At 44.9% G+C, this 72,089-nt stretch overlaps 1 protein-coding gene and 1 long non-coding RNA gene across 2 annotated transcripts in view; both read left to right on the top strand.

Annotated features, from left to right (window-relative positions):
- The first annotated feature begins 32,158 nt into the window (after nt 1–32,158).
- Nucleotides 32,159–56,534, top strand: LOC130291021 (uncharacterized). Its single transcript, XR_008847769.1, has 5 exons — nt 32,159–32,284; nt 41,341–41,412; nt 51,025–51,140; nt 54,545–54,666; nt 55,275–56,534. It is a non-coding gene; the product is annotated as an uncharacterized LOC130291021 (long non-coding RNA).
- Nucleotides 56,535–69,426: 12,892 nt separating this feature from the next.
- Nucleotides 69,427–72,089, top strand: part of LOC130291364 (uncharacterized) — a 22,130-nt gene continuing 19,467 nt past the window's right edge. Inside the window, exon 1 of the mRNA XM_056540044.1 lies at nt 69,427–70,037. The gene's annotated coding sequence lies outside the window, so the exon portion shown is untranslated. The remainder of the gene's footprint in view (nt 70,038–72,089) is intronic.

Genomic DNA, 72,089 nt, shown 5'->3' with positions numbered 1-72,089 from the left:
CGACGTGATGACGTCGAAGGAGAGCGCCGCCATGCAGGGGATATCGGCACGGAGCAGACACCGAGGAGGCAGGTAAGGTCCCTCCCAGTGTCCTGTAAGCTGTTCGGGACGCCGCAATTTCACCACGGCGATCCCGAACAGCCCGACTTTTGCTTCAGACGCAGCTTTGATCGCCGCGTCTGAAGGGTTAATACAGGGCATCACCGCGATCGGTGATGTCCTGTATTAGTCACGGGTCCCGGCCGTTGATGGCCGCAGGGACCGACTCGATAAGTGTGTATTCGCCGTATAAGACGCACCAACTTTCCCACCCCAGTTTTGGGGAAGAAAAAGTGCGTCTTATACGGCGAAAAATACGGTATAAATATATATATATATATATATATATATATATATATATATATGCATATACAGTTCTCAACATTGAGATCGCAAAACCAAGAAGGAACAGTTGAGGAATTATAGAAATCCCAGAATCAATAGACACGTGTGGTACCATGGGTGGTGTTAGGAAATACTTTTTCACTTTGTGACGCCAGGGCACCGTTAGCCTATACATGGTCCAAGACAACTTCTCCTGGGCCAGACATGGGAGTAAAGGAACACACTGACGTCAGGTTACAGATAACTGTCTTTACTGAGCAGGGTGCAGATGTTGATACACACACAGTATGGTGCTGGAAGGCAAGGATGCAGAGTAACCCCTGTTGCCTTTCTGGGACTTGTGGTGCTTTCACCCAATAAGTTGATACTGACTTGAGATAGGACTGAAGATTGTTCCAGGGTTCTGTCAAGGTCTTGTAGCCTTCTCCGCCAGGGCATGAACTTCCACCGTGCGGTTGATCCTTGCAGAATGACTGGATAAGACTTGAAAAGATAGATTTGTTCTGGACCTTCCCTCAGAGCTTCTCCACGCACCTTTACCACACTTGTGCTCAGGAACAACTGGGGCAACTCCTCCCCCCCCCCCCCCCCCCCCACTGCACTATATGGAGAAGAATTTAGGGGTTCCCATTGGGCATACAGGGTCACATGGGCTTCAAAGATACAAAACATGTATAAATAACATATATAGGAATAACATATAACATAATACTTATGAAAATATATTAACCATTTGATAAAGTGCTTCAACATAATAATAGGGATAACCAGTCATTTAAGGGGGGCCCAACACCTATGCCGCAGATCTGCCCAAAGAAGTCCGAAGCCACAGGAAAGCCTTTGGTGCTGGGACACCACACATGTATGATATGTAAATGATGAAAAATGGAAACAAAATATTCAAAACATCTCAATTTATTCAGTATGGATTATCAGCAATACACGCACTAACATGAGTTGGCATGCTATCATTGAGGTTATTAATGGTAGCTTGAGGAATGTTCTGCCACGCTGAATGCACTTGGGCACGCATATCATCAAGATCCGCTGCTGGCAGCTGCCTTTGCAATTGTCGACCAGTGTTGTTCCAGATGTGCTTGATGGTAGACAAGTCTGGAGATGCTGCAGGACATGGTAAAACATTCATGTGGTGGCCCAGTACAGCATTTCCAGCTGCTACCCATCAGGGAAGTTGGGTGGCTGAGTTTATGCAACGTTTGCTGGATGCGAAGTATGTGTCTTGAATGTTGTTTGGATATGCAAAGTGTAATTTCTGCTTGAAATGAGTTTTTCTGTAGTCTAAGTCTAAGCATGCACTGAGCTCTACAGAATGCAGAGGGTTAATTATTTCCCGTGCCTTACATTGCATTGTGAAGCTGACTGATTGCTCTAATCTTAAAGGGGTACTCCACACCTAGACATCTTATCCCCTATCCAAAGCATAGGGGAAAAAATGTCTGACTGTGGGGGTCCCACCAATGGGACCCCTGTGATCTCTGTGTAGCACACAGCCTTCGTTTAAAACGCTGGGTGCGGGCGACGGGGTCGTAACATCACTGCCACGCCCCTTGTGACATCACACCATGCCCCCTCAATGAAAGTCTATGGGAGGGAGCGTGACAGCTGTCACGCCCCCTCCCATAGACTTGCATTGAGGGGGTGTCGCATGACAGGCATGACATCGCAATCCTGCGACCAGCTCCAAGCGTTCGGAACAAAATGTTCCGAACACTGGGGCAGTGGAGTACCCCTTTAAAAGAACTCCTGACCAATGAATGCAGGATCCAGTCCCAAGTCTGTGCTTCTCTCCTAGGTAATAGGTGGGATCTAACATTGCCCTAGTGAGTCTAGTGTTAGCTTCAACCTAGGTCTAGATAATGTCAGGCATACCTCCTACATATAGACAACATTGTCATTAGTTCTGTGTCCAAGCAAGTTCATACTAAGTCTAGCCTAAAAGTCCACCTTCAACGGTTTTTCCACTCTTCAGCATTTTCGTCAAAAGATTCGTAAGGTTAAAGGGGTAGTCCAGTGGTGAAAAACTTATCCCCTATCCTAAGGATAGGGGATAAGTTTGAGATCGCGGGGGGTCCGACCGCTGGGGCCCCCCGCGATCTCTCTGTACGGGGCCCCGGCTCTCCGCCGAGATAGCGGGTGTCGACCCCCGCACGAGGCGGCGGCCGACACGCCCCCTCAATACATCTCAATGGCAGAGCCGGAGATTGCTGAAGGCAGCACTTCGGCTCTGCCATAGAGTTGTATTGAGGGGGCGTGTCGGCCGCCGCTTCGTGCGGAGGTCTACACGCCCCCTTCCCGCGGGCTGTCGGGGCTCCGTACAGGAGATCGCGGGGGGCCCCAGGGGTCGGACCCCCCGCGATCTGCAACTTATCCCCTATCCTTAAGATAGGGGATAAGTTGTAAACCACTGAGTCACCACTGGACTACTCCTTTAAGTCAGGGGAATTTTACCTGGATACCGTTTCCAATTATAGTGTCACAGTCAGTTTGCCACAAAAGTGAGTGGAGTAAAGTTCTGCGTATCTGCATTTGCCTCGGTAACCCCCCTTGTTCAGTTAGTTTCGGTTATTTTGACTGTAAGCTAGTCCTTTACAAAAGTCTCACATAAGTCTACACGGGCATTAGACACATTAATGTACACCTGCCAATGCACTAGTTACATTTCTGCAAAAGCATATGTGCGAAAGTCACATACACAACTCAGCTGCATGACAATACACTTCACTGACTACAACCCTCATCATCATCCCAGTGGCCAATATATTTAGACCACGCAGTGGCTTGGTATTGTTGTGTTAAAAAACCGCTCCAGTGATACTTCCAATAAAAGGCAATACTACAAATCATTGTAATGCTAAGACGTTACTGTACCTGGAATAAAGACTAGAGGGCTCTGCCTATCGTACACTATACCACCAAGCAACATAATTCTGGTTGTAGAGCCGTGTGACATTCCCTCATTAAGGCCTTTTCATGGCGTTGCCCATGTAGTCTCTAGACCATGACTGACTGCTTAAAGGAAAACTGTCAGCCAAGTTCACCCATACTAGACCCTATAAACTGGGTTATAGTGTGGGTGAACAGGATTCAAAGGGTCAAATATTCCAAAAATTCAAGATACAATAGAAACGATAGCTAGGAATAGGAGCTCTTTTGCAGGAAAGGTGTGAGAGCAGGCTGACAGCTTATATAGGAGCCAGAACAGGTGGAGCAATCAAAGTCAGCTGACCAGACTCAGCAGACAGGTGTAACCACAGCAACAAGAATAAACAAAAGCTCATAGTGAAGATTAACAATTCGGGTTGTTACATTTAGTGTCCCCATTAAAGGCATCATCCTGCAAGTGGCTTTATTCTGTAAAAAAAAAAAACTAGTGGCCCTAGGACATAGCGGACATCACACTTGCTGCTCCTATTAATTGACACACAGGGCTCTTCTGCCTATTGACAGCACAAGCTCATGCGATCTCCAAAGAGCAACACTGGCAGGTGAGCCCTGTGTGTCAATCAGTAAGTGAAGCGGGGGTTACATCAGGGGAATGAGGTGTTGTGGCCCTGGGGCATAGTGGATCTCGGGTCATACATCATACAGAGGTATGCCTTGAATGTAGACACTAATCCCTGCTAGACTGTGTCAGAAGTTTCACAGGGATAATTCAAGTGACAAATGCATTCTTAGGGTGTACTCACATGTACAGTATCCTGGACATATTTTGATGCACAGGATTTGAAGCTGTGCTCAGTCATTTAGTTTACATTGAAATCTGCAGCAGAAAATGGTGCTCATCAAATCCTGTGCATCAAATCTGGATACTGTACATGTGAATACACTATTAATCCAAATTCCCTGCCAGTGGCTGGAATCTCAGATTGTGGAACCTTTCCTGCGAAAGAGCTCCTACTCCTAGCTAGCGTTTCTATTGTATTTTGAATTTCTGGAATATTTGACCCTTTGGCTCTGCTCTGACTCTTCTTCTGTTTCTGCAATTTGGCTTTTCTGTAATCTCTTGGTATTGACTCGGCTTGTGGACTGTGACTTATTGTGTGTGTATGTTTAGTTATTATTTCTGTTAGTGTGTGTGATTCAATATAGTGTCCCGACCTCCGTCTGTATTGTAGTTAATTTTGTTGATGTTTGACTCCCTGCACTTATTCAGGCAGGGACTGTCACCGTGGTTGTGGACCCATCGCCTATGGTGGGTACGCAAGTAGGCACGGCAAGTGGGAGTGGGTGAGTTTAGGGCTTCACTCTTCCCTGCCCATACGTGACACTAAAACTGAAAACTTCCTATGTGCTCTGGTGATTTGGGTGGGCATCCTTGGCCAGTGATGCGGGGTTAACACATCTGAACGCCTCCTGGCATCTCTGGCCAAGGAGGCCCTGACTCACTATAAGGGCATCCACAGGTCCCTCATCTGTGATGCATGCTTAAAAATTTCAATCCCCAATTGGGGATTCGGGTGTTTAAGCCTGCCACCCTGCATCACTGGCCAAGGACCCAAAAACAAGTAGGCTGTCTTGGCTGAAGCCGGGGAGGGTACTGGCCAGGCTAATAATTTATAGGTATAAAATTTGTGGTGTGCGGAAGTGAGAGGAAGAGGTAGGCGATTGTAGTGGGGTCAGAGTGGGGTAGCAGGGTGGGAGGGCACCAAATGCACCTTGTCTGTGTAGAAAATAATCTTTGCGCCAGCCCTGTGCAGAGTATTGAGGTTGTATCAGTGATGCGTTCAGCTCCTGTCCAGCCCTTGCCAGTCATCCCATTTATTGAATGGCAATAGATTGTGATTGTTCATTTTCCTACCCCTGATATACACCCTACTTTCTTATAACTCACCATGACCCCTCTGTCATTCACACAGAACTTTCAAACTCTGTGTAATCCATCTAACCCATAGCGCACAGCTTAGCCTTTTCACTGTTGCTTTCTCTGGTAAGACTGACACATAATCACAACACCCGCTTGTTACCAGACAGTGACCCGCTGAGCTGTAATCATCATAGACATGGCTAACCTGCAGGGAATTGAAGCGCAAATCTGTTATGACTTGCTTCTTCTCATTTCCTTACACAGCTCCCTATTATTGCAAAATTCAGCTACTGCCCCCATGTTATGAGTTACTTACCTTTGCTTCTTGAGGCCAACGGATACCAGTTAATGATTAATCCCACATAGCACAAAACTTTTACCCCAGTAAGCCAAGCACCACAGAAGTAAAAGAGTTAAATGGGCCCTGTCAGATTCAAATACCTTTCATATATTGTACATCTTAGCAAAGCATTAACCTTTCAAATATATGTCATAAGAAAATACTATTTTCCTTTAATAGAAATCATGGCTTATAAAAAAAATTAAATAAAAAAAAAGGCCACTAGGAGTCCTCATATAATCCTGTCCGGCTGCAGCATCATCTTTGTCCCAGATGAAGCACAGGCTGGGACAAAGTCCAGTAAGTGAGGGCGGGACTAGCACTCCTCTGTGCTCCCTCCTGTCCTATCAGACTGCAGTATGAAAACAGAGAGCAGGGGGTTACAGAGCAGCCTGCAGTGATTGGATGAAAATACCCAGTACAGTACAGAAGACTCAGGGAGCAAGTGAATTCATGGTTGAATTCATCATGAGTGAGGGCGGGCTCAGGGCTTGCCTCTGACACCCCCCTTCCTGAGCAGTGGATGTCAGAATTAGTGAGCAGCGGAGGGATTTGTGAGCCATACACAGGCTCAAGACACATAAAAAAGACATGTAAAGTATCTGCATGACCTAGTGAGTAACATATAGAAGAATGTGACAGTATTTGCATGGATTTACATGAGATTTATATGAATATATAACAAGTTATCCTGAAACTTTTCCCATAAAACTATATACAGTATATCAATCTGCTCAGCTTCTCCTTGTCTATATTATGATGCCTGTGGACTTGTCACGATGCCGGCTGGCAGGTAGTGGATCCTCTGTGCCAGAGAGGGATTGGCGTGGACCGTGCTAGTGGATCGGTTCTAAGTCACTACTGGTTTTCACCAGAGCCCGCCGCAAAGCGGGATGGTCTTGCTGCGGCGGTAGTGACCAGGTCGTATCCACTAGCAACGGCTCAACCTCTCTGGCTGCTGAAGATAGGCGCGGTACAAGGGAGTAGACAGAAGCAAGGTCGGACGTAGCAGAAGGTCGGGGCAGGCAGCAAGGATCGTAGTCAGGGGCAACGGCAGGAGGTCTGGAACACAGGCTAGGAACATACAAGGAAACGCTTTCACTGGCACGATGGCAACAAGATCCGGCAAGGAAGTGCAGGGGAAGTGAGGTGATATAGGGAAGTGCACAGGTGATAACACTAATTGGAACCACTGCGCCAATCAGCGGCGCAGTGGCCCTTTAAATCGCAAAGACCCGGCGCGCGCGCGCCCTAGGGAGCGGGGCCGCGCGCGCCGGGACAGGACTGACGGAGAGCGAGTCAGGTACGGGAGCCGGGGTGCGCATCGCGAGCGGGCGCTACCCGCATCGCGAATCGCATCCCGGCTGGAGGCGGTATCGCAGCGCCCCGGGTCAGTGGATCTGACCGGAGCGCTGCAGTGAGGAGAGTGTAGCGAGCGCTCAAGGGAGGAGCGGGGACCCGGAGCGCTTGGCGTAACAGTACCCCCCCCCTTGGGTCTCCCCCTCTTCTTAGAGCCTGAGAACCTGAGGAGCAGACTTTTGTCTAGGATGTTGTCCTCAGGTTCCCAGGATCTCTCTTCTGGACCACAACCCTCCCAATCCACTAAAAAAAAGGTTTTCCCTCTGACCTTTTTAGATGCCAGAATCTCTTTGACGGAGAAGATGTCCGAGGAGCCGGAAACAGGAGTGGGAGGAACAGATTTGGGAGAGAAACGGTTAATGATAAGTGGTTTAAGAAGAGAAACGTGAAAGGCATTAGGAATACGAAGAGAAGGAGGAAGAAGAAGTTTGTAAGAGACAGGATTAATCTGGCACAAAATTTTGAAAGGACCAAGATAGCGTGGTCCCAACTTATAGCTAGGGACACGGAAGCGGACATATTTAGCGGAGAGCCATACCTTGTCTCCATGGGAAAAAATGGGAGGAGCTCTTCTTTTCTTATCCGCGAACTTCTTCATGCGTGATGAAGCCTGTAAGAGAGAATTTTGGGTCTCTCTCCATATGATGGAAAGATCACGAGAAATTTCATCCACAGCGGGCAGACCAGAGGGCAAGGGGGTAGGGAGGGGGGGGAAGAGGGTGACGGCCGTACACCACGAAAAATGGGGATTTGGAGGAAGATTCAGAGACTCTGAAGTTATACGAGAATTCGGCCCATGGTAGAAGATCTGCCCAGTCATCCTGGCGGGAGGAAACAAAATGTCGTAAATAATCACCCAAGACCTGGTTAATTCTTTCTACTTGTCCATTGGATTGAGGATGATATGCAGAAGAAAAATTTAATTTAATCTTGAGTTGTTTACAGAGAGCCCTCCAGAATTTAGACACGAATTGGACGCCTCTATCCGAGACGATCTGCGTGGGCAACCCGTGAAGACGAAAAATGTGTACAAAAAATTGTTTAGCCAACTGAGGCGCTGAAGGAAGACCAGGAAGAGGGATGAAATGTGCCATTTTGGAGAATCGATCAACGACCACCCAAATAACAGTGTTGCCATGGGATGGGGGTAAGTCAGTAATAAAATCCATACCAATCAGAGACCAAGGCTGTTCGGGGACAGGCAGAGGATGAAGAAAACCAGCGGGCTTCTGGCGAGGAGTCTTATCCCGGGCACAGATAGTGCAGGCTCGCACAAAGTCCACAACATCCGTCTCCAGAGTCGGCCACCAATAGTAGCGAGAGATGAGTTGCACAGATTTCTTGATGCCCGCATGACCTGCGAGATGGGAAGAGTGGCCCCATTTGAGGATTCCGAGGCGTTGGCGTGGAGAAACAAAGGTCTTTCCTGGAGGAGTTTGCCTGATGGAGGCTGGAGAAGTGGAAATCAGGCAGTCAGGAGGAATGATGTGTTGCGGAGAGAGTTCAACTTCAGAAGCATCCGAGGAACGAGAGAGAGCATCGGCCCTAATGTTCTTATCGGCAGGCCGAAAGTGAATTTCAAAATTAAATCGGGCAAAGAACAGAGACCACCTGGCCTGGCGAGGATTCAGCCGTTGGGCAGACTGGAGGTAGGAGAGGTTCTTGTGATCGGTGTAAATAATAACTGGAAATCTTGATCCCTCCAGCAGATGCCTCCATTCCTCAAGTGCTAATTTAATGGCTAGAAGCTCTCGATCCCCGATGGAGTAGTTTCTCTCCGCCGGAGAGAAGGTCCTAGAAAAAAAACCACAAGTAACAGCATGCCCGGAAGAATTTTTTTGTAGAAGGACAGCTCCAGCTCCCACAGAGGAGGCATCAACCTCCAATAGGAAGGGTTTAGATGGGTCAGGTCTGGAGAGCACGGGAGCCGAAGAAAAGGCAGACTTGAGCCGTTTAAAGGCGTCTTCCGCTTGAGGAGGCCAAGACTTGGGATCGGCATTTTTTTTGGTTAAAGCCACGATAGGAGCCACAACGGTAGAAAAATGTGGAATAAATTGTCTGTAATAATTGGCGAACCCCAAAAAACGTTGGATAGCACGGAGTCCGGAGGGGCGTGGCCAATCTAAGACGGCAGAGAGTTTGTCTGGATCCATTTGTAGTCCCTGGCCAGAGACCAAGTATCCTAGGAAAGGAAGAGATTGGCATTCAAACAGACATTTCTCTATTTTGGCATAGAGTTGATTGTCACGAAGTCTCTGAAGAACCATACGGACATGCTGGCGGTGTTCTTCTAGATTGGCAGAAAAAATCAGGATATCGTCCAGATATACAACAACACAGGAGTATAAAAGATCACGAAAAATTTCATTAACAAAGTCTTGGAAGACGGCAGGGGCGTTGCACAGGCCAAAGGGCATGACCAGATACTCAAAGTGTCCATCTCTGGTGTTAAATGCCGTTTTCCATTCATCCCCCTCTCTGATGCGGATGAGATTATAAGCACCTCTTAAGTCCAGTTTGGTAAAGATGTGGGCACCTTGGAGGCGATCAAAGAGTTCAGAGATGAGAGGTAGGGGGTAGCGGTTCTTAACCGTGATTTTATTAAGACCGCGGTAGTCAATGCAAGGGCGTAGAGAGCCATCTTTTTTGGACACAAAGAAAAATCCGGCTCCGGCAGGAGAGGAGGATTTACGGATAAAGCCCTTTTTTAAATTTTCCTGGACGTATTCAGACATGGCAAGAGTCTCTGGGGCGGACAGAGGATAAATTCTGCCCCGGGGTGGAGTAGTGCCCGAGAGGAGGTCGATAGGACAATCATAAGGCCTGTGAGGAGGTAGAGTCTCAGCTTGTTTTTTGCAAAAAACATCCGCAAAGTCCATATAGGCCTTAGGGAGACCGGTTACGGGAGGAACCACAGAGTCACGGCAAGGGTTACTGGGAACCGGTTTTAGGCAGTCCTTGGAACAAGAGGGCCCCCAACTCTTGATCTCCCCAGTGGACCAATCCAGGGTTGGGGAGTGAAGTTGAAGCCAGGGAAGTCCAAGGAGAATTTCAGAAGTGCAATTGGGAAGGACCAAAAGTTCAATCCTCTCGTGATGAGGTCCGATGTGCATTAGAAGGGGCTCCGTGCGGAAACGTATGGTACAGTCCAATCTTTCATTGTTTACACAATTGATGTAGAGGGGTCTGGCGAGACTGGTCACCGGGATGTTGAACCTTTTGACGAGAGAGGCCAAAATAAAATTTCCTGCAGATCCGGAGTCCAAGAAGGCCACAGCAGAGAAGGAGAAGGCAGATGCAGACATCCGCACAGGCACAGTAAGACGTGGAGAAGCAGAGTAGACATCAAGGACTGTCTCACCTTTGTGCGGAGTCAGCGTACGTCTTTCCAGGCGGGGAGGACGGATAGGACAATCCTTCAGGAAGTGTTCGGTACTAGCACAGTACAGGCAGAGATTCTCCATGCGGCGTCGTGTCCTCTCTTGAGGTGTCAGGCGAGACCGGTCGACCTGCATAGCCTCCACGGCGGGAGGCACAGGAACAGATTGCAGGGGACCAGAGGAGAGAGGAGCCGGGGAGAAGAAACGCCTCGTGCGAACAGAGTCCATATCCTGGCGGAGCTCCTGACGCCTTTCGGAAAAACGCATGTCAATGCGAGTGGCTAGGTGAATGAGTTCATGTAGATTAGCAGGGATTTCTCGTGCGGCCAGAACATCTTTAATGTTGCTGGATAGGCCTTTTTTAAAGGTCGCGCAGAGGGCCTCATTATTCCAGGATAATTCTGAAGCAAGAGTACGGAATTGTACGGCATACTCGCCAACGGAAGAATTACCCTGGACCAGGTTCAACAGGGCAGTCTCAGCAGAAGAGGCTCGGGCAGGTTCCTCAAAGACACTTCGAATTTCCGAGAAGAAGGAGTGTACAGAGGCAGTGACGGGGTCATTGCGGTCCCAGAGCGGTGTGGCCCAAGACAGGGCTTTTCCAGACAGAAGGCTGACTACGAAAGCCACCTTAGACCTTTCAGTGGGAAACTGGTCCGACATCATCTCCAGGTGCAGGGAACATTGGGAAAGAAAGCCACGGCAAAACTTAGAGTCCCCATCAAATTTATCCGGCAAGGATAGTCGTAGACCAGAAGCGGCCACTTGCTGCGGAGGAGATGCAGGAGCTGGCGGAGGAGATGATTGCTGAAGCTGTGGTAGTAACTGCTGAAGCATAACGGTCAGTTGAGACAGCTGTTGGCCTTGTTGCGCTATCTGTTGCGACTGCTGGGCGACCACCGTGGTGAGGTCAGCGACAACTGGCAGAGGAACTTCAGCGGGATCCATGGCCGGATCTACTGTCACAATGCCGGCTGGCAGGTAGTGGATCCTCTGTGCCAGAGAGGGATTGGCGTGGACCGTGCTAGTGGATCGGTTCTAAGTCACTACTGGTTTTCACCAGAGCCCGCCGCAAAGCGGGATGGTCTTGCTGCGGCGGTAGTGACCAGGTCGTATCCACTAGCAACGGCTCAACCTCTCTGGCTGCTGAAGATAGGCGCGGTACAAGGGAGTAGACAGAAGCAAGGTCGGACGTAGCAGAAGGTCGGGGCAGGCAGCAAGGATCGTAGTCAGGGGCAACGGCAGGAGGTCTGGAACACAGGCTAGGAACATACAAGGAAACGCTTTCACTGGCACGATGGCAACAAGATCCGGCAAGGAAGTGCAGGGGAAGTGAGGTGATATAGGGAAGTGCACAGGTGATAACACTAATTGGAACCACTGCGCCAATCAGCGGCGCAGTGGCCCTTTAAATCGCAAAGACCCGGCGCGCGCGCGCCCTAGGGAGCGGGGCCGCGCGCGCCGGGACAGGACTGACGGAGAGCGAGTCAGGTACGGGAGCCGGGGTGCGCATCGCGAGCGGGCGCTACCCGCATCGCGAATCGCATCCCGGCTGGAGGCGGTATCGCAGCGCCCCGGGTCAGTGGATCTGACCGGAGCGCTGCAGTGAGGAGAGTGTAGCGAGCGCTCCGGGGAGGAGCGGGGACCCAGAGCGCTTGGCGTAACAGGACTGGACTGCATTTTCAATGTGACAGGTTCCTTTTATGTAAAATAAAAGATTTCTCCTGCCTGAAGCCAGCACTAGGGGGAGCTAAATACATATCAATTTATTCAGTCACTCTTGGACTGTTTTCTAAGCCTATAAATACATCTGTAAGGACCTGTCATCCAACAATAAGGCCATGGGTTGCGGTAACAGTAATGCCACTATTAGGCTACCCATATCTGACTCCTCTTATCCAACTTATGGCCATAAGAGTTGTAAAAAAGTTGATATAAAAGAAATGTGGCTACTGAGAGAAGCCGCCCGCAAATCCGGGATGAAGAGGATTACTAAACAACTCGCGCTAATTCCCCATGAAAAATTGTCCTTGAGATCAGTTGTTTGGCGGATTTTGAGCAATAGTTCCCAATGGAATTGCCCAGATGAATTGGAGAATATCAGAAAATGATATGTAAATGTTTGGTACGTAAAAATTCTGCATTCATGAATAAATGATGCGCTGACATTTACGTCCCCCCCCCCCCCTCCCTTTATAACCATCCTTATATACCTTCTATGGGCAACGAAACGCGCTCTTCACCTGTGTATAATATTCGGTATATCGTGCGTGTTCGTGCAGGGGGACAGAGGGCATGTTTAACATCTTCCTGCAGAGTGCGTGGGCGGATTATTATTATTTTTTTTTTTGTGCAGTGTTTCTGTGTTATGAAATAAAGTTCACCGTTAAATTGGCTTATTATGTGACTGGGTAAATTCTCAGGAAAAACAATTGAATAAAAATCCAGGCTGCCCAGGGCCGGCCCTGCAATGGGTCCGCTGGGAGAAGATTTTTGACCCCCTCGCGACCAATGGTGTTGCTCCTGACTTGGGCCCGTTTCATACCCGGTGACCCCAAGCTGTTTTCAGGGCCACCGCTGGCATACAGGGATTGCCACAGTTGGCTATTAACCCTTTAGATCGCCTAAAGCTGAAAGCGGCATCTTAAAGGGGTACTCAGGCCCTAAGACATCTTATCCCCTATCCAAAGGATAGGGGATAAGATGTCTGACCATGGGGGTCTGGCCGCTGGGGACCCCCTGCAATCTTGCATTCAGCTCCCACCTCGGGGAGCTGCACTCCGTGCTGCCTGCTTAGTATCTGCCTTGTGATGACCACCGGGCCGGAGTATCGTGACATCACAACTCCGCCCTGTGTGACGTCACGCCCTGCCCCCGCTATGTAAGTCTATGGGAGGGGGCCCTCCCATAGCCTTGCATAGCGGGGCGGGACGTGACATTACACGGGGGTGGAGTCGTGATGTCACACAGGGCGGAGTTGTGACGTCACGATATGCGGGACCCCCGCGGTCAGCCATCTTATCCCCTATCCTTTGAATTGGGGATAAGATGTCTTAGGGCCGGAGTCCCCCTTTAAGGGAGCTTTAAACCATCCCTGGTGGTCTAGTAGGGTGGATCACCTGTAGAGGTAACCAGAGGGCTTACCTCTCCTTGCTTGTGGTCCATGGCTCTTCATTTGATAGAGCCTGGCTGCACCAGGCTCTACCAAATGATCGCAGATCACACAGATCAACAAAATGCATTGATCTGTATGAGGAATAAAATAGCTTGATGATCACCATTTAATGGCCACAATAACACCTACTATATCCTAACCAGGAAACCAATTGGCCTGCTGCGCTTCCTACCACTGTGGGATGCCACCAATGCGGCTCGGTTAACAGTGAGTACAACTGCTCAGTAGTGTTGCTCGCGAATATTGCATATTCGCGAATTGACGAATATTTGCGAATATAGCACTATATATTCGTGATGTCACACAGGGCGGAGTTGTGACGTCACGATATGCGGGACCCCCGCGGTCAGCCATCTTATCCCCTATCCTTTGAATTGGGGATAAGATGTCTTAGGGCCGGAGTCCCCCTTTAAGGGAGCTTTAAACCATCCCTGGTGGTCTAGTAGGGTGGATCACCTGTAGAGGTAACCAGAGGGCTTACCTCTCCTTGCTTGTGGTCCATGGCTCTTCATTTGATAGAGCCTGGCTGCACCAGGCTCTACCAAATGATCGCAGATCACACAGATCAACAAAATGCATTGATCTGTATGAGGAATAAAATAGCTTGATGATCACCATTTAATGGCCACAATAACACCTACTATATCCTAACCAGGAAACCAATTGGCCTGCTGCGCTTCCTACCACTGTGGGATGCCACCAATGCGGCTCGGTTAACAGTGAGTACAACTGCTCAGTAGTGTTGCTCGCGAATATTGCATATTCGCGAATTGACGAATATTTGCGAATATAGCACTATATATTCGTAATTACAAATATTCAGATTTTTTTATTAGATATTTTATTTTTTTCACAGTACACATCACAGTGATCACCCCTCTTTGCTTCCAGCTTGTGTGGTATAAAGAAGGCTCTAATACTACTGTGAGAGACCGCCGGGCGAATTTTCACATATGCGAATTTTCGCTTATGCTAATTTTTGTATATGCAAATTTTCGCATATGCAAATTTTTGCATACGTGAATTTTCGCATATGCGGAAAAAAACGCGATTATTACGAATATGCGAATTCAGCGAATATATGACGAATATTCGTCCATATGTTTGCGAAATATCGCGAATTCGAATATGGCCTATGCCGCTCATCACTACTGCTCAGGCAGCAGACAGCCGCTGTCGTGGAGCACACACGCAATCATAGCACACTGCTGCATTATAAACCCCAGTACCGGTTTGTGTTAGCTTTGATTTGATGCTCACTGTTTATCTTACTCTAAACAAATCAGCATTCTGCTTGCATTGATTGCTTTTTGCTTGCAATTGTAGTGCTGGTTGTGCATTTTTTTAATGATTTATTGTTGAGCCTTGTTAATGCTTTTGTGGATATCTGTCTGGTTAACCCCTGAGGAACCCACCGATGTGGGAGAAACACGTCGGGTTTTACCAGTGCAATGTTGCTAATTTTGGCTACCAGGGACTCCTATGGTGAGTCCAAGGGATAGCCCAGACGGTCCCCGTGGGAGCAGGGGTAGACCTTACTACATCTCCCTGACAGGGATTTCCAGGGCTTTTGTATGATCAACCTCTCAGCCTGTTGGTGTTCCCCTGCATCCTCTGTGTTTTATCCCAGCCTCTAGACTTTGAACGGTCGCACATGTCTAAGTCTAGTAATCTAAAGGGTAACACACAATTCAGACCCTATTTGGTGTTTTTTGACTGTTACTTGCTGTGGGGTGTTATTAGTGTTTTAAGTAGGGATGTAAGAAAAAATCGATTCTCGCGATAATCGCGATTTTTCATTTGCCGATACAGAATCGATTCAAAATATTTTTGAATCGATTCTTTTAGGGGTGTGGAATTTTTAATAAAACGCACTTTATCTTACCTGCCAACGAGCCCCCGGAGCTCCGGTACAGGTGTTCTGTCCCCGGGCTGTATTCTTCTTACTTCCTGTTAGTCCGGCACGTCACATGGAGCTTCAGCCTATCACTGGCCGCAGCGATGTCCCGCCTCAGCCGGTGATAGGCTGAAGCTCCATGTGACGTGCCGGACTAACAGGAAGTAAGAAGAATACAGCCCGGGGACCGAACACCTGTACCGGACTGTACCGGAGCTCCGCGGGCTCGTTGGCAGGTAAGATAAAGTGCGTTTTATTTTATTTTGCAGCCCGGACGGGATAACATGAGAAAAGTGAGCACCGGAGTACTAGATCGCCGCTGTCAAAGCTGACAGCGGCGTCTATTGGGATCTATGAATGCTCCCAGGTGGGCGATATATCGCGATGTATCGTTACCTAGACGGTATCGCGATATATCGGGATATATCGAATCGCCACACTGGTATCGCGATTCGAATCGAATCGCCAAATTCTTGGCGATTCACACCCCTAGTTTTAAGTGTCTGATTAAAGGTTACATTTTAATTTGTGTATCCCCCTGTGAATTGCTAATTGCACATTGGTACAGACTCTACCTAGTGGAGTTAGAGGTTACTCTGTAAATGTATATCCTAACCCAATGGTCTCCAAACTGTGGACCTCCAGATGTTGCAAAACTACAACAACAGACAGCATGCCTGGACAACAGTTATAACCTGTATATCCATTTTACCAGTTTATCATTTATCAGTTCCTAGTTAGAATATACGTATTATGTTAAGTAGTTTTTTCAGATATTTTGCATTAATTTTCAGTGCTCTTATTAATCCACAGTCACATTCAAAGTGACCTTTAAAGTTCAGCGGGTGGCTGGAAATCTATCAGCGCTGTCTCCGTAGACCCATCCCTTAAAATGACCAGTGCTGTATTGTATTGTAGGAAATAGTTTGTTCACCAGTTCCTCGGTGGTCACATCTTAGGTCCATGTTTCCCAACCAATGCGCCTCCAGCTGTTGCAGAACTACCGCTCCCATCAAGCTGGGGGTTGTAGTTTTGCAACAGCTGGAGGCACAATGGTTGATGTGGTGTCCCGGTACAGGACCTTGTCATGTCCCTGTCTAAAGTCCCCTCAGTTAGAGTCCCTCCATTCCACAGGGCTCTTCTGCAGGGCTTGCCCTTTGGTCGCCTCATATAAATGTATTTCTGTATAGTGTACAAATGTATAGGACCTACCTAGGTCACGTGATATATTATAATGGTTGTACAGACATTTAGGACCTTCCTGGGTAAGGTGATGTACCCAGAGTTCTCTGGGTTCAGGACCTACAGGCTTTGCAGCCAATGGGATTAGACCAGCCCTCTTAGTATATAAGGGGCTGTAGTCTCCAAATTCTCTCCCTTGTTCCTGCACTCTCTTGTTCCTGCACTCTCTTACGACCTGGACATTAAGCCCAGCACAATCAGCATATCTCAATTCATCTCAACTAGGCCAAAGCCTAAAGATCCAGCATCCACTAAAACCGTGAGTTATAAAGCTCTGTTTACTAAATCCTTGTGACTACTATTCAACTCAACTCACACAATTAGTAGCACAGTGGCCTGCTTACAGCTCAAGACTATTAGTCCCAGCAAAGCCTGCGAGGAACCTGCATCCCGGTATCCTCAAGAGAGACTGTATGTTTATAAAGTCTGTTTGCATAAGAAGTTCAGTAAAAGTACCAGTTATCTCATAAATGATATTCCGTTTATTATCCTGCCGTTTGTGGACCGGTTGTCGGCAGGGCTTTCTATACAAAACAACCGCACCCTGGCGTCACAACAAACCAAGGGTTAATACCACCAGACCCTGCTACATCATTGCCTCACCCAGCTCACCACATTGGGAAACACTGTCTTAGATCTTATACAGTGGGGCAAAAAAGAATTTAGTCAGCCACCAATTGTGCAACTTCTCCCAGTTAAAAAGATGAGAGAGTCCTGTAATTTTCATCATTGATTATAACCTCAACTATGAGAGACAGAATGAGAAACAAATCCATAAAATCACATTGTCTGATTTTGAAAGAATTTACGGTGGTCCCTCAAGTTACAATATTAATTGGTTCCAGGACGACCATTGTATGTTGAGACCATTGTATGTTGAGAACATAACTCTATGGAAACCTGGTAATTGGTTCTGAAGCCCCAAAATGTCATCCAAAAATTGGAAAAAGTGAGGATTAAAGATAAATAAGTAACTAATATAGATAAAGCAAATCCTTACATATAAAAGTAATAAAGATCTGCTGGGAGCTGTAATCACTGTCTATGTAGAGGACAGGAGCTTCTTCAGGGTCCTGTACAGTACACAGGGTCCTAAAAAAGTAACATGGAGCCGCCCTCACCTGGTGTCCAAAGGAGCAGCTAACTGTGGCACATGTAAAGAGTAGTACAGAACATGTAATACCTCCCTGTACTGTAGGGGGCGCTACCAGACATCAGTCAGTGCATATACTTCAGTAATACTGGTGTTTTACAAGTAAATGTCCATTCTGATTGGTCAGTTCTTCCAGCCATTGACACGTTTTACAGATCTGGACTGTCCGTAGCATTGTATATTGAGTCTGGTTTCAAGTTACAATGGTCCGGAAAATACATTGTATGTTGAAACTATTGTATGTTGAGGCCATTGTAAGTTGAGGGATCACTGTATTAGCAAATTATGGTGGACAATAAGTATTTGGTCACCTACAAACAAGCAAGATTTCTGGCTCTCACAGCACTGGGGTCCTAGGTTCAATCCCACTGAGGACGATATCCACAGGATAAGGTACAAGTGATCTGGGGTTGTCCGACCATTGGGACTTGCTGCAATCTTTATAATGGGGCACGTCTCTTACGTCTGAGTGCTCCAGGCCCCACTTTCCAAGAAAAACTGGTCGTGGCAGTCATGGCCCACTCAGCCAATCATAGGCTGAAGCGGGAAGTGGCTGCTGATGATGATTGGTTGAGCTGGCCATCAGGGGGGACATTGGGACATTATTAAGAGGGCTGGCAGGGACCCGTGGCCAAAATATATCAACTGTTTAACCTGCTTCGGAACATATAGGCTAGACCCAGAATAATCAATCTGTCTAAGACAAAAACTGTCTGATTTGTCCATAGCAACCAATGGTAGCTCAGCTTTCAGTTTATTAGGGCAACTTGAGAAATGAAATCTGAGCTGCAATTGGTTGCTATGGGCAAATCAGACAGTTTTTGTCTCAGACAGATTGATTATTCTAGGCTTAGTCTTTGCGTTTCTTGTAAGGCACTGGTGCAGTACCTCTGGGTCCCCTGAAGGACAACAGTGCCTTGGATGATGACATAATGGACAATGTTAGTGACATTGTTGGACAAGTCCCCCATGGGCCCCAGACAGGGCCAGCCTTTGGGGTGTGCGAGCTGTGTGGCCGCACAGGGCACCATAGCAACAGGGGCGCCGGGCTCGCAGTGTAACAGGCCGTTGTGAGGTGGAATTTTGAGCCCCCATGAAAACTTGCGTCCACTCCTCCCCCAGCCCTCTGAAGATTTCCAAAGCTAGAGCTGGGGGAGGGCAGAGCAAGGGTAGAGAGGAAGTACATGCTCCCTCCCTCAGAGCAGGGGGAGAGAGGAGGAGCACGGCTCCCGCATCTCCCCTCCCCTCGGAGGACGCAGGTCTGCACGGGGAGAAAGAAGCCAGAGCAGTGCTCCTCATCTCCCCTGCCTGAGCTTTGTCTGTGTTTACTGAACAGGATGACAAAGTGCACGGGCTGGGGATGTATACACTGCAGGAGCTGGGGAATAAATCTCTGACTGGGATTATTTATATGTGAGAAGAAGGGGGGGGGGGCACATGCTGGGAGTTGTAGTCCCTGTTATGTGTGTGTGTGTGTGTGTGTGTGTATGCTAGTGTTTCCCAACCAGGGAATGCTGGGAGTTGTAGTTAAATTATCTGTAACTACAAAAAAATATCTGTTACAAAGATTTTTTTCCTCTTTGTGTATGTTTATGGGGTAATAGGGGGGGGGTGGTGCCACAAGGTTAGCTCGCACAGGGCGCCTGAACATCTAAGGCTGGCCCTGGCCCCAGAATGGTGAGGACATCACAGATGTGGTTGTTGCGTACACACTTTCAGTCTGTAAGTCAGTGTTTCCTAGATGAAGGCTCTTAGACGACACCATAAAAATCTTCCCCCCATGAATGTATACAAGCGGGTGACTACCATCTGCATTGTCTGACAGGCTTTTACCTAGACTGGATGGTTTTAACCTTTTAGCTAAGGCAGACTGACAATACCCTCCTATACTTTTGTGGCTTAAATATCTACTCAGTCAGAGCGAATTCGTCTTTTAGTGCACCTGGCCTGAAACATTGCTCAGAGTCTCATATCTCTGCTCAGGTTATATCAGGTTGGTTCGGTGACAGCGGCAGAAACAGCAAATATGAAGGAAATGCAAATGTGCCCCCTAGAGGCAGTGAGGAGAAAAGGAAGAAGACGAAAAAGGAATGATTTTTTTTTATTTCTGAAAGGTAAAAAAAAAGTGAAAAGAAATATGTATCTAAAATACGAATTTCCCATGTAATTCCTTAGCAACATCCAATGTATATGTTTGATGGATGTGTGTTAGGGGAATGTGAATCAGGCTTAGTGTGGATGTATAGAGGACATGCTGATGGTGGGGCTGGTGTGGATGTATGGGGGACATATGATGGGGGATGGTGTGAATGTATGGAGGACATATGATGGGGGATGGTGTGGATGTATGGAGGACATATGATGGAGGATGGTGTGGATGTATGGAGGACATATGATGGAGGATGGTGTGGATGTATGGAGGACATATGATGGTGGGGCTGGTGTGGATGTATGGAGGACATATGATGGGGGATGGTGTGGATGTATGGAGGACATATGAAGGGGGAAGGTGTGGATGTATGGAGGACATATGATGGGGGATGGCGTGGATGTATGGAGGACATATGATGGGGGATGGTGTGGATGTATGGAGGACATATGATAAGGGATGGTGTGGATGTATGGAGCAAATATGAAGGGGGATGGTGTGGATGTATGGAGGACATGCTGATGGTGGGACTGGTGTGGATGTATGGAGGACATATGATGGGGGATGGTGTGAATGTATGGAGGACATATGATGGGGGATGGTGTGGATGTATGGAGGACATATGATGGAGGATGGTGTGGATGTATGGAGGACATATGATGGAGGATGGTGTGGATGTATGGAGGACATATGATGGTGGGGCTGGTGTGGATGTATGGAGGACATATGATGGGGGATGGTGTGGATGTATGGAGGACATATGAAGGGGGAAGGTGTGGATGTATGGAGGACATATGATGGGGGATGGCGTGGATGTATGGAGGACATATGATGGGGGATGGTGTGGATGTATGGAGGACATATGATAGGGGATGGTGTGGATGTATGGAGCAAATATGAAGGGGGATGGTGTGGATTATATGGAGGACATATGAAGGGGGATGGTGTGGAGGTGTGGATGTATGGAGGACATATGATGGGGGATGGTGTGGATGTATGGAGGACATATGATGGAGGATGGTGTGGATGTATGGAGGACATATGATGGGGGCTGGTGTGGATATATGGAGGAGATATGATGGGGGATAGTGTGGGTGTATGGAGGACATATGATGGGGAATGGTGTGGATGTATGGAGGACATATGATGGGGGATAATGTGGATGTATGGAGGACATATGATGGAGGATGGTGTGGATGTATGGAGGACATATGATGGGGATGGTGTGGATGTATGGAGGACATATGATGGGGCATGGTGTGGATGTATGGAGGACATGCTGATGGGGGCTGGGTGGATGTATGGAGGACATATGATGGGGGATGGTGTGGATGTATGGAGGACATATGATGGAGGATGGTGTGGATGTATGGAGGACATATGATGGGGAATGGTGTGGATGTATGGAGGACATATGATGGAGGATGGTGTGGATGTATGGAGGACATATGATGGGGGATGGTGTGGATGTATGGAGGACATATGATGGGGAATGGTGTGGATGTATGGAGGACATATGATGGAGGATGGTGTGGATGTATGGAGGACATATGATGGGGGATGGTGTGGATGTATGGAGGACATATGATGGAGTATGGTGTAAATGTATGGAGGACATATGATGGGGGATGGTGTGGATGTATGGAGGACATATGATGGAGGATGGTGTGGATGTATGGAGGACATATGATGGGGAATGGTGTGGCTGTATGGAGGACATATGATGGAGGATGGTGTGGATGTATGGAGTAGTGTTGCTCGCGAATATTCGCAATACGAATTTTATTCGCAAATATCGCATATTCGCGAATTCGCAAATATTCGCGAATATAGCACTATATATTCGTAATTACGAATATTCTTTTTTTTTTTTTTTTTTTTCACAGTACACATAACAGTGATCATCCCTCTCTGCTTCCAGCTTGTGTAGTGTAAAGAAGGCTCTAATACTACTGTGTGAGACTGGTGTGCGAATTTTCGCATATACGAAAATTTGCATATGCTACTTTTCGCATATGCGAATATTTGCTTGCATGGGTTTTTGCATATGCTAATTTTCGCATAGGGTAATTTTTCGCACATGCAAATATTTGCATATGTGAAAATAAAACGCGAATATTCGCGAATATATGACGAATATTCGTCCATATATTCGCGAATATTCGCGAATTCGAATATAGCCTATGCCGCTCAACACTAGTATGGAGGACATATGATGGGGAATGGTGTGGATGTATGGAGGACATATGATGGGGAATGGTGTGGATGTATGGAGGACATATGATGGAGGATGGTGTAAATGTATGGAGGACATATGATGGGGGATGGTGTGGATGTATGGAGGACATATGATGGGGGATGGTGTGGATGTATGGAGGACATATGATGGGGAATGGTGTGGATGTATGGAGGACATATGATGGGGGATGGTGTGGATGTATGGAGCAAATATGAAGGGGGATGGTGTGGATGTATGGAGGACATATGAAGGGGGTTGATGTGGATGTAGGAAGGCCATATGATGGGGGATGGTGTGGATGTATGGAGGACATATGATGGAGGATGGTGTGGATGTATGGAGGACATATGATGGGGATGGTGTGGATGTATAAAGGACATATGATGGGGATGGTGTGGATGTATAAAGGACATATGATGGGGGATGGTGTGGATGTATGGAGGACATATGATGGGGCATGGTGTGGATGTATGGAGGACATGCTGATGGGGGCTGGGTGGATGTATGGAGGACATATAATGGAGGATGGTGTGGATGTATGGAGGACATATGATGGGGAATTGTGTGGATGTATGGAGGACATATGATGGGGGATGGTGTGGATGTATGGAGGACATATGATGGGGAATGGTGTGGATGTATGGAGGACATATGATGGGGGGTGGTGTGGATGTATGGAGGACATATGATGGGGGATGGTGTGGATGTATGAAGGACATATGATGGAGGATGGTGTAAATGTATGGAGGACATATGATGGGGGATGGTGTGGATGTATGGAGGACATATGATGGGGGATGGTGTGGATGTATGGAGGGCATATGATGGGGGATGGTGTGGATGTATGGAGCAAATATGAAGGGGGATGGTGTGGATGTATGGAGGACATATGAAGGGGGATGGTGTGGATGTATGGAGGACATATGATGGGGATGGTGTGGATGTATGGAGGACATATGATGGGGCATGGTGTGGATGTATGGAGGACATGCTGATGGGGGCTGGGTGGATGTATGGAGGACATATGATGGGGGATGGTGTGGGTGTATGGAGGACATATGATGGAAGATGGTGTGGATGTATGGAGGACATTTGATGGGGGATGGTGTAAATGTATGGAGGACATATGATGGGGAATGGTGTGGATGTATTGAGGACATTTGATGGGGGCTGGTGTGGTTGTATGGAGGACATATGATGGGGGATGGTGTGGATGTATGGAGGACATATGATGGGGAATGGTGTGGATATATGGAGGACATATGATGGGGGCTGGTGTGGATGTATGGAGGACATATGATGGGGGATGGTGTGGATGTATGTAGGACATATGATGGGGATGGTGTAGATGTATGGAGGACATATGATGGAGGATGGTGTGGATGTATGGAGGACATATGATGGGGGATGGTGTGGATATATGGAGGACATGATGGGGGATGGTGTAGATGTATGGAGGACATATGATGGGGATGGTGTAGATTTATGGAGGACATATGATGGGGCTGGTGTAGATGTATGGAAGACATATGATGGGGGCTGGTGTGGATGTATGGAGGACATGCTGATGGGGGATGGTGTAGATGTATGGAAGATATATGATGGGGGCTGGTGTGGGTGTATGGAGGACATATGATTAGGGGCTGGTGTGGATGTATGGAGGACATATGATGGAGGATGGTGTGGATGTATAAAGGACATATGATGGAGGATGGCGTGGATGTATAAAGGACATATGATGGAGGATGGTGTGGATGTATAAAGGATATATGATGGAGGATGGTGTGGATGTATAAAGGACATATGATGGAGGATGGTGTGGATGTATGGAGGACATATGATGGAGGATGGTGTGGATGTATAAAGGACATATGATGGAGGATGGTGTGGATGTATAAAGGACATATGATGGAGGATGGTGTGGATGTATAAAGGACATATGATGGAGGATGGTGTGGATGTATGGAGGGCATATGATGGAGGATGGTGTGGATATATGGAGGACATATGATGGAGGATGGTGTAGATGTATGGAGGACATATGATGGAGGATGGTGTAGATGTATAAAGGACATATGATGGAGGATGGTGTGGATATATGGAGGACATATGATGGAGGATGGTGTGGATGTATAAAGGACATATGATGGAGGATGGTGTGGATGTATGGAGGACATATGATGGAGGATGGTGTGGATATATGGAGGACATATGATGGATAGCATTACATGATGCCCGATCATATAAATCAGTGGTCCCCAACCCAGTCCTCAAGGCCCAACAACATTTAGTTTGTTTGTTTCAATTACTTCATTGGAATAAAACAATAGAACTGGTTGTAGGCCTTGAGGACTGGGTTGGGGACGTAAAGGTGTACTCCGGTGGAAAACAGATTTGTAATTTACTTCTGTTTAAAAATCTTTACCCTGCAAGTACTTATCAGCTGCTGCATACTACAGGGGAAGTTCTTATTTTTTGGATTTGTTTTCTGTCTGACCACAGTGCTCTCTGCTGACACCTCTGTCCATGTCAGGAACTGTCCAGAGCAGGAGAGGTTTGCTATGGAGATTTGCTCCAGCTCTGGACAGTTCCTGACAAGGACAGAGGTGTCAGCAGAGAGCACTGTGGTCAGATTGGAAAGAAATTAAAAAAGAAAAGAACTTCCTGTGAAGCATACAGCAGCTGATAAATACTGGAAGAGTTAAGATTTTTAAATAGAAGTCATTTACAAATCTGGTTAACTTTCCGACACCAGTTAATAAAAAAATTTAAAAAAATAGTTTTCCACTGGAGTACCCCTTTAATGAATATATAACTGGAGTATCCATGTAATTCCTGAACTGGCCATGCCCTCCAACATAAAATATCCTTTTTTTGCCACTCTCTATCTCAGTGTTTCCCAACCAGGGTGCCTCCAGCTGTTGCAAAACAACAGCCTTCAGCTGTTCGAGTATGCTGGGAGTTGTAGTTTTGCAATAGCTGGAAGCATCCTGGTTGGGAAACACTGCCCTACTCTACGCTCTACTCAAATGAGAGGTTCCCCTCTATTAAATAAAGGTTTTGACATGAATGTATCAGAAAATTACCTATTGTTTAAATCAAGTTTTTACGTTAAGCATATGGTTATAATTTTTGGTTCTATTTTTTATTACATTTTTTACATTTTTGGTGATTTGGTTTTTCTAATTTTCTAAATTAAAAAACAATCCGGGAATCTTGAATCTTTCACTCTGGCCACTGAGCCTAGCAATAGGATGACTCTCGTCTCATCTCTTTTATCTTCACAGACAGGAGGACAATGCAAGGTGACGGCAGTATATAAATAAAATGAATACATTTCTTATAAACAACACCCCACATACGTGTCTTATAGAGTACAAATTATTTCCAAATCGTAGGCGTATGCTGTTGCTTCTTCAGACCTGCTGCTCTCACAAGCTTTTCTCCGGTCTTCCATACAAAGCCTCCAATCATTGTCTCTGCTGCATCCGAAGACTTTTTCCCATGGGAGAGAGGAAGATCTCCATCAGGAGTTGCTCTTTAAACATTTATTTCTATTTACAAAAAGTGATGATCACAGCGACTCCCCCCCCCCCCCCCCCCCCCTGGCATAGGCTATTATTAGGCTACTATTAAAGAGTACCTATCATCAACTAAACTGTCTCTACCCCCCCCCCTCCCCATCTGTCCCTGACTCTATCCCTGTCTTTATTTTTACCTAAAACCCCATATAAATATTTTTTTATATCCCCTGTGGCTGCTCAGGCTCCTGCCGTGAGCGAGTGGAGAAGGGAGCGTGGTCCAGCAGGCGCGACATCATCTGAAGCCTGCCCGGCGCATTTTCGCCCTTCTCCCTCTTCACACGGATTAAGACCTTGATCAGACTCAGGAGCAACAGACTCGATCCTCTTCTGTGCAGCCCTGCGCTACACTGACATTTGGCCAGCAGGATGAAGCGACTGGACATGTCAGGATCAATCGTGATGCGGGCACAGTGTTCGCTCCCGCCTGTCTGATTGACAGGTAGGGAGCTGCGCTGTGCTCTTCAGTGTCCCAACTGCACAGAGAGTTCGGACTCATGCCAGGCTGGCATGAGTCCGAACTCTGTGCGTGGGGACATGTAGGGAGACCCCTAGTGGTCATTTCTTTAAAGTAAAAAAAGATATATAAAGATACATTTTTGTTAAACACATGTAATTTGAAAGTTGTTTCTAATACATTGATTAACAAAATATAAAAAGTTTTTGTGGTGACAGGTACTCTTTAAAGAATGATGGAGTGGTTCTTGTGTGGTGTCCCAGAGTGGGGTTACCTTTTGGTACTATAAACACTGTTCAGGTGGTGGTTGCATCAAAGGTTCCCACCTCAATCTCAGGTCTATGTTTTTAAATGTGTTTCTATGCAAGTGTATTTTCCACGTCTTAGCCTAAATTTAGCACAAGGGGTTAACTGTCTGTACCCAAAATCCTTCTCTGTAATGTGTAAAGCTGGTAACATGCCACATGTTCACCCTTCAGCCAGTTAAGGGCTAAGGGATGCCCTGTCTCCACCTTAATCTCCAGGGAACCGAGGAGGGACCTAAAGTACAGGTTAGTTAGGCCCTGGCTTCTTGTCAGTAAACATTAACCAGCAGCATTTTTCACACCTTTAATGGGAATGTGCCTCCAACTACAATATTCCAGGTACAGACAACAGGCTGCAAACTTCTGGCATGTCCCACTACAGTGGTAGTACCAAGATAAGTGTAGCTTTAGGGACAAGAGCAAAGCCAACGGGCCCTCTAGCAAAGAAAGGACTAGGTTCAGGCATCCTCTGGGCTGGCTTGTCCAAAGCGACAGACTGACTTCTGGAGTTTCCCTTCTGGATGTCTTCAGGTCAGTATCATCTCAGAGTAATCCAAGCAAATGTTGGTGAGGGATGGAACACTCCCATGTAAAGACCCCTCAAGTACGAGCAGAGAAAAAGCTCAGGCAATAAATACAGCTGTCCCTATAATTATGTACAAAAAAAAATTAAACAAAATAAAAATTACAACCAGAAAATAGAAATAGATGATAAAAAAGAACATGTGTCAGAATCTGGCTCTGATCAGTAAAAAAAACGTAGACGACACATTCCCTAAGTCATTTCATAGAGAAATCCCAGTACATCATAAGTCCCAGGATAGGATCAGCAGCTGACAATTAAATACATGTAAATGATAACAACCCAGGACAAATTGTTAGTATATATCATTCAATTGTAGAAAGCGACATCGATTGTGCGTCCTCCATATAACCCTGAAGCTTTATATATAATTACTCACCTAAAACCAATTGCCTCTTTTACTTTCTCTGCCGCTCTGTCTTGGTTAAATCACTCTGCCCAATTTACTTTCGTGTAATTATTTACGCAGACGAAATTTGTTTGTGGCTCTGAGGAGGCGCCAATATTTTTTATTACAATCTCAGATACAAATAACTTGCAATTACTTGGCTCTTACCTCTCACTTTTTCATTTAATTTCTCCATTTTATGTTTATTTGATCCTTTTTCCTTTCTTCGGCTTAAAAAGATTCATCTTCATTACACGGAGAGAGAAAGGTGAGATTTAAAGGCCCCGTAGACATGTTTGTGGTGTCCCAGTACCGTATCCTATCTGGTACCTGCGTGTGTGGGTCCCCTTAGCCAGAGTCCCTAGGACGTCGGGGTTCCCATTGTCTAGTTCACCCCTAGTCACCTCTCATCCAGATAGTTATTGCTCCAATAGCTTACTTAGGAAGCATGTAAATATTATATAAATGCCCTATAAATAGTTAATTACCTGTCTATAGCGTAGCAGGACCTGCGGGTCACGTGGTTAACTTAAATCTATGATATTTCTGCTTTAGGACCTTTGGAGGTCCTTGTGACGTAGTCAATCCCATCACTGATTGTAACAGTGAATGACGGATGTTCGGACCAATCAGATTAGTCCCGCCCCCTGCCCATATAAGGGAGTGGCGGCCATCTTCTCGCTCTCTTGGGCTCTTGTTCCTATTCAAACAAGCAAGAAGCATCTGCGCTGCTGAGATCAGTGAGTCTAGGCCTGAACCTTGCGGCGACGGCCGATAACTTCTAAATTCTAAGTGTATCAATCCCCACGCACTCTGCAGGATCACCGGACCTTATCTATGGCCTAAATCCGGACGGATCTGCAATAATTATCCTAAATTCAGAGACTTTAATTTATTTCAAGGTCCGCAACAATTGTCAGTCATTGAGCTATATAAAGACTGTATTCCTGAGACTGTCATTGTTCATTGGATGTACTGCAAGCACTTAAGTAAAGTTACCCAAGTTCAAGTTCAAGTACATTGTGGACTTTCAGTCATTTCATTACATGCACCTGTCGTTTCTGGGAAGGGCGGCGATAGGCCGGAGGATTACCTCAGCATACTAGCCCTCAGCCTGGCGTCACGAACTATAGGGTTAGCATTAACCCCTTATCTACCGAAACAATACCCCCACTACTAACACCCCCCAAGGGCTACCACATGTTTATGATGATTTTTTAGAGTAGTGTGCCCGATAGGTGTGGCGTGGTAGTCCAATGGAGAAAAAGACAATGGGACGCGTTAGGATCCCTGTGCCATATCACCGCCACAAGGGTCTTAGCAGGTCCTAGCTGTTAGGTCTCAACGGCTTGAGGCCTCTAGTGATGCTGCCTGCGACCACTAGAGGCTGGCAATGCCACTTCTTTTTTGTGCCCCGAAAAAAAAGGTGGGAAACACTGGTTTAAGGGTTGTACAGAATATGAAAAACATGGCAGCATTCTTGTATATACAGTGCCACACTTGTTCATGGGTTGTGCCTGGTAATGCAGCTCAGCTCTTTCAAAGTAAATGAGGCATAGCTTCCATACTAGATCTTCGACAGCTTTTGCCACCATCAAGTAATATCCACGGGATAGAGAATTTGGCCCAGATTTAACAAACTGTGTGAAAGAAAAATTTAGAGATTTTACCACAGCAACCAATCACAGCTCAGCTAAAGAGTGGAATATATGGAATATATACGGGGTAAACAATCACTCTGACGCAAGGTTACGGTTAACTGGCTTGCTTTATTGAGGGTGGAAAGATGATACAATCCGTTCCAGCTCAGATTAGCATGAAGGAGTTGCAGGGTGAATTTAGGGAAGCTTATCAGCGTGCTGGGACTTATAGTTGATTGTGCTGTATATAATTGATTTGACTGGTATACAGCCCACGCTATACTTTAGGGACTTGGACTTGACAAACTTGACTGAAGCAATCCCCGAGACTGTAGGCTTACCGCAAGGCTTTGACTTTCACCTGGGTGGTGGGGTCCCCTAATCAGTAATTGTACTGCTTATGGAGGAGGAGTTTTCCTGATAAGGGTAGACATGACAGTTGGGTAGGGGTCTATATGGTGTGTGCACTCATTAAGGAGCATAAAAGATGGTGATGGGCAATCTACTGGCACAATGGGGGAGATTTATCAAAACCTGTCCTGAGGAAAAGTTGCAGAGTTGCCCATAGCAACCAATCAGATCGCTGCTTTCATTTTTGAAAAGGCCTCTGAAAAATAAAAGAAGTGATCTGATTGGTTGCTATGGGCAACTCTGCAACTTTTCCTCTAGACAGATTTTGATAACTCTTCCCCAATATGTGTAGCGGTACAAAATATAAAAGTATCTAGCCATGGGTATCATTTTAATCGTATTGACCCACAGAATAAAGAACACCTATCATTTTTACTGTAAACAGAGCCCTGCTTGTCCACAGTGTACAGAGCCCTGCTTGTCCTCAGTGTACAGAGCCCTGCTTGTCTTCAGTGTACAGAGCCCTGCATGTCCTCAGTGTACAGAGCCCTGCTTGTCCTCAGTGTACAGAGCCCTGCTTGTCCTCAGTTTACAGAGCCCTGCTTGTCATCAGTGTACAGAGCCCTTCTTGTCCTCAGTGTACAGAGCCCTGCTTGTCCTCGGTATACAGAGCCCCGCTTGTCCTCAGTGTACAGAGCCCTGCTTGTCCTCAGTGTACAGAGCCCTGCTTGTCCTCAGTGTACAGAGCCCTGCTTGTCCTCAGCGTACAGAGCCCTGCTTATCCTCAGTGTACAGAGCCCTGCTTGTCCTCAGTGTACAGAGCCCTGCTTGTCCTCAGTGTACAGAGCCCTGCTTGTCCTCAGTGTACAGAGCCCTGCTTGTCCTCAGTGTACAGAGCCCTGCTTGTCCTCAGTGTACAGAACCCCGTTTGTCATCACTGCACAGAGCCCTTCTTTTCCTCAGTGTACAGAGCCCTGCTTGTCCTCAGTGTACGGAGCCCTGCTTGTCCTCAGTGTACAGAGCCCTGCTTGTCCTCAGTGTACAGAGCCCTGTTTGTCCTCAGTGTACAGAGCCCTGCTTTTCCTCAGTGTACAGAGCGCTGCTTGTCCTCAGTGTACAGAGCCCTGCTTGTCCTCAGTGTACAGATCCCTGCTTGTTCTCACTGTACAGAGCCCCACTTGTCCTCAGTGTACAGAGTCTTGCTTGTCCTCAGTGTACAGAGCCCCGCTTGTCCTCAGTGTACAGAGCCCTGCTTGTCCTCAGTGTACAGAGCCCTGCTTGTCCTCAGTGTACAGAGCCCTGCTTGTCCTCAGTGTACAGAGCCCTGCTTGTCCTCAGTGTACAGAGCCCTGCTTGTCCACCCTCACTTCCTGTATTTGGTCTCCTCATAGAGACACACAGGCAATAGCAGCAGGGACAAAAATATACATATAATGGTATTATCTACATTATATTAAAAGTTTTTGTTGATGACAGGTACACTTTAAACCAGTAGACATCACAGTGTAGGGAGAAAATTTCCAAAGCAAAAAAAAAAAAAAAACTATAGCACATTGAAATACAATTCAGTGCAACATATACAATGCACAACCTACAGCCTGAGCCTCCACATAATCAACATGAACTATTTGTACTGAAATGAAGTTATCCATCAGAGCTGAGAACAGGAGCTTATTGTCCATGTTTAGTCCACGTCCCCGCAGCAGCATAACGTCTAATCAATCGATTAAACACACTTTCCTACAGGCGTCTATGAGAACACGTTCCAGCTGAACGTCTCTGAGCAATGCTCCGGGCTGTAAATACTAGGCTCCTAATCATTCCTGGCTGAATAAATTGGAATGTACAGAGGGGATGGAGGTTAATGGTCTGGTGTCTAAATATGAGTTATTGATCAACATTAAGGTCAAACAACACAGTGGAGAACGTCTGTATTCTCCTATCAGCTGTTCCTCCAACCACTTCAGTGAACCACAGAGCTGTCAATCATGGAGCAGTTCACCTGAGGGCAGCCCAATATCCCTGGGCTCAGCGTCTACTCAAGGCTGAACTGCTCCAATACTTCATACACATCTGTACGGTTCCCATTAAATAGGAGGAAGGTGACAGGAGGATCCTGAAGATTTATAGAGACATGGCAGGTTATAATAGGAAGATAGCTACTAAGTGGCCAAGTATGCTGGTTATGTAAGGATATGAAGGTAGTTACTGAGTAATGAGAAGACCCTGGGAAGTGATGAGCAAATCAGTTTGTAATGAAACAGATATGTTCCAACTTTTACAAATAATTCAGATTTAAATAAATCAGAATTTTTTATGAGATACGGTATATGCCTGATGCAATGTACGCCTGGCTGCTCAGCCACCGCTCCTATCTGTGGCCAGGCCCAGACCAGCTTCTTACCCTTTGGCCTCTAGGGACCATTACTAAATGGTCACTAGAGGCCGGAGAGAAATATGCGGATCCAATCCTGACCACAGATAAGAGTGGACACAGGTGAGTATTCAGACGCTACGTGCAACGTGGCAGATAATCCTGTCTGTTTTAGAGGAGTCCTTGCTCTTTTACACTGCTTACTGTCTGTGGCTCAAAAGAGTTAAATGGAATTGGTGTGCTTTACCACCTAGCTCCTTATACGTACTAGGCTGGGCACTCTTCATCCGGCTTATCAGGGTATACCTCCTGCTTATACATAGTTTACACGGGACCCTAGCATAGAGCACCAAGGAAACCACAAAATATGCAGGGAATTCGGTCATTTTGACAGAAAACCCTGCTCTTTTTCAGAAAATAGCAACATGCCATTAATCACTGTTTACTGTGTGGTCTTTGAAGGTAAGTGATGACGCTTTGTATCGCCACTAAACTCCTTACACTCCATGGGCTGGGTGGCTAATCCAGGAAGTGTAGGTAGGGCCAAATACATTAAATGCGAAACATATCTCAGGAAGTACCGTATTTTTCGCCGTATAAGACGCAGTTTTTCTTCCCCAAAACTGGGGGGGAAAAGTCAGTGCGTCTTATACGGCGAATACACCCCTATCGCGGCGGTCCCTGCGGCCATCAACGGCCGGGACCCGCGGCTAATACAGGACATCACCGATCGCGGTGATGCCCTGTATTAACCCTTCAGACGCGCCGATCAAAGCTGACCGCCGTGTCTGAAGGGAAAGTGACACTAACCCGGCGATTTCACCGCGGCGGTCCCGAACAGCCCGACTGAATAGCCGGATTAGTGCTTACAGGACACCGGGAGGGACCTTACCTGCCTCCTCGGTGTCTTCTCCATTCAGGGATCCCCTGTATGGCCGGCGCTCTCCTTCCTCATCATCACGTGCGTCGGCGTGCGTAAGGACGTGATGGCGGCGATGGAGAGCGAGGATACCCGACCGGCAGCAGAGACGTTCCGGAACAACAGGGACAGGGCGACAGCGATGGAGCGACATCCAGGGCAGCGGTGACGGGTCCGGAGCGGCGGGGACACGTGAGTATTACCTCCTATGCAGTGGTCTTCAATCTGCGGACCTCCAGATGTTGCAAAACTACAACTCCCAGCATGCCCGGACAGCCAACGGCTGTCCGGGCATGCTGGGAGTTGTAGTTTTGCAACATCTGGAGGTCCAAGGGTTGAAGACCACTATTGGGTTCAAAATCTTTAATTTTTTAGAATTTGCACCTATAAATTGGGTGCGTCTTATACGCCGGTGCGTCCTATAGGGCGAAAAATACGGTAAGCTCATCTGGTAACACTGGTTATACACATGTAATACTTGTAACAATGTGGAGGTAGTTACTGTGTGACTTGTATACCTGTTATATACTAACTGTTTTTACCTGCATTTTTTGTATTTTCTCTATTCTCTCAACTAATCTCCCTAAACCTGACATTTCCATCTGTGGTAGCGGGGTGTGATGAGGGCAGATGTTGTTACCCTAGAGGCAGAGGCAGATGACGCCAGGGCGTGGTTTATCCTTAATACCACCCGAAGGCATACCGCTGGATCCTGGGCTAGGCACGGGGGTAATAATGACTCCAATGCCAAGTTAACGATAACGGTAGCTGTACTGAGGGTAGACAGTTGGTAAAGTCTACACAGTTCAGCCAGGTCAACGGAAGTGACCAGTAACTCAAAGACCTTAAAGGGGTACTCCGGTGAAAACCTTTTTTCTTTTAAATCAACTGGTGGCAGAAAGTTAAACATATTTGTAAATTACTTCTATTAAAAAATCTTAATCCTTCCTGTACTTATTAGCTGCTGAATACTACAGAGGAAATTCTTTTCTTTTTGGAATGCTCTCTGATGACATCACGAGCACAGTTCTCTCTGCTGACGTTATTATAATAATAATAATAACGCTTTATTTATTGTTGTCCTTAGTGGGATTTGAACCCAAGTCCCCAGCACTGCATGGTAGCTAAAATGGACAGAGATGTCAGCAGAGAGCACTGTGTTCGTGATGTCATCAGTGTTCCAAAAAGAAAGGAATTTCCTCTGTAGCATTCAGCAGCTAATAAGTACTGGAAGGATTAAGATTTTTTAATAGAAGTAATTTACAAATATGTTTAACTTTCTGCCACCAGTTGATTTAAAAGAAAAAAGGTTTTCACCGGAGTACCCCTTTAAGGGATTGCTGGGACTTCTAGTAGGACTGGACAATTTAATGCAGACCACACTGACTTGACAGTTGCTGACAGGGACTGACTTGACTGACGACTGACAAAGCTATGACTGTAGCTTACTTGCAATTGAGTGGGGCTGTAGACTTGACTTGAGGCCTCCTATGACTCTGGACACACACACTGGGACTCAACTTCACTGCACTGGACCTCAGCTTAGTAGAAAGAGCAGAGCTCATAAAGAGTAAGCTAACTACGCCCAGGGCTTATATAGGGGAGACTAGGAGGGAGCCCATAGGTCACCCCTGGGATCACCTGGTCACTGGTACCTCCTGGGTAACAATCACATGGTACATTTCTTAAAGCAATAACACATTATAAATTATAATACATAGCAAAACATATATACAGGAGGGGAAACAAGTACAAGGGGCCCAGAGGACACTGAAGGAAGGCTGCCGGACAGGACAGCAAGGATACGGGGTAACACCTCCCGTACTGGGCCACCACATATCTGTGTGTGTGCTAATTCCCTAACTCCCAGGCAGCAAGCTTGCTGTCTAGGGCCGTCTTTAACGTGGGGCAAAAGGGGCAGCTACCCTTGGCTAGGGTTGCCACCCTGCCGGTATTTTACCGGCACAGCCGGTATTTTCATCTACATTCCGGGCTGTGCCGGTAAGTTTGGATGAAAAATACCGGCCATGCAATGGCCGGTATTTTTCATTCACTGACAGGGGCGGACGGAGCAGCATCCCCAGAAGAGCACTGCTTTCATGACCGGCCGTACAATGCCCAGGTCTGACACCAGCAGCCTGTGACAGGGAGAGCTCCGTGCGATGACAGGAAGAGATTGTACAGTGCTGGGGAGGGGGCGTGACCTCCTGTCTCCTGTCTCCCCCTCCCCCTCCTTCTCTCTGCCCCGTGCAGTCTTACAACCCTCCATAGGCAGAGCAGGGAGGGGAGAGGCCGTGTATTCTGTCTCCATCTGCTGCGCAGGGCGGGTGAGTGTCTGTGTGTATATGTGTGTGTGTATATATGTGTCTGTGTATACATGTGTCTGTGTGTATATATGTGTCTGTGTATATATATGTGTCTGTGTATATATATGTGTCTGTATACATGTGTCTGTGTATGTGTCTCTATGTGTCTGTGTATATATGTGTCTGTGTATATATGTGTGTGTGTGTGTAGGGGGGGGGGGGGGGTAAACTGCCTAATCTGGGGGACAACTATGCTGCCTAATCTGGGGGACAACTGGGGTACAACTATGCTGCCTAATCTGGGGGACAACTATGCTGCCTAATCTGGGGGACAACTATGCTGCCTAATCTGGGGGACAACTATGCTGCCTAATCTGGGGGACAACTATGCTGCCTAATCTGGGGGACAAGTATGCTGCCTAATCTGGGGGACAACTATGCTGCCTAATCTGGGGGACAAGTATGCTGCCTAATCTGGGGGACAACTATGCTGCCTAATCTGGGGGACAAGTATGCTGCCTAATCTGGGGGACAACTATGCTGCCTAATCTGGGGGACAAGTATGCTGCCTAATCTGGGGGACAACTATGCTGCCTAATCTGGGGGACAACTATGCTGCCTAATCTGGGGGACAAGTATGCTGCCTAATCTGGGGGACAACTATACTGCCTAATCTGGGGGACAACTGGGGTACAACTATGCTCCTAATCTGGGGGACAACTGGGGTACAACTATGCTCCTAATCTGGGGGACAACTGGGGTACAACTATGCTCCTAATCTGGGGGACAACTATGCTCCTAATCTGGGGGACAACTATGCTCCTAATCTGGGGGACAACTATGCTTCCTAATCTGGGGGACAACTATGCTCCTAATCTGGGGGACAACTGTGCTCCTAACCTGGGGGACAACTATGCTCCTAATCTGGGGGACAACTATGCTGCCTAATCTGGGGGACAACTATGCTCCTAATCTGGGGGACAACTATGCTCCTAATCTGGGGGACAACTATGCTCCTAATCTGGGGGACAACTATGCTGCCTGATCTGGGGAAAAACTACCCGGCCCTCCACAATATTTTTAGTTTCTCATGTGGCCCCATGGGATAAATAATTGCCCCCCCCATTCCTCCTCAACCCCAGACATTCCTTAACCTGGAGCCGCCCGGGGAAAGGAGAAAGTGAAGACAAGAGACTGGTGAGACCTCTCTGCAAAATTGTGTATTTAATGCAGTGTTTCCCAACCAGGGTGCCTCCAGCTGTTGCAAAACTATTACTCCCAGCATGCCCAGACAGCCTTTGGCTGTCCGGGCATGCTGGGAGTTGTAGTTTTGCAATAGCTGGAGGCACCCTGGTTGGGAAACACTGATTTAATGTTTTAATGTATGAAACTATCTGCTGCGCTCTGTATCTAATCCTGTCATGTGCGATACTGTCTGCTGAGCCTGTGTATCTAATTCTGTCATGTGGTATATGAGCCTGTGTATCTAATCCTGTCATGTGCGATACTGCCTGATGAGCCTGTGTATCTAATCCTGTCATGTGCGATACTGTCTGCTGAGCCTGTGTATCTAATCCTGTCATGTGTGATACTGTGAGCTGAGCCTGTGCATCTAATCCTGTCATGTGTGATACTGTCTGCTGAGCCTGTGCATCTAAATCTGTCATGTGTGATACTGTCTGCTGAGCCTGTGTATCTAATCCTGTTATGTGTGATACTGTCTGCTGAGCCTGTGCATCTAATCCTGTCATGTGTGATACTGTCTGATTAGCCTGTTTATCTGACGTTGCGCAGGGGGACGTCACTCGTCATCAGAGAGAGCCAGCGTTGCTGTCGCGCACCACCACTTCCGCCGCTGCTGGCATAAATAGGGTTTTGGTAGGTATTCTCTAAATGTAATTTTTTTTGTGCGATATAGGAAAATTCCCCCCACATATATATTGTATCCCTCCAATCCCCTATGCCATTTCTTAAACCCCCCTCCCATCCCCCATGCCATTTCTTAAACCCCTGATCCCTCAGCCCCTGTGCAATCTGGCCCCTCCCCTTTTGTAGCTCCACCCCCACATAGCCACACCCATGACCGGTATTTTTCTGAGGGAAAGGTGGCAACCCTACCCTTGGCCCTGTCATTCCTGGGGGCCCATAGCAGTGCTGCTACTGTGTTTCCATATGCAAGGCTTCCTCCAGGCACTCGGCAAGACAGCTCCCTGTAAGTGCATCAGCGGCCCTGTGTGTGAAGGGTTGGGGGGGGGGAATTAAATGTGTAAATATATACTGTATATACACACCAGTGTTTCCCAGGGGGTCTCCAGCAGTTGCGAAACTGCAATTGGGCATGCTGGGAGTTGTAGTTTTGCAACAGCTGGAGGCACCCTGGTTGGAAAACACTGATATGTACACACACAGATACACACACATACCCGTGCATGTGTAAGAAATATCTCCTGCATCTTCAGTCACGGTATGTATTATTGCAGTGTTAGTCAAGGTATGGCAGCATTGTTTGGTTCTGGTATGGCATTGTTATTCAGTCACTGTATTGCGGTATTGTTCTTTTCTAGTATGGCAGTGTTATTCAATCACGGTATGTATTATTCCAGTGTTAGTCAAGGTGTGGCAGTATTGTTTGGTTCTGGTATGGCATTGTTATTTAGTCATGGTATTGCGGTATTGTTCTTTTCTAGTATGGTAGTGTTATTCAATCACTGTATGGCAATATTTTTCTCTTCTGGTATGGCGCTATTATTTAGTCATGGTATAGCAACATTGTTCTTTTCTAGTATGGAAGTGTTTTTCAGTCACAGAATGGCGGTATTGTTCTGTGCTGGTATTTTGGTATTATTTAGTAATGGTATGGCAGTATTGTTCTGTGCTGGTATTTTGGTATTATTTAGTAACGGTATGGCAATATTGTTCTTTTCTAGTATGGAAGTGTTATTCAGTCACAGAATGGCGGTATTGTTCTGTGCTGGTATTTTGGTGTTATTTAGTAACGGAATGGCAATATTGTTCTTTTCTAGTATGGTGGTTTTATTCAGTCACGGTATGGCAGTATTGTTCTGTGCTGGTATTTTGGTATTATTTAGTCACGGTATGGCAATATTGTTCTTTTCTAGTATGGTAGTGTTTTTCAGTCACAGAATGGCGGTATTGTTCTGTGCTGGTATTTTGGTGTTATTTAGTAACGGTATAGCAATATTGTTCTTTTCTAGTATGGTAGTGTTTTTCAGTCACAGAATGTCGGTATTGTTCTGTGCTGGTATTTTGGTGTTATTTAGTCACGGTATGGCAATATTGTTCTTTTCTAGTATGGTAGTTTTATTCAGTCACAGAATGGCAGTATTGTTCTGTGCTGGTATTTTGGTGTTATTTAGTCACGGTATAGCAATATTGTTCTTTTCTAGTATGGAAGTGTTTTTCAGTCACAGAATGTCGGTATTGTTCTGTGCTGGTATTTTGGTGTTATTTAGTCACGGTATGGCAATATTGAGCAAAATTTGCTTTCGCCTAGGGTGGCAAAAATCCTTGCACCAGCAAAAAAAATAGCTTGCCCAGGGTCCAATCAAAATTAAAGACGGCTCTGTCGCGGTCTTGGAGTTATGCTATGCTATATATACACTCTGATCTATTTTTCACTCCCTATATTAAATCCCGTTCATGTTCTTGTCACCTGCACCTCAGAAACATCTCCAGAATCCTCTCATTCCTCACTATTGAAACCACTAAAACTCTTCGTAATGCTTTAATTCATTCCTGACTATTGTAACAGGCCTTCCCTTCTCTAAACTCTCCCCTCTCCAGACCATCCTCAATGTCATTGCCAGACTCATCTTCCTCTCCAGCCGTTACACCGACGCCTCCTCCCTGTGTCAGTCATTTCACTGGTTATCTATTCAGTCCAGAATACAGTAAAAATCCTCAGTCTCACACACAAAACTCTCCCCAGTGCTGCACCTCCCTACATCTCCTCCTTCTTCTTTGTCTACCATCCAACACATTCTCTCCGCTCTGCTATTGATCTAAAGCTAACATGAGTTGTGGTGACACAGGGTGGTGTTGGTGGAAATACTTTATCTCTTCGTGACGCCAGGGCACTGTTATCCTATACACGGTCCGGGTTTGGAGACAGCTTCTCCTGGTCTAGACAAGACTTCACTCGTGCTGCACCAGTTCTCTGGAATGCTATACCTCGATCCCTCAGACTTTACCCCAACATCCACAGTTTCCTTAAAGGGGTACTCTGTTGGAAAACATATATTTTTTAATCAACTGGTGCCAGAAAGTTAAACAGATTTGTAAATGACTTTGATTAAAAAATCTTTATCCTTCCAGTACTTATTAGCAGCTGTATGCTACAGAGGAGATTATTTTCTTTTTGAATTTCTTTTTTGTCTTGTCCACAGTGCTCTCTGCTGACATCTCTGTCCGTGTCAGGAACTGTCCAGAGCAGCATATGTTTGCAATTGGGATTTTCTCCTGTTCTGGACAGTTCCTGATACGGGCATCAGGTGTCAGCAGAGAGCACTGTGGACAAGACAAAAAAGAAATTCAAAAGGAAAAGAATTTCCTCTGTAGCATACAGCTGCTAAAAAGTACTGGAAGGGTAAAGGTTTTTTAATAGAAGTCATTTAAAAATCTGTTTAATTTTCTGGCACCAGTTGATTTAAAAAAAAAAAAAAAAAAAAGTTTTCCACCGGAGTGGAGTACCCCTTTAACCCCTTCCCGCTATAGGACGTATGCATAGGTCCAATTATCCGACACGTTCGCGCAATTGGACGTATGCACATGTCATAGCAATCTCCGGCACTGTCGCGGGCAGCACAGGAGATTGGCGACGGGACCCGGCTGTCAATCAGCCGGAGTCCCGCCGCAGCTGCCGGAGCCGCGATCACGCCGGTCCCGGCAGCATTGACCCCATAGATGCTGTGATCAATCCTGATCACGGCATCTATGGTGTTGACAGGGGGAGCGCTCTCCCCCTGTTCTCCAACGGCGGCGGCGCCGCGATACAATTATGCACTTAAAGGGGTACTCCGGTGGAAAACTTTTTTATTATTATTATTTTTATCAACTGGTGCCAGAAAGTTAAACCGATTTGTAGATTACTTCTATTAAAAAAATCTTAATTCTTCCAGTACTTATTAGCTGCTGAATACTACAGAGGAAATTCTTTTCATTTTGGAACACAGAGCTCTCTGTCAACATCATGACCACAGTTCTCTCTGCTGATATCTCTGTCCATTTTAAGAACTGTCCAGAGTAGGAGAAAATCTCCATAGAAAACATATGCTGCTCTGGACAGTTCCTAAACTGGACAGAGATGTCAGCAGAGAGCACTGTGGTCATGATGTCAGCAGAGAGCTATGTGTTCCAAAAAGAAAAGAATTTCCTCTGTTGTATTCAGCAGCTAATAAGTACAGGAAGGATTAAGATTTTTTAACAGAAGTAATTTACAAATCTGTTTAACTTTCTGGCCCCAGTTGATTTTTTATTTTTTTTTAGTTTTCCACCGGAGTACCCCTTTAAGACATTCAGAAATTAGCTAGTGACTGGTTCACCCTCCTGTATGTATCCTCCCTATTTAAAGGGGTACTCCGGTGCTTAGACATCTTATCCCCTATCCAAAGGATAGGGGATAAGATGCCTGATCGCGGGAGTCCCGCCGCTGGGGACCCCCGTGATCTTGCACGCGGCACCCCGTTTGTAATCAGTCCCTGGAGCGTGTTCGCTCCGGGACTGATTTCCGGTGACTACAGGGCGGGCGGCGTGTGACATCACGCCCACGCCCCCGTGTGATGTCACGCTCAATACAAACCTACGGGAGGGGACGTAACAGCTATCACGATGCCCGCCCTGTAGTCGCCGGTAATCAGTCACGAACACGACTGATTACAAACGGGGTGCCACGTGCAAGATCACGGGGGTCCCCAGCGGCGGGACTCCCGCGATCAGGCATCTTATCCCCTATCCCTTGGATAGGGGATAAGATGTCTAAGCACCGGAGTACCCCTTTAAATAACACAGCTGGACCATCAATAAAGCACTTTCCGCCTTTTGTCTGAACCCCATTCCTCATTGTCTGTAAGATTTCGCGAGCAGGTCCCTCGCTCCTCCTGTTTGAATATTCATTGTGTAATATTGTAATGTCTGATACTTGTCTTGTACCCTCAAAATTGTAAAAAGCTGTATAATCTGTTAGCGCTTTATAAATATTATTATTATTGTTACCTTTATTAGTATAACTAATTGTTTCCTCCCATTTAACCAATGTCACCATCTTATCTGTATAGAAAGGAAACTGAAAGTTCTGGAAAGTTCCCATGAGCTGTCGTCAACTTTCTACTTTCACTTGCACTGAACAGGTATGTGCCCCGTCCTGTAGTGCACTAGATACACACAGAATTCTTTTGTTGTTGTATCTAGTGTGTAACAATAGTGAAGGTTCATATCAGTGGTCTCCAAACTGTGGTCATCCTGCTGTTGCAGAACTACAACTTCCAGCATGCCCAGACAGCCAACGGCTGTCTGGGCATGCTGGGAGTTGTAGTACTGCAACAGCTGGAAGTCCAACGTTTGGAGATGAGTTGTAGTTCTGCAACAGCTGGAAGTCCAACGTTTGGAGATGAGTTGTAGTTCTGCAACAGCTGGAAGTCCAACGTTTGGAGATGAGTTGTAGTTCCTCAACAGCTGGAGGTCCACAGTTTAGAGATGGGTTGTAGTTCTGGAACAGCTGGAGGTCCACAGTTTGAAGACCACTGGTTTACATCATTACAATAAGAGTTTCCTCAGCATGGCTTCATATATTCTGAAGTAGATATACTGTAGATGGCTTGATATATGCCATGCAGTTCTGTTTCATTGAAACAAAGAAGCACCATGACTGGCAGGGCCGGTTCTGCCTATAGGCAAAATAGGCAGCCGCCTAGAGCGCCCTCTTGATGGGGGGGCATTACCCTGCCCGCTGCAAGAAAGCTAGTAGCCAGCCAGCATCCAAAGCATCATCTCAAGCATCCGCCCAGCCAGCACCACCATCACAATACCCCCCCACAACCCCCCCAGTACCATAATAATCTGCATTAGCCTGCTGGAGGAGCGCAGTGCCTCCTCCAAGGCCATATAGGCAGGTTCTGACATTGCACATGCCTCCGAACATCTATCACATGAGGGGGAGGTTTGCTACAGTTTGTCACCCCATTAGTAAGGTGGGGTGTATCAAAGGGCAGAGCCAATGGGTGGGGTCAAAGGGGCAGCAACATTAGCTTTAGCCTAGGGTGGCAAAAATCCTTGCACCAGCCCTGATGAGTGGTTTTTACTATCTATATTATCATGTCTTCTACAGTTATAGGGATATCTCATCACGGCAACTCCTTATCTATGTGGTAGCCCTTGGGGGGTGTTGGTAGTGGGGGTATTGTTTCAGTAAATGAGGGGTTAATGTTAACCCTATAGTTTGTGACGCCAGGCTGAGGGCTAGTATGCTGAGACGATTCTCCGGACTATCGCCGCCCTTACCAGTAACAATAGGTGCATAAGACTAAAGAATGAAGGTCCACAAGGTAGTTGAATTTGAACTTGCATAAACTTTACTTAACGGCTTGAGGTACATCCACAGAGTAGTAACAGTCTCAATCAAACAGTCTCCATATACCTCAATGACTGAGAGATGTTGCGGATCTTGACTTTAGACAATAGTCTCTGAATTCAGGGTATATTGCGAAGATACGTCTGGATTTAGGGGATAGATAAGGTCCGGTGGTCTTGCAGAGTGTTTAGGGATTGATACACTCACAATTTGGAATAGAACAGCCGTCGCCGCAAGGCTAAGGCCTAGACTCACTGATGACAGCAGCGCAGATCCTTTCTCGTCAACAGCCAGGAACCAAAAGAGAGATTAATGGCCGCCGCGCCCTTATATGGGCAGGGTGGGGCCGTTTTGATTGGTCCAGCCATCTGTCACTCACCGTCACAAAGGAAATGAGTGCATTACGTCACAAGGGCCTCCAAAGGTCCTCAAGCAGAAATACCATAGAGTTCACCTGATCACGTGACCCGCAGGTCCTGCTACGCTTCTCACAGGTAATTAACTATTTATATACATTTTATACAGTTAAACTTCCACAAATAAGGAGCATATGATTAGAGCAATGACTATAGGGGTGCGAGGTGACTAGGAGTGGACTATACAAAAGGACCCCGACGTCCTAGGGACTCTGGCTATGGGGACCCATAAACAAAGGTACCGGATAGGATTCGGTACCGGGACACCACAAACCCTCTTACTTAAGATAAGTCGACCTCAACGCCTGCCCCCTAAGACAGAGGGACTAGGACTAGAACAGGATGATCTATAACTTTGCTATACATCCTAAGTAAACATTAAACACATTTACCTTCTCTGATACTCTTACTAGTATCTGGACTAGACAATAGAAATCTATCTAGACATTGGTGCTATCTAGACATGAATGCTATCTAGACATTAGCGAAGCTATCTATCCTTTAGTTTCTAGCTTCTTAGACATTTTCACTAAGCTTACTAAACATTCTAAGCTTACTAGACAATTAGGCAGCTATCTGACATATAGTTGCTAGCTCCTAAGACACTTTTATTAGCTCTCTACACATTCTTGGAGGCTAAACTGAACATTAGTATAACTCTCTATACATGAGACTATCTAGACATTAGTTCAGCTCTATATACCTTTAGCGTCAAGCTGACTAGACAATTTTATTATTATCTCACATTTTATTTCTTTGCCAGCAATAAGTTACCTGTAAGTACACATAAAGTTAGGAAGCTAGGTCACAGTAAGGTTGGCTGCTAGGGATCTATCGGCTACACGCTACTTACCCCTAGAGCACTTTCAAAACAACCTAACTAGATTATTCCTAGAATTACGTGTTTAATTCTGTATTAGCAAGAGCACCTACTGGCCAGGCAGAGCATCTCACAATGAAAGAGAAGAAGAAGTGAGAAGTGTATCTAACAGTGGCAGGAATTGGGTATCAATATGTTACAATTCCTAAGTGTTTTCTTAAGTGAGATATTTATTTTGATGTATGTACTAGAGAAACTTGAGGTAGTACATTTAAGTGAGTAATCCTCCCTATTATTTTTATTGAGACAGGTGCTAGCGATGGGCGACAGCAATAATACTACCCACGGAGAAGCCGGGGTGTCACCTGTTGAGTTACATTCTAAACACCTTTAGCATTTTATACATGTATATGTACAAGAATTATTTATGTTTTTAGTGTTGAGTGTACACGTGCAGTACGTCGATATTTTCTGTGTACAGCTCTACCTTACTTTTTATGTACATAGACACGAGGATACCTTTCTGTGTACAAGAATTATATACATATTTACTATACAGACTCACACAATTATCAACACTCCAACATGGTTCAGGCGTATTCACCTGATAAGTGCAACATTTAGCATAAGAGTTCTTATGAAGCTGCTGGTATATACATAAAGCAGACGTGTAAGGATCAGCAGTCCACCTACACTAGGAGTCCATGGAAAATATACAAATTGGCATGTAAGGATCAGCAGTCCACCTACACTAGGAGTTCATGGAAGGGAAAGGTAAACACGGCTTTAACCACAACTCAGCCGGGTACAGTCCTTAATGAATCTCCTACAGGCTAGGAGTCTCTTGACTTAATAGTCAGGCACAAGCTTAGTGGTTACATTGCTGAACTTTGAACTGGAACAATCTTAGCATAGTCCTGCTAGGCACAATTATTCAACTGAAAAACAATATGATATTACTTTAGAGTCTCTTTAGAAGATGTTCTTCTTTACTCTTGTAGTGCCTCTCTGAGTTCTTCTGTATCTGCCAACATCAGGGGCAGGATTAGAATTGACATAGCTTTGCCACACCACATTGGTGAGGATGGAGTGGTGAAAGGCAGCTTGAGAAGGGGTTATAGGCTTACTAGCCGGGATCAAAGTGGGGCAATAAGGCTTGAGTATCATCTCCAAACCAGGATGGACCCATGACTCTTTCGTTGGTACCCTGGAAGCAGGCAAACTCTCCATGTCAGAAGAGGGCCTTGGTACATACTTTGGTACCTGTGCAGGAGGCAAACTCTCATTGCTCCAAGAGGGCCTAGGTACAGTCTTTGGTGCCCGCAATTTGGGCTTGCTTTCCTGAAATTGAGCAGGACTTGACTCTCCACGATCTGTAGAAAATGAAGAACTTGGCTCTTTGCTGTACATAGAAGATGATGAACTTGACTCTTTGCTGTACATAAAAGATGATGAACTTGACTCTTGAAGCTCCTTCTCCTTGGGTACGCTGGTGGAGGCTTTAGGAGCAGACCTTTTCGGCCTCAAGTTGAAGGGATCGGACTCCCAATCTGTTGACGGGAAATATTTGAAAGGAAGCTGTGTTGGGGCTGTTGGTCTAGTGACCGCTGCAGCCCATTCTCCACGAAGGCTCTGGACGAGGATGTACTCCACAATTTCCCCCACCTCCAAGGTGTAGAATTTCTTATGGAGATATGACCTTTGCACTGCTCGCCGGTTTACGAGGATGGTCTGCCCAGTGTGGCAGTCAAGAAGTGTCCCATAACCTCTGACCTTGTCGAACTTGGCCACAGTTGCTCTTCTTCTCTCTAATGGCTCCTCCCCTTCTCGGGGGTGATCCCATTTACGTATGTACAATGCCTCCATTTCTTTGGTATTTTCCTGATACCGCACTTTTTCTTCATAAGGCAAATGCACGTGCCTGGGGGCATAGAGTTCTTTGTGTCGGGCCTTTAACTTTTCCATCAATTCGGCCAGCTCGGCTTCTTGACGGGCCCTTTCCCTTTCTGCAGTTGGGATTGGTGGGAGTGGCTTCCCAGGTAATGGTTGAAGTACTCTGTGCATGTACTCGATCAGCTCCGGCTCATCTCCGAACACCCATTGTGGAAATTTTGGTGAGCACGGTCATGCACTTGGCAAGCTTGATCGAGGAATGACCTCAGGGCTGGAGGAGGAAGAATAGGCCGCCTCTGGCGGGGTACTCACAGCGGACTCCTCTGACGGGATCTCGGCCCACGAGCCCCAGGTTCTGTGGTGAGGGGACAATCTCACCGGTGATGCACCTCTAGGTGTCCCTGTGCTTTCCGCTGGAGGTGTTTCTGGCCAATCGTCGTCATCATCAGGCAGTGGGGGAAGATTGCAGGCCCCCTCTTATTCTAATGACAACCGCTGCAGATGGTCAGCAAGCTCTTGAAAAAGTTGGGCTGTGACTGCCACAACTTTCCGTGTTTCCGGTGCCATTTTGCTAACTGCACCACGTGGAACGCTGCTCTCCACCATGTCTGTACTTTCCGGCTCTCTGTGCAGCCTGAAGAGGTCGCTCTGCGGGGTGTCTTTTATAGTGAGCTTCTCCAAAATGGCGCTGGGCAGGAAGGACGCTATCGGTGCAGCCCCGACTTCCGGTCCCTCCAGAAACGGCTCCTGTATCTCTGAGTTCCCTTTTGGCTGCGACACAGCAACTTGGTGGCCATGCCCAGGGGCGGGGCGTGGCACAGCGCGGGCTTTCTTCGCGCGCTTCTCCGGCAGCATTTTGGCTCTGCCTGTGTCGACCGGACCAAAGGATCGCAGCATGAACTCGTTGCGTAGTTTACACATCTTAGTTGTAACAGAGTTTTTGCCTCCCCCTTACTTTTCTCTTGGCCCCCTTGTATGGTGCCCCACAAGCACCGTTCTTGTACACAGCAACATGCTTTACAGCACATGAATAAAGTTCTGGGGGGGAGTACACTTTCACTAATGGCGACTGTAGTAGGCACACACCCGTATCCTGTTCGTGCAACGCCAAAAAGGCTTTGTGGTAGCCCTTGGGGGGTGTTGGTAGTGGCGGTATTGTTTTGGTAAATGAGGGGTTAATATTAACCCTATAGTTTGTGACGCCAGGCTGAGGGCTAGTATGCTGAGACGATTCTCCGGCCTATCGCCACCCTTACCAGTAACGATAGGTGCATAAGAATAAAGACTGAAGGTCCACAAGGTAGTTGAATTTGAACTTGCATAAACTTTATTTAACGGCTTGCGGTACATCCACAGAGTAGTAACAGTCTCAATCAAACAGTCTCTATATACCTCAATGACTGACAGATGTTGTGGACCTTGACTTTAGACAATAGTCTCTGAATTCAGGGTATATTGCGAAGATCCATCTGGATTTAGGGGATAGATAAGGTCCGGTGGTCTTGCAGAGTGTTTAGGGATTGATACACTCACAATTTGGAATAGAACAGCCGTCGCCGCAAGGCTAAGGCCTAGACTCACTGATGACAGCAGCAGCGCAGATCCTTTCTCGTCAACAGCCAGGAACCAAAAGAGAGATTAATGGCTGCCGTGCCCTTATATGGGCAGGGGCGGTGCCGTTTTGATTGGTCCAGCCATCTGTCACTCACCGTCACAAAGGAAATTAGTGCATTACGTCACAAGGACCTCCAAAGGTCCTCAAGCAGAAATACCATAGAGTTTACCTGACCACGTGACCAGCAGGTCCTGCTACGCTTCTCACAGGTAATTAACTATTTATATACATTTTATACAGTTAAACTTCCACAAATAAGGAGCATATGATTAGAGAAATGACTATAGGGGTGCGAGGTGACTAGGGGTGGACTATACAAAAGGACCCCGACGTCTAGGGACTCTGGCTATGGAGACCCATTAACAAAGGTACCGGATAGGATTCGGTACCGGGACACCACATCTACATGTAGCTTCACCATAGACTAGCCAAAAAAAGGTGTCCAGTAGCTGAAATCTCTGGTGGCCCTTGCAAGGAAAATGCTGAATTACATGGACCCCATTTGAATCTACGAGGCCAGGTCCTGCACGGTAGGAGTTGGTCTTTGCCGCAGCTCTCTGAGCCAATATCTGGTTACATTGGGAAATTACCCAAATGTAGCCACTAGATGATAAAAAAAAAAATAGACCCCTTTGGCTGGTGGTGGTGGTCTCCAAAGTCATCTCCAGATGGAGTCATCTTCTGTTGGACCTTGGGGCCCATTATTATTTCAGATCCTGCAACCATCGAAGAATCTTCTTCTGTTCTGACCCTATGTAACATACCCTGAAAGAGGTCTACATACTATTGTTTGGAAATCGTGGTCCATGGAAGCTTTTGGCATCTACTGCTGAACACACAGGGGGAGATTCATCAAATCCAGTGTAGAGGAAGAGTAGTGCAGTTGCCCATAGTAACCAATCAGATCGCTTCTTTCATTTTTCACAGGACTTTTTGAAAATGAAAGAAGCGATCTGATTGGTTGCTAGGGGCAACTGCACCACACTTCCTTTGCACAGGTTTTGATAAATCTCCCCCACATGGTTGTGTATGTGTGCATTGTGTTCTAGAAAGCTCCAGGCAAAGTCAATGTCAGTGGGAAGTGGAGATAACCATGAATCTGACTTTAATTCAACTCTTTTAATCATTTTTAGAATTTATTTTATATCGTAAAAAAAAAAAAAGCTACTTTCTTGATGCGCGGAGTGATCACCGGGAAGGTACATCCTGCTAGGATTAGGATGAATTGGTAGTTATTGTAGACAGTAATATCCATTCATGTGGAACAAAACAAGAAATAAATCTGATAACATAACATGAAACCATCTGGTTTGTAGAAGAGAAAATTAAAGGGCAGTGGACTGTATACAGGAGATGTGCTAAATTGTGAGGGATGTATAGATAGATAGATAGATAGATAGATATGTGGTGTCCCGGTACAGGACCTTGTCCTGTTCCTGCCTTAAAGGGGTTGTGCGCTGCCCTGCAGTTCGGAGCTCCGCTCACAGCGTCTGGAAGTTCATTACTCCAAACGCTGTGTGCGGGCTTCCGTGTTCGCGGACGGCGGGTTTAGCATATAATTAGCATATCATTTGGCCACAGAATCATCTGAACAACCCGCCCCCCCCCCCCTCCTTGATAAATCCTGTTTGGTAGATTTTATTCATTTTCCCCAAGTAAAATTAGACCTCGGATTAGACTTACCCATACAGGACATGTACAGTCCTGGAGCATCAGCGCGGCAAAAAATTAACATTTCATATGTAGTACCCAATAGGGCAATCACTCACAGATCCATGGATATTCCATTTCTGTTTCTTTTATTTCTTTAAAACCTAGTATAACAAACTTTCTTAAATAGTAGATACAGACACGGCATGCTGTAGTCTTTGCCTTCGACTCTCCCAGCCATGGACGTAATGGCGTTTTGGGAGTGGAACCCCCTAGTTATGCATGACTAAGGGGGTCCACGCCCCCCGAAACGTAGTTACGTCCATGGCTGGGAGAGTCAGGGGCAAAGACTACAGCATGCCGTGTCTGTATCTACTATTTAAGAAAGTTTGTTATACTAGGTTTTAAAGAAATAAAAAACAGGAACGGAATATCCATGGTGATTGCCCTATTGGGTACTACATAGGAAATGTTTGTTTTTGTGCTACTTCCCCGCATATTTACATTTTGAACATTGATGCCTTTGAAGAGTTAAGGAAAGCTCCAAAAACGGATTGAAAGTCTGTCTATGCTACAAGTTGCAGGTTGTGCTGATTGTTGTCATATGTACTTATATTCAGAAGGTGCCGTATGTGGCAGTATTATATTCAGGAATATAGTATGTGGCAGTATTATATTCAAGGGTACAGTGTGTGGCAGTATTATATTCATGGGTACAGTGTGTGGCAGTATTATATTCAGGGGTACAGTGTGTGGCAGTATTATATTCAGGGGTACAGTATGTGGCAGTGTTATATTCAGGGTACAGTGTGTGGCAGTATTATATTCAGTGGGTACAGTGTGTGGCAGTATTATATTCAGGGGTACAGTATGTGGCAGTTTTATATTCAGGGTACAGTATGTGGCAGTATTATATTCAGGGTACAGTGTGTGGCAGTATTATATTCAGGGGTACAGTATGTGGCAGTATTATATTCAGAAGGTACAGTGTGTGGCAGTATTATATTCATGGGTACAGTGTGTGGCAGTATTATATTCAGGGGTACAGTGTGTGGCAGTATTATATTCAGGGGTACAGTATGTGGCAGTGTTATATTCAGGGTACAGTGTGTGGCAGTATTATATTCAGTGGGTACAGTGTGTGGCAGTATTATATTCAGGGTACAGTATGTGGCAGTATTATATTCAGGGTACAGTTTGTGGCAGTATTATATTCAGGGGTACAGTGTGTGGCAGTATTATATTCAGGGGTACAGTATGTGGCAGTATTATATTCAGAAGGTACAGTGTGTGGCAGTATTATATTCAGGGGTACAATGTGTGGCAGTATTATATTCAGGGAGTACAGTGTGTGGCAGGATTATAATCCATAGGTACAGTGTGTGGCAGTATTATATTCAGGGTACAGTGTGTGGCAGTATTATATTCAGGGTACAGTGTGTGGCAGTATTATATTCAGGGGTACAGCGTGTGGCAGTATTATATTCAGGGGTACAGTGTGTGGCAGTATTATATTCAGAAGGTACAGTGTGTGACAGTATTATATTCAGGGGTACAGTGTGTGGCAGTATTATATTCAGGGGTACAGTGGTTGGCAGTATTATATTCAGGGAGTACAGTGTGTGACAGGATTATAATCCATGGGTACAGTGTGTGGCAGTATTATATTCAGGGAGTACAGTGTGGGGCAGTATTATATTCAGGGAGTACAGTGTGGGGCAGTATTATATTCAGGGAGTACAGTGTGGGGCAGTATTATAATCCATGGGTATAGTGTGTGGCAGTATTATATTCAGGGAGTACAGTGTGGGGCAGTATTATATTCAGGGAGTACAGTGTGGGGCAGTATTATATTCAGGGAGTACAGTGTGGGGCAGTATTATAATCCATGGGTACAGTGTGTGGCAGTATTACTTTTAGGGAACACAGTATGGCAGGGTTATATTTAGAAGGTACAATATTTGGCAGAATTATTATAATTATTGTATTTATATAAAGGATGAGGATCTGTTGACAAAGTGAGGAGCCAATGATGTACGGGTGTCAGACTCTGCAGAGAAGATGGAGCTGGAAGCAGTCCTGGTGCTTCGACCAACAGAGAAGACGTCACTCAGGTCACTGATATCATTGTGTATTCTCCTGACTGTCCCATCAGCTCTAGTCACTTGTAAGTTCTGTGGGGATGATAGGTGACACTCTACCCCAATCAGTGGCTCTCCAGCTGTTGCAAAACTACAACTTCCATAATTCCTGAGGCTCTCCAGACATGATGGGAGTTGTAGCTTTGCAACAGCTGGAGAACCACTTGAACCAAGGTGATTGGTGGAGGTCCCAGCAGTTGGACTCCCACCAAAAAAATGGACTGCTTATTCTAAAATGCCTGGGCCTGTTTTTGGTCCAAGCCCAGCCCTGGGGTGGGGGCCCAGGGCAATTTTTTGCACTGGGGCCCTGTGGTTTCAAGCTACGCCCCTGCCCCTCAGGAAGAGTCCCTGCAGTCCATAGGGCTCTCCTGCCGGGCTTTCCCCCTTGCTCATTAGTTACTGCTTCATATAAATGTGCACATAATATTTGTATATTGTTCAGTGTATATAAAGATTGTACAAATGTATAAAATGTATAGGACCTTCCTGGGTCATGTGATCTATTGTCATGTGATGTATCCAGAGTTCCCTTCAGGCTTTGCAACCAATGGGCTTTAGTCCAGCCCCCCTAGCATATAAGGGGCTGTAGTCTCTAATTTCACGCTCTTCTCTTAGTTTCTGGCTACAAAGCAAGCACAATCTCTGCAACTACTAAATTCATCTCATGACTGGAACTGGAACTTTCACTTAAACTTCTTATGGAACAGTCTTTACAATTATGCCGTTTTCTCTAGAGGCAACCGGGATGCAGGATACCTCACAGGCTTGCTGGGACTTGTAGTATTGAGATTTATGCAGGCCACTGTGCTACTAAGCATAGCTAGAGAGGTTGCAAAGGTATCTTTTAATCTGGGGTCTGGAGAAGTGGCGGGGGCATAATTCGGGGCCTGGAGGGAAGGGGGGAAGTTAATTTCGGGTCCGGAGGAACTGCAGGGGTCGGGGTCTGGGTTAATTTCAGGTCCAGAGGAGTGGGGGGCAGGTTAGATTTGGGGTCTGGAGGCAGAGTGTGTATGTATAATTTGTGTGTATGTACTGTATGTATGATGTGTGTGTATGTACTGTATGTATGATGTATAAATGATGTGTGTATGTACTGTATGTATGGTGTATGTATGATGTGTGTGTGTATGATGTATGTACTGTATGCATGGTGTATATATGATGTGTGTATGTACTGTATGTATGATGTGTGTGTATGTACTGTATGTATGATGTGTGTGTATGTACTGTATGTATGATGTGTGTATGTACTGTATCTATGGTGTATGTATGATGTGTGTGTGTGTGTATGATGTATGTATTGTATGTATGGTGTATGTATGATGTGTGTATGTACTGTATGTATGGTGTATGTATGATGTGTGTATGTACTGTATGTATGATGTATGAAAGATGTGTGTATGTACTGTATGTATGATGTATGGATTATGTGTGTATGTACTGTATGTATGGTGTATGTATGATGTGTGTTTGTACTGTATGTATGGTGTATGTATGAGGTGTGTATGTATGATGTGTGTGTGTGTATGTACTATATGTATGATGTATGAATGATGTGTGTATGTACTGTATTATGATGTATGTTTGATGTGTGTATGTACAGTATGTATGATGTATGAATGATGTGTGTATGAATGATGTGTTTAATCAACATGTATGTATGATGTGTGGAGATGTGTGTAAGCTACAAGGATGTATAGAGATGTATTATGTGTGGAGATGGTGGTATTATGCGGGGGGGGGGGTCTGGAGGCGGCGGGTGTATGTATGATGTGTTTATGTATGATGCATGTATGTATGATGTTTACGTATGATGTGTGTGTATGTATGTATTATGCATGTGTGTGGGTGGGTGGAGGTGGTGTGTGTATGCATGATGTGTATGTACTGTATGTATGATACATGAATGATGTGTGTATATGAATGATAGATGTGTGTAAGCAACATGTATGTATGATGTGTGAAGATGTGTGTAAGATAGAAAGATGTATGTATGATGTGTGGAGATGTATTATGAGGGGGATCTGGAGGTGACGGGTGTATGTATGATGTGTGTGTAATGTATTATGCATGTGGGGGCCGGAGGCGGCATGTGTATGTATGATGTGTGTGTATGTACTGTATGTATGGTGTATGAATGATGTGTGTGTATGTATGAATGATAGATGTGTTTAAGCAACATGTATGTATGATGTGTGGAGATGTATTATGCGGGGGGATCTGGAGGCGGCGGGTGTATATATGATGTATTTATGTATGATGTGTTTATGTATGATGTATATGTATGTATGTATTATGCATGTGTGAGAGGGGCGGGGGCGGTGTGTTTATGTAAGATGTGTGTGTATGTACTGTATGTATGATGTATGAATGATGTGTGTATGTACTGCATGTATGAATGATGTGTGTGTATGAATGATAGATGTGTGTAAGCAAGATGTATGTATGTATGATGTGTGGAGATGTGTGTAAGCTAGAAGGATGTATGTATGATGTGGGGAGATTATTATGCGGGGGATCTGAAGGCGGCGGGTGTATGTATGATATGTGTTTATGTATGATGTATGTATGATGTTTATGATGTGCGTGTGTATGTATGTATTATGCATGTGTGTCTGGGGGGGGGGGGTGCGGAGGCACCAGGTTTTTGTATGTATGTGGTGTGTATGTTTGATAGATGTGTGTAAGCTAGATGTGTGTGTGTATGTGTGTGTGTATTTGTGATGTGTGTATGTATGTATGCTAGATGGATGTATCTATGATGGGTGTATGTATGTGTGTATGTATGATGAATGTGTGTATGATAGATGTATGTATGAATGATAACAAAGGAAGCGAAGTCCAGCGCTAGGTGAAGCAATATCAGGTATTTATTGTGGGATCACAGATACATAAATGGCAACAAGACAAGTAGCCGACGCGTTTCTGACCTCTAAGGGTCCTTAGTCATGGCAGTATGTATGAATGATAGGTATGTGTATATATGATAGATATGTATATGTATGATAGATGGGTGTATGATGTGTGAATTTATCATACATCTATCATACATACATTATACACACAAATATCTGGTCTGGGGTCTGGAGGAGGACAGAGGGGTCTGGAGGAGGACAGGTGGGAATCAGTTAAACTGAGAAGAAACAGTGTGTAACAGTATTAGTATTATTATTATGGAGGGATAATTATATTTGGAAGGTACAGTGTGTGGCAGGGTTATATTCAGAGGGTACAGCGTGTAGCATGGTTATTTTTGAGGGTTTATATTCAGGAGGTACAGTGTGTGGCAGTATTATATGCAGGAGGTACAATGGTTGGCAGTATTATATTCAGGGGGTACAGTATTTGTCAGAGTTATGATTTCTGTCTTCATACAGAGGATGAGGATCTACTGACAAATTGAGGAGCCAATGATGTCCGGGCGTCAGACTCTGCAGAGAAGATGGAGCTGGAAGACGTCCTGGTGTCTGAACCAGATGGAGAAAAAGACGTCACTCAGGTCACTGATATCATTGTGTATTCTCCTGACTGTCCCATCAGCTGTAGTCACTTGTAAGTTCCGCAGTGATGGGTGATGTTGTACCCTAATCTGTGGCTCTCCAGCTGTTGCAAAACTACAACTCCCATAATGCCTACGGCTCTCCAGACATGATGGGATTTATAGCTTTACTACAGCTGGAGAGCAACTGGAACCAAAGTGATTGTTGGGGGTCCCAGCAGTTGGACCCCCACTAGAAAAATGGGCTGCTTATTCTTAAATGCCTGGGCCTATGTTTTGTCTGTCTGGCCCTCCCTGTTAGTCACTTAAATTGTTGTGTATTCTCCTGACTGGGTCCCATCAGTCCTGTAGTCACTGATATCTTTGTGCGGCCGAGTAAGGGGTCTTCCATCATTGGGGAAGGGGGTCGTCAGGTGTTTGGGGGGCCCAGGGCAATTTTTCGCACCAGGGCCCTGTGGTTTCTAGCTACGCCCCTGGTTCTGTAGGACCAAGCCACAGGGACTCCATTCCATGCTCTGCCATGTAGACGAGGCCTTAATCTTACAATACACAGGTACGCCACACACCATAGTTATATCTCAGTGCAGTTCTTGTTATTCTGCTTACAGGCTCCAATGAATCGACACAATCACTTCAGCTCCTGCGAATCATTACAAATCATCTCAAGAAGTGCGCTAGTCCTAATGCCAAGTTAAACTCTAGTTTATTTACCAACGGAGCAGAAGTGCGCCGGATATTTAATAAACTAATAAACTTCCTAGCGCTGCAATTATTGAATTATGTATGCTGCCGAGAGCAGGGATCCTCTGTTTGCATTCTGCTTTTCCAGTTGCTTTATCAAATAAGCCCGAGAGCGCTCCACCTGGTCCTGCTCGGAGAATCGCTTCATAGAGAAGAAAGGAGGCACAACCTCAATGACAACTGAGAGAGAACGGGCCCAGAACCTCAAGAGACATGGAGGAGGGGCAAGATCAGGACTTCAGGACAGTGACTTTGCAGACATCTATCACAACTTCCTGAAGACCCCTATAGATGTTTTCTTATCCAAAGTGAAATTATGTCTCCAGTTCCAAGACCTATTAACAATAAGAACCAGTTTAATGCCCTAAATATATAGAAAGGTATAAACCAGCTCTCACCCTATCTTTGGTAAACGTCTAAACGAACCGGCCACAAGCACTGGCCAGAATCAGTGTCCAAAATAATTAAAGGATAGTTCAGCAGCAAGATTCTGGGAAAAAAGCTATTGTGGTTGCCCAGTACCGTATTGTATACCGTACCTAGTGTAGAGGTCCCCAAAGTCAGAGTAACTACGTTCAGGTAGGGTCCCTCAGGTGGGACAACCCCTAGTCACCTCGCCTTAAGTCTAATTCTTTAATTCTAATATATGTATATATTTAATAATAATGTATATCTAATATAATGTATAGTACTTACCTTGTTTAGCGTCGCAGGTCCTTGGGTCACGTGTTACCCACAAATCTTTGTAATGGTGATTGACATCAGTATGGACCAATTAGCACTAGTCCAGCCCCTGCCCATATAAGGGAGCTGTAGCCAATTATCGCTCTCTTGGGTTGCTGCTCTCGTGGATGCCGGACTAGCAGGACGGATCTGCGCAACTTTCAAAGACACGCTAGGCCTCAAAACCTACCAGCCTCAGTAGAACTAAAACCGTGAGTTCTAATCTACCCCCGCTAATGCTAACGTGACTTCTGGACCGCAACTAATCCCCTCAATCCAGTGGAACAGCGCCTGATACTTAAAGACTCTAAATTGCTAAAGTCCCAACCTTTGTCAATCTCCAAAGAAGCAGTTGTTTGCATAGAGACTGTTCAGTTTATGAAGCTTGCAGAAAACCTTCAGTAAAAGTTATACCTGTTTCAGAAAACTCTCCGGTTGTGGACATTCTATTATTATCTACCTCCCTATCGCTCTTGGGAAGGGTGGCGGTAGGATAAGCATTACTGAGGAGCCCTCACCCTGGCGTCACAAATAGAAAGGGTTAACAAGCACCCTTTAATTACGGCACAGCTACACTCCCCATACACTACATCCCCCAGGCTATCACACTATCTTCTTTATTAAGTTTGTGGTGCCACGAGGTGTTAGTAGAAGAGGTTGGAGACAGCTTCTCCTGGGCCAGTCACAGGGAGTAAATGAACACACCAACATCGGGTTACGGATAACTGTCTTTACTGAACAGGGTGCAGATGGTATCACACAGACAGTTGGTTTTAGGTGAGAGAGTGCAGCGTAACCCCATGGGAGCCCTGTTGCCTTTCTGGGACTTGTGGTGCTTTTACCAAACATAATTATACTGACTTGTAAGACTCTTGTAAGATTCTTAGTGTGAATTAATAGGAAAGCCACTTGGAAAAACCAGGGGTGCTTCCAGCAGAAACTACAACTCCTAGCATGCAAAACTACAACTCCTAGCATGCAGCAGAATTTTTTTTTTCGTCCCCCTCTTCAGATCTGTGCCTCCACACAATCCTGTCTTTGAGCTCTATAGGGAGTTCTTTCCCCCTCATGACTTGGTTTTTGTCAGCTGTGGCAGGGACCTTATATAGACAGGGCTGTGTCTTTCCAGATCATGGCCAATCATCTGAATTCATCAAAAGAAGTGGGAGGAGCCAGAGCTAAAAAAATAACATGTCATAGTAAAGGGTCTGAATACTTATGTACATGAAAAATGTTAGTTTTAAATTCGCCCCCCCCCCCCCCCCCCCCACAAAAATAAAAAATGGGTATTGAGTGCAGGATGATGGGAGAATAATTTTCTTCATTTTATCACAAGGAGCAACATAACAAAATGTGACAAAAAAAGTGATCACACCAGTGTCGTTCAAAAGTGCAGTACTGCTCATGACCAGCAGGTGGTGATGTGTGGCACTGGGATTCATTCAAATACAGGTGGTTCCTTCTTTATTTCTACAGCAGTGTTTCCCAATCGGTGTGCCTCAAGCTGTTGCAAAACTACAACTCTCAGCATGACCGGACAGCCGATAACACTAACACCTATAACACCAATAACACTAACACCTATAACACCTACACCAATAACACTAATACCTATAACACCTACACCAATAACACTAACACCTATAACACCTGCACCAATAACACTAACACCTATAACACCTACACCAATAACACTAACACCTATAACACCTACACCAATAATACTAATATCTATAACACCTACACCAATAACACTAACACCTATAACACCTACGCCAATAACACTAACACCTATAACACCTACACCAATAACACTAATACCTATAACACCTACGCCAATAACACTAACACCTACACCAATAACATTAACACCTATAACACCTACACCAATAACTCTAATACCTATAACACCAACACCAATAACACTAATACCTATAACACCTAGACCAATAACACTAATACCTATAACACCTACACCAATAACATTAATACCTATAACACCTACACCAATAATACTAACACCTATAACACCTACACCAATAACACTAATACCTATAACACCTACACCAATAACATTAATACCTATAACACCTACACCAATAACAGTAACACCTATAACACCTACACCAATAACACTAATACCTATAACAACTACACCAATAACACTAATACCTATAACACCTACACCAATAACACTAATACCTATAACACCTACACCAATAATACTAATACCTATAACACCTACACCAATAACACTAATACCTATAACACCTACACCAATAACACTAACACCTATAACACCTACGCCAATAACACTAACACCTATAACACCTACACCAATAACACTAACACCTATAACACCTACACCAATAACACTAACACCTATAACACCTACACCAATAATACTAACACCAATAACACTAACACCTATAACACTAATACCTATAACACCTACACCAATAATACTAACACCTATAACAACTACACCAATAACACTAACACCTACACCAATAACACTAACACCTATAACACCTACACCAATAACACTAATACTTATAACACCTACACCAATAACACTAACACCTATAACACCTACACCAATAACACTAATACCTATAACACCTACACCAATAACACTAACACCTATAACACCTACACCAATAACACTAACACCAATAACACCTACACCAATAACACTAATACCTATAACACCTACACCAATAACACTAACACCTATAACACCTACACCAATAACACTAACACCTATAACACCTACACCAATAACACTAATACCTATAACACTAATGCCTATAACACCTACACCAATAACACTAACACCTATAACACCTACACCAATAACATTAATACCTATAACACCTACACCAATAACACTAACACCTATAACACCTACACCAATAACACTAATACCTATAACACCTACACCAATAACATTAATACCTATAACACCTACACCAATAACACTAACACCTATAACACCTACACCTATAACACCTACACCAATAACACTAACACCTATAACACTAATACCTATAACACCTACACCAATAACACTAACACCTATAACACCTACACCAATAACACTAACACCTATAACACCTACACCAATAACACTAATACCTATAACACCTACACCAATAACACTAACACCTATAACACCTACACCAATAACACTAACACCTATAACACCTACACCAATAACACTAACACCTATAACACCTACACCAATAACACTAATACCTATAACACCTACACCAATAACACTAATACCTATAACACCTACACCAATAACACTAATACCTATAACACCTACACCAATAACACTAACACCTATAACACCTACACCAATAATACTAACACCTATAACGCCTACACCAATAACACTAACACCTACACTAATAACACTAACACCTATAACACCTACACCAAAAACACTAACACCTATAACACCTACACCAATAACACTTACACCTATAACACCTACACCAATAATACTAACACCTATAACACCTACACCAATAACACTAACACCTATAACACCTACACCAATAACACTTACACCTATAACACCTACACCAATAATACTAACACCTATAACACCTACACCAATAACACTAACACCTATAACACCTACACCAATAACACTAACACCTATAACACCTACACTAATAATACTAATACCTATAACACCTACACCAATAACACTAATACCTATAACACCTACACCAATAACACTAATACCTATAACACCTACACCAATAACACTAACACCTATAACACCTACACCAATAACACTAACACCTATAACACTAATACCTATAACACCTACACCAATAACACTAACATCTATAACACCTACACCAATAACACTAACACCTATAACACCTACACCAATAACACTAATACCTATAACACCTACACCAATAACACTAACACCTATAACACCTACCCCAATAACACTAACACCTATAACACCTACACCAATAACACTAACACCTATAACACCTACACCAATAACACTAATACCTATAACACCTACACCAATAACACTAACACCTATAACACCGACACCAATAACACTAACACCTATAACACCTACACCAATAACACTAACACCTATAACACCTACACCAATAACACTAATACCTTTAACACCTACACCAATAATACTAATACCTATAACACCTACACCAATAACACTGATACCTATAACACCTACAGCAATAACACTAATACCTATAACACCTACACCAATAACACTAATACCTATAACACCTACACCAATAACACTAATACCTATAACACCTACACCAATAACACTAACACCTATAACACCTACACCAATAATACTAACACCTATAACGCCTACACCAATAACACTAACACCTACACTAATAACACTAACACCTATAACACCTACACCAAAAACACTAACACCTATAACACCTACACCAATAACACTTACACCTACACCAATAATACTAACACCTATAACACCTACACCAATAACACTAACACCTATAACACCTACACCAATAACACTAACACCTATAACACCTACACTAATAATACTAATACCTATAACACCTACACCAATAACACTAATACCTATAACACCTACACCAATAACACTAATACCTATAACACCTACACCAATAACACTAACACCTATAACACCTACACCAATAACACTAACACCTATAACACTAATACCTATAACACCTACACCAATAACACTAACATCTATAACACCTACACCAATAACACTAACACCTATAACACCTACACCAATAACACTAATACCTATAACACCTACACCAATAACACTAACACCTATAACACCTACCCCAATAACACTAACACCTATAACACCTACACCAATAACACTAACACCTATAACACCTACACCAATAACACTAATACCTATAACACCTACACCAATAACACTAACACCTATAACACCGACACCAATAACACTAACACCTATAACACCTACACCAATAACACTAACACCTATAACACCTACACCAATAACACTAATACCTATAACACCTACACCAATAATACTAATACCTATAACACCTACACCAATAACACTGATACCTATAACACCTACAGCAATAACACTAACACCTATAACACCTACACCAATAACACTAACACCTATAACACCTACACCAATAACACTAATACCTATAACACCTACACCAATAACACTAACACCTATAACACCTACACCAACAACACTAACACCTATAACACCTACACCAATAACACTAATACCTATAACACCTACACCAATAACACTAACACCTATAACACCTACACCAACAACACTAACACCTATAACACCTACACCAATAACACTAATACCTATAACACCTACACCAACAACACTAACACCTATAACACCTACACCAATAACACTAACACCTATAACACCTACACCAATAACACTAACACCTATAACACCTACAACAATAACACTAACACCTATAACACCTACACCAGTAACACTAATACCTATAACACCTACACCAATAATACTAATACCTATAACACCAATAACACTAATACCTATAACACCTACACCAATAATACTAATACCTATAACACCTACACCAATAACACTAACACCTATAACACCTACACCAATAACACTAATACCTATAACACCTACACCAATAACACTAATACCTATAACATCTACACCAATAACACTAACACCTATAACACCTACACCAATAACACTAATACCTATAACACCTACACCAATAACACTAATACCTATAACACCTGCACCAATAACACTAATACCTATAACACCTACACCAATAACACTAACACCTATAACATCTACACCAATAACACTAATATCTATAACACCTACACCAATAACACTAACACCTATAACACCTACACCAATAGCACTAACACCTATAACACCTACACCAATAATACTAACACCTATAACGCCTACACCAATAACACTAACACCCATAACACCTACACCAATAACACTAATACCTAAAACACCTACACCAATAACACTAATACCTATAACACCTACACCAATAACACTAACACCTATAACACCTACACCAATAACACTAACACCTATAACACCTACACCAATAACACTAACACCTATAACACCTACACCAATAACACTAACACCTATAACACCTACACCAATAACATTAATACCTATAACACCTAGACCAATAACACTAATACCTATAACACCTACACCAATAACACTAATACATATAACACACCAATAACACTAATACCTATAACACACCAATAACACTAATACCTATAACACCTACACCAATAACACTAATACCTATAACACCTACACCAATAACACTAACACCTATAACACCTACACCAATAATACTAACACCTACACTAATAAGACTAACACCTATAACACCTACACCAATAACACTAATACTTATAACACCTACACCAATAACACTAATACCTATAACACCTACACCAATAACACTAACACTTATAACACCTACACCAATAACACTAATACCTATAACACCTACACCAATAACACTAACACCTACACTAATAACACTAACACCTATAACACCTACACCAATAACACTAACACCTACACCAATAACACTAACACCTATAACACCTACACCAATAACACTAATAAGTATAACACCTACACCAATATCACTAACACCTACACCAATAACACTAATACCTATAACACCTACACCAATAATACCAACACCTATAACACCTACACCAATAACATTAATACCTATAACACCTACACCAATAACACTAATACCTATAACACCTGCACCAATAACACTTACACCAATAACACTAATACTTATAACACCTGCACCAATAACACTTACACCAATAACACTAACACCTATAACACCAATAACACTAACACCTATAACACCTACACCAATAACACTAACACCTATAACACCTACACCAATAATACTAACACCTATAACACCTACACCAATAATACTAACACCTATAACGCCTACACCAATAATACTAACACCTATAACAACTACACCAATAACACTAATACCTATAACACCTACACCAATAACACTAATACCTATAACACCTACACCAATAACACTAACACCTATAACGCCTACACCAATAATACTAACACCTATAACACTAATACCTATAACACTAATACCTATAACACTAATACCTAAAACACCTACACCAATAACACTAATACCTATAACACTAACACCTATAACACTAATACCAATAACACTAATACCTATAACACCTACACCAATAACACTAATACCTATAACACTAATACCTATAACACCTACACCAATAACACTAATACCTATAACACTAATACCTATAACACCTACACCAATAATACTAACACCTATAACACCTACACCAATAACACTAATACCTATAACACCTACACCAATAACACTAATACCTATAACACTAATACCTATAACACCTACACCAATAACACTAATACCTATAACACTAATACCTATAACACCTACACCAATAATACTAACACCTATAACACCTACACCAATAACACTAATACCTATAACACTAATACCTATAACACCTACACCAATAACACTAATACCTATAACACTAATACCTATAACAGCTACACCAATAATACTAACACCTATAACACCTACACCAATAACACTAATACCTATAACACCTACACCAATAACACTAATACCTATAACACCTACACCAATAACACTAATACCTATAACACCTACACCAATAACACTAATACCTATAACACCTACACCAATAACACTAATACCTATAACACCTACACCAATAACAGTAACACCTATAACACCTACACCAATAATACTAACACCAATAACATTAATACCTATAACACCTACACCAATAATACTAATACCTATAACACCTACCCCAATAACACTAATACCTATAACACCTACACCAATAACAGTAACACCTATAACACCTACACCAATAATACTAACACCAATAACATTAATACCTATAACACCTACACCAATAATACTAATACCTATAACACCTACACCAATAACACTAACACCTACACCAATAACACTAACACCTATAACACCTACACCAATAACACTAATACCTATAACACCTACACCAATAATACTAACACCTATAACACCTACACCAATAACACTAACACCTATAACACCTACACCAATAACACTAATACCTATAACACCTACACCAATAATACTAACACCTATAACACCTACACCAATAACACTAACACCTATAACACCTACACCAATAACACTAACACCTATAACACCTACACCAATAACACTAATACCTATAACACCTACACCAATAATACTAATACCTATAACACCTACACCAATAACATTAATACCCTGTGTATCACATACCGGAGGCCTAAGGAAAGTGAAACTGACACATGTGAAAGCCTCCTGTTTCATCATCCTATGAAACCTGTTCAGACTTTGCCAAATGAACTTATAAGTGAAAGTGTCTTAAGGTTTATACATATGATGCAATTCCTCCATAATCCAAGAGTTATCTGTATACAGGAACTGACCAGCAAAGTCACACAGCGCCACCACAGTGCATGTATGACTCTGGTATGTGAGCACCATATTGTACAGATAGGGCAGTATTTCCCACCCAGTATGCCTCCAGCTGTTGCCGAAGGCTTTCCGGGAATGCTGGGAGTTGTATTTTTGTAATCACTAGAGGCACACTGGTTGGGAATGGTGTATTCTGTGGTTATTTGTACACTGTTTGACCACATACAGTAGCTACATGCAACATAATGCCGCCACTGATCAAGACTGGACCCACGTCATACAGGGGCCCTCAATGGTATCTATGCTTTACCAGACACATTAGTGTAGAAACGATGGGGGTCATGGACACACAATGGACAAACCACCCTAAAAATACTCTGTGTAAAACAACCACAGACAAGAATTTCGACATAAAAAAGGCCACAGTGTTTTATTCATGGTTACCAATAAATAAGCAGATACACCAATAAATAAGAATCCAATAAATATATAAGAAATAAATATCCCATTTGAAATCAAATAATGTCTTAAAATATAGACAACCATCAGAGTCCAAATTTGTCCCTTCCGCCAGAAAACAAACTCAGCGACAAGAACGGTGAGTACACACGAACGGTGAGTACACACGAACGGTGAGTACACAAGAACGGTGCGTACACAAGAACGGTGAGTACACAAGAACGGTGCGTACACAAGAACGGTGAGTACACAAGAACGGTGAGTACACAAGAACGGTGAGTACACAAGAACGGTGCGTACACAAGAACGGTGCGTACACAAGAACGGTGCGTACACAAGAACGGTGAGTACACAAGGACGGTGAGTACACAAGAACGGTGAGTACACAAGAACGGTGAGTACACAAGAACAGTGAGTACACAAGAACGGTGAGTACACAAGAACAGTGAGTACACAAGAACGGTGAGTACAAAAGAACGGTGAGTACACAAGAACGGTGTGTACACAAGAACGGTGTGTACACAAGAACAGTGAGTACACAAGAACGGTGAGTATACAAGAACGGTGAGTACACAATGCCCCTCTGAAAGGTGGGTTGTGGAATATACAATATCAACACAAAGTTCTATGAGAAAAAAGGGGAGGGGTCAACACATATACTATAAAATACATAGGAAAAGGGGCAGTCCATTTATGTCCATGGGCCCCCTCCTGCATACGTTTAAAGGGGTACTCCACTGCCGGCGCCGGGAGCTCATGAAGTCACGCCCGCCTCCTCAATGCAAGTCTATGGGAGGGGGCGTGACAGCCGTCACGCCCCCTCCCATAGACTTCCATTGGGGGGCCGGGTGTGACGTCATGAGGGGGCGGGATTATGATGTCACGAGCTCCCGGCGCCGGTCACACCGGCTCCAGTGTTTGGAACAGTTTGTTTCAAATGCTGAGCAGCGGAGTACCCCTTTAAGGTGGGGGGCTATACATTTATCAATGTGGTCGCTAGGAAGCAGAATGTAAAAAGTGGCAACATTTTTTTTGCAAATATTTGCCATAAAGTGGGTGTGAAAAGGGGCGTCAACCTCCCACAATGCTGGATTTATTACAATTCACGCCATGCGGTTGCACAAATTGTAGCTGAAGTCTATACTGGCTGCACATTGGTTTATATATATCACTATTTTCTATATATATTTAATAAAAGTAAAATTTTAGGTATTTATTTTCTCCTTCAGTGATATTATTTTTGAAGTAATACCAGGGTTATCTACACTTCGTATGATATTTCTTCTCAGTAATTTGTCCACCGCTGCGCTGCCTGTGACTAGAAGACCAGAAAGATTTCCATCTAAGAATGGAATGGGAAGCGCTTGTATTTTGTCTTTATGTACATAAAGTCAGTGAACAGCCATATACTTTGGGGCTTTCCAATATGGTGGAGTGCAATGTTTAGAGGGGTTATGCACCATAAGGTGATTTTAGTACATACCTACCAGACAGTAATGGACATGCTCAGGGGCGTAGCTAAAAAGGGTGCAGAGGTAGCAGTCACATCGGGGCCTGCTGTCTAAGATGGCCCCAAAGCACATCTGCCCCATACGATACCAGTATTATGATTGGCACATGGCCCAGAAGCTAAAGTTACACCTCTGGACCTGCTTAGGAGGGATCTGCGCTTGTCTTGGGGCCAAATGTCTATGTTGTAAGATTACCATAGCACTGTACTGTTGTGGTGAGCCACGGTGAATGGTGAGACCACGGGATGTAGCGGTGTAGGTGGATGGGGCAGATGGTATTAACTGCAGGGGCAAGATGTTATTAACCCCTAATGTTCGTGACCCCAGAGGGGTTTTTGGGTGTCGGGAACCACCCAAACAATATCTCCGCTATCCCAATGGCAAGGCAGTGAAATGAGAGTCCACGACCAGGTTATGGTTTAACGGAGGCTTTACTGAGGTCACACAGTTGTTATAGTCTCTACAGCTCGGCCAGAATCCCAGAGAGGTGGCCAGGAACACAGAAGGACCTCGCAGCTTGCTGGGACCAATTATACTTGTAATAGACTTTAGATAATTGCCTTTAGGCTTGACTAGACTGTAGGCAGTGACAGCAGATATAGACTGGACGTGTAGATTTGAGGCCTTCCAGGTAGCTGGACACTAGCACTGAGACATCTGGTCTCCACTGTTCCTCAGCAAAATCATACGAGCAAAGGAGGCAGATTGTAGCACCTCCCTTCCTTATAAAGGGGGGGTGTACTAGAAGCCCATAGGTCAAGCTGCAGGTCATGTGTTAAGCTGGTGCTCTCTGGGTAACATAAACATAACGTGTGACCTCTCACAGGTCCTTTAGACAATTACATTAGTTCTCGAAAGGTCCTTTCTACTGCCTATACATTAGTATACTGTCTATACATTAGTATACTGACTATACATATAGTACAATAAATAACATTAAAGTAACAGCAGGGGAGACACTGCAGGAGAGCCCCCAGGTCACTGAGGGACTCAACCTGACAGGTCCTAAGTGTAGTGCAGGACCATGTCCTGTACTTGGAAATTACACTGTCTTTTTGTGAACTGGCTATTTCCTATTGGAGTTCGTTCTCTCAAACTACAAATCCTTGTTCCTTGTTTGTAAGTGTGAGGTCATTTTTCTGCCTCCTACACATCAGCCACCCCACCAATTGAAACACACCTGAGCTGCCTTTAATGCAATAGACCAGTGTTTTCCAGCTGTTGCAAAACTACAACTCCTGGCATGCCCGGACAAGAAAACATTGCCCAGTAGGGCTGCATGATATATTGCAATCACAATCAAATAGCGATAATTGGGGATTGTGATATAGCGATTTGGCCCTTTGCAAAATTTTGAGATTATCTAAACACTTCTGGGAGGAGAAACAGTGGACTGCCCAATGGAGGGGCCGGGCCACGCCGCACTGCCCCTCCAGTGTGCGTCTTACTGTTCCTCCTCCCACCAGTGCCTAACACTGGGTGGAGGGGACTTAACTGCTTCATGACTGGCCGCTATTAATATACAGTAGCTGAGCTCGCTTCATACTGGCTAATGATAGACATTACCGATCAGGGTGATGTCCAGCATAAACCCTTTAGATGCCGCAATCAAAGTTGATTGCGGTGGTTAAAATGCCGAAGCAAGTGCGGGTATAGCTCAGTGGAGCTGATTGGGACACCCGAGGCAAAATGATGGCGGGCCCCAATCGCTTGAGAGGACAGGCGGAGGGTCCCCACCTGCCTCCTTCCCGTCTGATAGACGCTCCAATAATGCAGGCAGCCTTAGCAGCCTATATAGATAAATAGTTCATCTCACCTTTCTGGCTGCAGTGTACGGATCCGCATCTGGCAGGGTGCTAAGACAAGCAGAAATGAAGAAGGATGATCCATACACCTGTAAAGTAAGTGCTGGATCATCCTTCTTCACTTCAGCCTTAGCAGCCTGTAGTAATGGAGCGCCAATAACACTGATCAGTACTGTGCCTATGGCTCAGCATTGATCAGTGTCCGCAATCAAAAGATTGCAAGAAATAGTCCCCGTGGCAGTTTGTAAACATTATTTTATTTAAGAATGGGGTAAAGGGGGGGGGGGTGATCTAAACTTTTATTAGTGGAGGGGCTTATTGACATTTATTACCTTTTCTTGTTACATTTTTTTTTTTTACAATTTTTTAGTCCCATAGGGCAGTGTTTTCCAAACAGTGTGCTTACAACTCTCAGCATGCCCTGACAGCCTTTGGCAAAGTACAATTGGGGGCGTAAAAAACAAGCTCTCATGTGGGTCTGTAGGTGCAAATTTAAAAGAGTAATGGCTATTAGAAGGCAAGGAGGAAAAGAAGACCCCCTCCCCTCCCTCCATTCCTGGTCCTTAAAAGCGTTGTCCAACTGGTGCCAGAAGGTTAAACAGATTTGTACACTGTAAATTACTTCTGTTTTTTCCGTTTCGCCGTAGATGTTTGGGTAAAATAACTGATGTCACTGCAAATTAGAATTGGTGGCGCAAAAAATAAGCCATCATATGGATTTAGGTGCAAAATTGAAAGAGTTATGATTTTTAAAAGGTGAGGAGGAAAAAACAAAAAGTGCAAAAACTGAAAAACCCACGGTCCTTAAGGGTTAATGGCAGCTGTTCCTCCTCAGGCAGAAGGTCCATGCACCATCCAGAAATTATATTCACCTATTGTGCAGATTCCATTATAAAAACAAATCTATGAGGAGATGCTGAGATCAGGCAGGCGGGTCCATACACTACTTCCGTGTCCATAACGGGCTGTGACAGGTTAAAACAGATAATGTAAAAATCCCATAGACTGTAATGGGATTGTGTAACGGACGATTTTAAGGGTTTTCCTAACGGAACGTTATAACGGGTCTATAAAACAGATGAATATATAGTGTGACAAGGCACCTTAGTGTATCCCTTCCGCCTTTATATAGTAGTTTCTAAATAGCCATATTAATTTAAAGAAAACTAAAACAAATATATAGTAATACAATCAGAGGATGTAAAATACACATAACAGGAATATGATAGAAAACAGTAAACTTTATCGCATCTCAAAATAGTGGAGGGTAAAACCCCCATTAAGATAAAATGTGAAAAGATACATTCACAACCCAACGAGCTGATCTTCTTTTATAATACCCTATAAAATACACTAATAAAGCGAAGATTAGCGGTTCTTATATAGTTTATATCTGCAAACAATAACATTAGCGGCTTTATATACCTGCCCTGCCTACACTTTATCCCATATTCACACTTGGTGAAACAGCGGCCTTGGAGTTTTCATAATCTGCCCACAGTCATGAGAAGGTAAGAAGGAACTAGAAGAAGTTGCGCTTCTCATTTAACCCTTTCTGGCTCTAAAAGTTCTAAACTTCAATAAACTTCTCTTTGCTGCTCTAGCTTTATCCTGTTGGCCTTTGGTGCCTTCTATTTCCTCAAGTTTTACTTTAGATCAGTGTTTCCCAACCCCCCCCCCACACGCACCTGTATCTAGGACTCACTGTAGGTAGTTTTCCCCCTGTATGTAGGACCCCCCTGGAAGTGTGTTTTCCCCTTGTGTATAGGACCCCCCTATAGATAGCTTGCAGGGGGTAAGTTGTCCACCCCCCTGTATCTGGGACCCCCTGTATGTAGTTTGCCCCCTGTATGTATGCCCCCCTGTCAGTAGCTTGCCCTCTATATGTAGGACCCCCTGTAGGCAGCTTGCTCTCTGTAGGTAATATTCCCTTCAGCATGTAGGATCCCCCTATAGGTAGTTTTCCCCTGTATGTAGGACCCCCAGAAGGTACAATGCCCCCATATCTAGGACTCCCCTGTAGGTAGTTTGCCCCCTCTATGTAGGACCCCCCTTTGTAGGTAGCTTGCCCCCGGTATCTAGGACCCCCCCCCCTTTGTAGGTAGCTTGCCCCCTGTATGTAGGACCCCTCTTTGTAGGTAGTTTGCCCCCTCTATGTAGGACCCCCCTTTGTAGGTATCTTGCCCCCGGTATCTAGGACCCCCCTTTGTAGGTAGCTTGCCCCCTGTATGTAGAACCCCCCTTTGTAGGTAGCTTGCCCCCTGTATGTAGGACCCCCCTTTGTAGGTAGCTTACCCCCTGTATGTAGGACCCCCCTTTGTAGGTTGCTTAGCTTGCCCCCTGCATGTAGGACCCCCCTTTGTAGGTAGCTTGCCCCCGATATCTAGGACCCCCCTTTGTAAGTAGCTTGCCCCCTGTATGTAGGACCCCCCTTTGTAGGTAGCTTGCCCCCTGCATGTAGGACCCCCCTTTGTAGGTAGCTTGTCCCTGTATCTAGGACACCCCTTTGTAGGTAGCTTGCCCCCTTTATATAGGACCCCCCTTTGTAGGTAGCTTGCCCCCTGTATGTAGGACCCCCCTTTGTAGGTAGCTTACCCCCTGTATGTAGGACCCCCCTTTGTAGGTTGCTTAGCTTGCCCCCTGCATGTAGGACCCCCCTTTGTAGGTAGCTTGCCCCCGATATCTAGGACCCCCCTTTGTAAGTAGCTTGCCCCCTGTATGTAGGACCCCCCTTTGTAGGTAGCTTGCCCCCTGCATGTAGGACCCCCCTTTGTAGGTAGCTTGTCCCTGTATCTAGGACACCCCTTTGTAGGTAGCTTGCCCCCTTTATATAGGACCCCCCTTTGTAGGTAGCTTGCCCCCTGTATGTAGGACCCCCCTTTGTAGGTAGCTTGCCCCTGTATGTAGGACCCCCCTTTGTAGGTAGTTTGCCCCCTGTATGTAGGACCCCCCTTTGTAGGTAGTTTGCCCCCTGTATGTAGGACCCCCCTTTGTATGTAGCTTGCCTCCTGTATATAGGACCCCCCTTTGTAGGTAGCTTGCCCCCCTCTATGTAGGACCCCCCTTTGTAGGTAGCTTGCCCCCTGTATATAGGACCCCCCTTTGTAGGTAGCTTGCCCCCCTCATTGTAGGACCCCCCTTTGTAGGTAGCTTGCCCCCTGTATATAGGACCCCCCTTTGTAGGTAGCTTGCCCCCCTCATTGTAGGACCCCCTTTGTAGGTAGCTTTCCCCGTGTATGTAGGACCCCCCCTTTGTGGGTAGCTTGTCCCCTGTATCTTGGACCCCTCTTTGTAGGTAGCTTGCCCCCTGTATGTAGAACCCCCCTTTGTAGGTAGCTTGCCCCCTGTATGTAGGACCCCCCTTTGTAGGTAGCTTACCCCCTGTATGTAGGACCCCCCTTTGTAGGTTGCTTAGCTTGCCCCCTGCATGTAGGACCCCCCTTTGTAGGTAGCTTGCCCCCGATATCTAGGACCCCCCTTTGTAAGTAGCTTGCCCCCTGTATGTAGGACCCCCCTTTGTAGGTAGCTTGCCCCCTGCATGTAGGACCCCCCTTTGTAGGTAG

This window comes from Hyla sarda, chromosome 9 (genome assembly GCF_029499605.1).
Source record: "Hyla sarda isolate aHylSar1 chromosome 9, aHylSar1.hap1, whole genome shotgun sequence".
NCBI classification, from domain to species: domain Eukaryota; kingdom Metazoa; phylum Chordata; class Amphibia; order Anura; family Hylidae; genus Hyla; species Hyla sarda.
This window is presented reverse-complemented; position numbering and strand designations above follow the sequence as displayed.